The sequence below is a fragment of the Zeus faber genome (genome assembly GCF_960531495.2).
Source record: "Zeus faber genome assembly, chromosome: 4".
NCBI lineage: Eukaryota > Metazoa > Chordata > Actinopteri > Zeiformes > Zeidae > Zeus > Zeus faber.
This window is the reverse complement of record NC_137191.1, coordinates 2,686,605-2,747,552: the sequence shown is the minus strand read 5'-3', so window position 1 is coordinate 2,747,552 and position 60,948 is coordinate 2,686,605. Positions and strand designations below refer to the sequence as shown.

At 43.9% G+C, this 60,948-nt stretch overlaps 2 protein-coding genes and 1 long non-coding RNA gene across 3 annotated transcripts in view; 2 read left to right on the top strand and 1 right to left on the bottom strand.

Moving 5' to 3' along the window:
* Nucleotides 1–289: 289 nt before the first annotated feature.
* Nucleotides 290–38,287, bottom strand: asb5b (ankyrin repeat and SOCS box containing 5b). Its single transcript, XM_079998465.1, has 7 exons — nt 38,086–38,287; nt 35,983–36,062; nt 35,312–35,419; nt 10,233–10,386; nt 8,925–9,059; nt 4,337–4,528; nt 290–1,677 (listed from the first exon to the last, which is right to left on the bottom strand). Exons 1-7 carry the CDS (start codon nt 38,207–38,209, stop codon nt 1,550–1,552), a joined length of 921 nt encoding a protein of 306 aa, XP_079854591.1. The 5' UTR covers nt 38,210–38,287; the 3' UTR covers nt 290–1,549.
* A 107-nt stretch (nt 38,288–38,394) lies between these two features.
* Nucleotides 38,395–42,711, top strand: LOC307228759. The gene is made up of 3 exons (XR_013844090.1): nt 38,395–38,526; nt 39,180–39,287; nt 39,499–42,711. It is a non-coding gene; the product is annotated as an uncharacterized lncRNA (long non-coding RNA).
* Nucleotides 42,712–52,528: 9,817 nt separating this feature from the next.
* LOC307229364 (glycine receptor subunit beta-like) overlaps nt 52,529–60,948 on the top strand; it is a 78,999-nt gene continuing 70,579 nt past the window's right edge. Inside the window, exon 1 of the mRNA XM_079999354.1 lies at nt 52,529–52,598. The gene's annotated coding sequence lies outside the window, so the exon portion shown is untranslated. The remainder of the gene's footprint in view (nt 52,599–60,948) is intronic.

Here is a 60,948-nt window from a genome sequence, read left to right as displayed (position 1 = left end):
GTACCTCTCTTCTACTGTCTACAGGCAACATATACTATGTTGAAACCAAAAAAAATACTCAAATAACGCTTTCACTTTTGACGAAAGGGGTGACATTTAATTTTATATGGTTTAGAGGTCTGTCAGCTTCGATCACATAGATATTTATTCATTTATAACATGCATTTTGACCTGGGTTGACCAAACTTTTTCCTTCTTTCTTTGGTGCCAACCACAATACAAAAGTTTGGAACATTTCATGCATTGAATATATTGTCATCCATAAAATTACAACAAAAATAAGTCGTGGATCAAAGAGTAAAAGATGTATATTTAGAATGACTAATTTCATGTTTGTGTAAACCCTGCTCTGCAGCCATCTCAGTAGCCTGACTAAAGCTGCTGTCACACATGCACTGCAACCCTGAAATTATCCGGACATTACCCGGATGAGCTGTATGTCTGAATGCAAATGTCTGAATCATTTGACCCTAACATTACCCCAACTTTACCTAACCAGCATCCTCGTACAAAGTCTGCTTAATGTCTGATTGGGCGGCATGTGTTAACGTAGCAGGTAATTGGCCGGATCATTCACAGCGAGCGATTGGTTGTGTGTTGATGAAATCTCTATCATGCTCCAGTTATTTACCTTTGTACGGATATTCGTGCACAAAGTGTAGCTGCTGCATACTCCTTTCTGTTTCCTTTATTATTCCTTTGCACTCTCTGGTTTATATTGCGGACACTTCCAAAAACATGGAGTATTAATGAAAAAAAAGCCCAACTACTGATAAGTCGGTAGCCTTGCCTGCTGTCTTGGGTGGGCTGTAAAACTCTGTAGTGTTATGCATCATTGGATCACGTCCTGCGTGGTGCACACTCTACCCAGGCTCTGCCCCCGTCTTAATCAAACTGATTATTTCCAGGTAGTGTAAACTTGTCTAACACGGACAATCTCCTTTTTGTATTTTTGCTACATGTGTGAAAGGGTAACTCCAGACAATATCCGGACAGTGTCCGGAGTGCATGTGTGAAAGCAGCTTTAGATTGACGATATTTTAAATGATTCATAAATCCAGTCTTCCAACAAGCAATGGGCAAAGGGAGTGAATATGGATTAAGACATTGAATGTAGTGAAACCATAAATCAAAAACCATCAAGTAATAGTGTGTCAGCAATTGGACATTGCCCCTCCACTCCATATGACGGTATGCTGATCTGCCTGATGTTCCAATGATCCAACAGATACGCAGGGCTCATTCTCAGCTCGTAGGATAATTGATGGCCAGATTAAATTAGCGACCTAGGATGCATTTTATAATGCAGCCGTCATCTTCATCTTCTTCTTTATCCCAACTGAGATGCTTGTGCCCATTTTCCGAGCAGAGGGCTCCAGAGAAAGAAGCCCTAATATGGACAGAAGCGGCTGGGCAAGAGCTGTCATCATCTCTGTAATCTTCATTTAAATGTGAAAGCTGTTGCGTATTTCGCTCATGTGAATACACATCTTTTGAGCCTTATCGCACACTTTACAGATATCCTGACCTTACATGTGTCCTTTCTGTCCTATGCGTGCTGAAGATATTCAGTCAGCAGGGGAGGGAGGGGCAAGAGGGGGAAGAATTGAAGTCGGGCCAGGCCGATGACATTTCTGATCAGGAGACGACACAACTCAACCAGAGTTCTCGGAGACGCTGTAAAGACAAACAGAGATAGTGAGATCTGCAATAAAGATTGAAATTTGATTTACAATTTAATTATGAAGAGATATAAATAAGTCAACATGCATGGGTTATATTTATTATGCTACTGCGTACTGTTACTACCGTCACACTACCACATATTATAGAAATCACTGTTCCCTTCGTCCAAAAAAGATTGACAGTTTTCATCCAGGAATTAAGCTATTACACTATATAAGGCCTCACCATATAATTATTATCCAATGAAAACTGCCTTTTTTTTGTAAATGGTAGTTTTAAAAGTACCTGATGAGCATCCATGACTGTAAGCTTTATTGTTGCTCAATACGGGCCAGTGGTTTGGCCTTACTTTAAGAACAATACAAAGATATAGATATATATAAAATTGTCTTTTTTAATTTTCATAATTTGAGCTTAGATTTAACCTGGGCTGTTTCTGAAATAATAAGGAACTGAAATGAAGTAAGATAGAAATAGTTCCAGAGCAGTGATCTTCAACCGCGGTCTGCCAATTTGCAGAATATTTTTTGTGAAGAATGTAAAAATGTATTTTCGACAAAAAACACTAGAACAGCAGCACTCCCCCCCCCCCAGTAATCAGCTGAATGTGAGCCGATTCGCAGCTTCTGATGTTATGGTGCATTCAAAAACCTGTTTTTTGTGCTAAGTTTCACAACCTCTGAATTTTCTGAAATGTACTGTGTCTATGACAGACAAACTGGTGCCATGGCTGACCTTCAATAAACACATGGTAAATGGTTTCTATTATTGTATTGATATTAAACAGCACGTAAAACCATATTTCAGATTTGTGAAAACAAGAAAAATGTACTCCACTGTGTTTTTTCCACACAAACCAGTCACACTCCATGACTGGTCTACTAACGGAACTAATCTAACAGAAATAAATTGAAATCTAAAAACAAAACACATACATGTAATGAAATGCATCATGCAATGAGTATATAATGAATATATGTGATTATAGGCCAGGCTTAAAATACAAAAAAAACCTTTATCTTAAGTCCCTTTAACGCAAAAATAAATGTGTTCTGAGTTTGTCACACCAAAGAAAAATATGTTATTAACCACCCAGCCAAATTTGAATGATTAAAAAAAAATCACCGAGTATATAAATTTAGGTTTAAAAATCATGAAAAAAAGGCAGTACTCTCTGCTGTTGGACGCTGGAAGCCTTTTCCACTGAAGGCATTGAATCCACGGCCATTGGCGGGATATGTGCAGCCTCTCTCAGGTGTCAAATACCACTAATCCAATACACACATACAGTATACAAATCTAAAAACTGAAAACCAATAACGGCCTGTTTTTCTTTTTTTTGACGATGTTCTGAAGTTAAAAATAAAACATGAGAAAATGGAATATTTGTTGTGGGGGGCAGGCCTGGAGCTCTGTTCCAGCTCAGTGTGCTCCCGGACACTCTGTTCTGGCTTCTTGTGCGCCCGGGGAGAACCCCATTCAGTGGCCCGCTCCCGGGCTTGTGCGGAGCCAGGACAGCACCCCGCTGTCCAGGAGCATACGGAGCTGGGGAACCCCCACACTCTGACGGAAATGTAAATAAGGAGACAGAGCTGTTATGTACATTCTGGAATCCAGGGAAGATGCATTTGTGGGACGAAGGCTAGCTAGGCTAGCTGGATAGCAAACGAGTGTAGGCTGAGTAACTCGGGGGAAGAACCACTGATGCTAGTACCCTCTAGTCTTATGTGGTGTTAAGGGAGGGGCCATGCCAAATATAGCCACCATGCGTCATTCAACCCTGTATCTTTTAGGGCAGCCCAAAAAATCCGGAACACAAGAATGCTGAGAAACAGTAACAGTGGTAATGACCTAACTCCACAATTCAGTACTACATAGTTCACAGTCTTTTCACATGTTTTCAACAATGTGTTTAGAAACAAATCTTGGAATTGACTTTCCAGGGACTTAAGCGGTGAGGTTAGATATTGCAAAAAAAAGGAATCCCCCCATAGGAGAAGCTACGGTGGCCTTCGGGTGCTGCGAAAATACACAAAATTCCCTCTCTAGAGCCAGTGTTTGGTTTGTCCACTCTGGGCTACTGTTAAAACATGCCGGTGCAACATGGCGGCCTGCATGCAAGTATACCCGCTCCCTATGGTGATATAGGGGCTCATTCTAAGGTTATAAAAACACAATTCTTATTTTAATTGGATTATACACAAATTAACATACTTATATACTTACTTGTGAATATTACATTTTTTTTCTGCCAAGTCTTTTCCATAAATTCTACACATTGCACCTATAAAAACAATCTAGGGGGTCCCTGGTCTGTTTCTCTATCCGACAAGGTGTCCTTGGGCTGAAAAACGGGGATGGTAGCTCAGGCGGTAGAGCTGGTGGTCTAGTGATCTAAAGGTTGCTGGTTGGATCCCAGGCTCCTCCTGCTAGCATGCTGTAGTGTCCTTGAGCAAGACACTTAACCCCTAATTGCTCCTGATGGCTGCGTCCGTCGGTGTTTGAACAATTGTAAGTCGCTCTGGATAAAAGCGTCTGCTAAATGACTAAATGAAATGTAAATGTAATGTAAAATAGGTCCAGGACCCTGTTCTTCAGCTTCTTATACCCAGCTGATCTTGAAATTGTATAGAACATGAAATAAATTAACCTTCAGACGTGATCAAAAGTTCTTGTGCTTTTCCACCAGGAGTTGCAAGTTCCGCGGCTCTCCGGTTGCTGTCATCTCTTAGATTGACATCGGCTCCATACTCTAACAACAGGGACACCTGCTGTGTGTCATCTACTCCCGCTGCTACGTGGAGAGGACTGTCGGAACCTCTGCCGATGCTCACATTTGCACCTGGAGTCAATGAGAATAGAAAAGAAAATGTCATGTTGCTTTTTTTCTCACATTGCAACACCTCTACAGATTTGCGATAAATCCACCATACACCTCACATTGACATCCTTCTCCCACACCTTCCTCATACTCACCCAGTCATCACGCACCCACTCCAAGTGGCAAAGAATTGGATGAAAAAACACATTATATACCTGAACAGTGCAGTTCTTTATTTTATAAAAAGCACTACATTTAAAACCCGATCTATTACCTTTATGTATTGAATATATAAAATTATTGAATAATTGAACAAAATATATTGTGGGAACAATACTGTGAAAATAGCATTATTCTAACCTGGCGTCACATTAATAGGAATGGGGACAGGAATGTTTATTTTTTTGTGTTAACCAAGTGGTAACCATTCATGTGACATGGAAATTAAAAAAATGAATTTGTCACAACAAATACAAAGTCAATGATTATTTCCCACAAGATATTATGGTCTCAGTAGCTACGTTTGTGTCTTCTAATGGATGCTTTAGTTGTGGAAAATTAGTTTGTCATGAAAAGGATATTAGGGCTTTAAGAAAGTTATTATATTTGACAGTGTGGTCACCTTGAGTCTCTTGTTCAAGTTTGAGCAAGGCTTGCAGGTTTCTATTTTGGGGATAACTATTGATGATTTAGGTATTTACATAGACACACATAGAATATACAGTGGCTTCAGAAAGTATTAAGACCTTTACTTTTTGCACACTTTATTATGTTTTAGATGTAATTTTGAATGGATAAAATTGCCATGTTGCCCATCAATCTACACTTATTAACCCATAAAGTTAAAGTGAAAACATGTTCTTAAAATTTATTGAAAAAGTATTAAAAATCAAAAACCGAAATCTGTCATTTAAATAAGTATTCAGACGCTTTGCTGCAAATTATGGTCAGGTGCATCCTGTTTTCTTTAATTATCTTTGAGATTTGTCTAGAACTTGATTGGAGTCCACCTGTGGCAAATTGGACAGTTTAGAAAGGCACACACCTCTGGATATAAGGTCAAACAATTCACAGTGCTTGTAAGGACAGAAACCAAGCCAGGAGGTCCAAGGAACTCTCTGTAGACCTCCACGATAAAATTGTAGCGAGGCATTGATCAGGGCAAGGGTATAAAACCATTTTTTAAACTTAGAGTTTCACAGGAGCACAGTGGCCCCAATAATTGTGAATTGGAAGAAGTTTGATTTTTGGTTTCCCTGGAGCCCTGAACGTTTTTATTTTCATTGGCAGTGTCTAACCCGAATAGACACGTCTTTAAGGTGGGGGAAACTGGAGCAACCCGGTGCAAACACGGGGAGAACATGCACACTCTACAGATAAAGGTCCCAGTGGGATTCAAACTCCAAACCTTCTTGCTGTGAGGCAACAGTGCTAACTACTGAGCCCTAATCTCGTGCTACAAGATGGCGCAGCAGCTTTTCAGCTACAGGTAACTCGCGTATTTACTCAATGTGTAGTGAGGTACAGTTCAACTGAACTTCTTCAGCTCGTTGATCCCAGCATAATGATCAAACCAGAGTGAAAAGCTATGTTGGGCAGACTGCGTCTCCTGAGGACATTGGACCAGAGGAGCAAGACACCCTGGCTCAGGGTAAAGAGAAAACGGTGTGCACAAAGACAGAAGAGAGGCAACCAGCTGGCTAGCTAGGCTAAAGGCTAGCAACAGACACACTCTTCCGACGCTCTGTCCGCTCATTAGACAACAAGACCTAATGCGACTTAGACTGACAGCTATAGGGAAATGCGGAACTACTGTGCATACGGAAAAATAAACTCAACAACAACTTGCCAGACCCAGCTTACCAGATTGTTGGGCTAGTCCTCTTCCGAGCTGACGGTAACCACCTGTCAGGGAAATCTCGTGGAGGGGGCCTCTGTGTCTACACCAACACAAACTGTTGTCCGGTGAGCAGCCATTGTTCGGAATCTATGGAATATCTATCGCTGAAATGCAGACCATTTTACCTGCCCCGGGAGTTTACAGTTGTGTATATTGTAGCTGTTTACATTTGTGATTGTGGCACCACCCCATTGCGGCCACCTCGATTATGCATATCCTAGTATTTTTAGAGGTTATAGAGCTTATTGTGCGTAATCACCAGGTGTCATGACATTTCACTGCGTCGGTGACCCACTGCAGCAAAAAACGCTATCTCCCGCATTTCTAAAATCGCCAGGAGCAGCCAATTAAGTTGAAAAAACCTTTCTAGAAGGAAAATAAGAGTTTTACAGATTTGTGGTCCTTTGTGGTTTCTTAATCTCTCAACGTATTTTCAAAACTGAGTTCGATTTATAAATAGTAGAAAAATGTTAAACCGTGGAGTTCAATATTCCCGTTAGATTACATGGGGAAACACAGTTCAGATACCGAGACACTGAACAGCGCTGAACAACGCAGATCGATCCTTTCCTTTAAATCGACCGTCCAGGCGGAGATCATTCCTCCATATTCCATGTGATGTGAAGTCACAAAGTGAAATCGTTTTGATAGAGTTCAACCTTTAAATCGTACTACTTTTACACATACTTTTACACTTTTACAAGCGTTATCCCGGACTTGGAGAACATTTCAAACAGCGGATTTCAACCTGGATGTGACAATGAAACGGCCTGCCCGACGACATACCCATTTTTGTGACAACCGAAGAAGTTGATGACGTGGTGAAGTCTGTTGAGGTTGATAATGCAGATTATGAACAAGAAGTAATGCACAAGATTCTCAAGTTAACCCGCAAATGCAGCCAGGGGCGAAATGATAAGAGGCCCCAAAAAGGCTCTCAGAGTGTAGCTGAGTTATGGTTGGGGTTAGCCCACATAATAACTCCAACAACTTTGAAGATATTTGGCATACGCACATTAATATATAAAATGACATACCAAGGCTGATATACAGAGACTCATACACACCGACCCCCAGAGCGTGTGGAAGGGCATAAAGAACATCACAAACTACAAAGGGAGGGATCCTGATGCTCTGAACACTTTCTATCCCGCCCCACTCCCGCTTTGAGTCATCCATCCCCTCCCACAGAACCAGGCTCACATTCCCACCAGGTGAGCTGCCCCTCAGTGTGTATGCTGTAGATGTGAGGGAGACGCTGCGGAGGATTAATCCACGCAAAGCAGCAGACCTGGACAACATCCCAGGATGAGTTGTGAGAGATTGGGCTCAGGAGCTCACAGGGGTGTTTAACATCTCACTCTCCCAAGCTGTGGTGCCTGTTTGTCTCAACACGTCCACTATCGTTCCAGTGCCCAAAATCTCATCTGTGGGAAGTATGAATGAATATCATCCTTGGCCCTCACGCTGATAATCTTGAAATGCTTTGAACGATTGGTTTTGGCCCACATAAGGGACACTATCAATTTGGACCCCATCAGTATGCTTATAGGAATAACCGGTCTGTGTCTGATGCAGTATCAACTGTCCACTTTGCTCACCCACCTGGAGAGCAGGGATTCCTGTCAGGCTGCTCTTCCTGGACTTAAGTTCTGCTTTTAAAACTATCATTCCACAGACTTTAGTCAACAAATTGCTGCTGTTGGGACTAGAACCATCTCTCTGCAACTAGATCCTGGACTTCTGGACAAACAGGCCACAGTTTGTTAACATTCATGGCGTCTCATCTTCCACCATCACACTCAACATCCGCTCCCCACAGGGATGTGTTCTGAGCCCCCTGCTGTACACACTCCCCACATATGATTGCTCTGCAAGGTACCCAAGCAATCATATAGAGAAGTTTGCAGATGACAAACGGGTCTCCAACAATGATGAGTCTGTGTACAGGCAGGAGGAGCAAGAACTTGGGGACTGGTGCAGAGCAAACAATCTCTGCATCAATGTGGGGAAGACTAAGGAGATGGTTGTGGACTTTAGGAGGAGAGGCCACACCACCCCCCCCCCTCTTCATCGGAGGACCTCTTTTCACTGGTGTGTGGTGGAGAGCATACTGTCATTCTCCATCACTGTTTGGTATGGGAATACCAAACAGTGATGTTCATGTTCACCCCCCTACCCTCAGGCAGAGGCCTCAAAGCCTCAAAGCCAGAACAACAAGGCTAATGTGCAGCTTCTTCCCAAAGGCTGTGAGGCTTAGGAACTCCCTGACCTTAAGTCTGTCCACTGCACTTTTTAATGCTGCTACTGTATGCCGATAGTATTATGCACCATACATTTAAGTTTTTTAGCTATTAAATTGCAAATGTTATTTATTCTGTACACTGCTGTACCTGAGTAACAAATTTAGTTCCTTCATGTTTTTAACATGTTTGAATGATAATAAACTAAACTAAACTGAACTAAAAAGTGTGAAGTCTCGCTTTATTCCCCCCTATTAAGTCTGTAATTACTTACCTCTGCGTAGTAGTATTTCAGAGCAGGCTGGTTTCTGGTGAAGACAGGCCATATACAGTGGGGAGCCCAAGTGGGAGACATCATAATCTGGGTCTGCTCCATGGGATAGGAGTAACTCCAGACACAGACGATGTCCTGGAATGTGTGCAGCACACAAATTTATATAAACCACTAAAGGCATGCAGGCAAACAAACAACACAGGGAAACACAAACCTGGGGTGGTATTCCCGAAATCTCCATTACGCCATAAGCAAGGCTTATTTCCACTAGCCTGGTTAGTTGGTGTAGACTTTCTACCACTTTCTTTAAAAAATAAACCTATTTCAAAGAGGACGCAATTAAGTGTAAATGGAATGTGCAGAAAATGTACTTTAGAGTAGTTTAATTGGAAAGTCAGCTATTGCCACATTATAAATTACATGTTTATCTGGTCAGCAATCAATTACCAGGCCGCTTTTCCCTCTTCATTAATAGCCGCAGCCTTATTCTTTTTAAATATTGACGTGTTTAAATATTGTTGCATCAGTAATTCTTGCTCTGCGCAACAATTACACCCCTGTGTACATTTTCACCATAGGAAAATCAGTGGAAATAAATATCAATTTAAGTTGCCATCTGTGACACAGCACGGGACGCACGTGTCTTTTCTTTGTTTCGTTCAATTAGGAAACGGAGCAAAACAAATACATCAAAAATAAAAACAAACTATTTTTATTTGTTCTGTTTGGAGAAACAGGGATGCGCAGCGGAGGAACAGTGGAGAAAATATGTTCCAGTGCCCCCCTTATTCACATGTTGACGGGGGGGATTTAAACCGCAGCTCACAGCTCGAGCCGGAGGAACTCACAGCTTGTGGGCTCTAATAATTAAAAGAAAAAGTGTGCTCTGACTTAAGAAAATATGATATTATTTACAATATGTCTACTTAATTTGTCCACTTGGGAAGAAAGGATTACCGACAGCTTGTGAAGTATGGTACGCCCCCCTCAAGCACTGAGGATTATCCGCTCACAATTCAATTAGAAAAAGTGAAAAGAGCCGTCAAATCAAAATGATTTTGAAGCTGTTATTTTATGATTAAAATGTTACATAGTGTTGCTTTAAATATTTTCACGAAATAAATTTCTTGATGGACCTCTATCTTATTTACAGATTTTATAATACAAGCACAAATATAAACATCAAATACAGCAAACAAGGTTAAACGGCATAGATTCCTAGCACAAGCAATCAAATTAAGGTCAACTCATGACAACAATTGACAAGCATTAAATGATGAACATGAAATGTTTTAGTGGGAAGTATACCTCTTTTGCAGGCTTCATGCAGAGCTGACGGAAGGTGCCTTTGCGGTGTGTGCGTGTGTGCTCCATTTAGTAGTAACAGTTCCATACAGCTGACGCTACCGGAGGAACTACAGTTGTAGAGTGGCGTCACACCATCAATGGTCGTAGCATTCACCTAGAGGTTTACAGATAAGCACACATACCGATAACATTCTTGTAACACACAGAAGCACTGGACGCAGTCAAGTCAAACACCTGTCTCAAGATCTGTCAAGAAACACTGATAGCTGTGCCAAATCATGGCATTATTTGAGATCACTTTATTAATCCAGTTGGGAAAAATCAGATGTTACAAGAGAAAAAAAACGAAATAAAAATCAAATATGTACAAATATCAACAAAGTTAACCATATGTAGCACTGTATTAATCTAATAATACATTTTAATTTATTTTATAATGCATGCAATTGACTGGCAAAACAGGCATATCGGCAATTTTAATGAGGAAGATAGCAATAAACACATGTATTCAGACAAGTTTATTAAAATGTATGGGGCTGGCTGATGTAGTGTCATGAGGACATATAATTAATAGCTATGGTTTAGTTGAGTGCCACCAATTTCATAATAGAATTTGGAAAATTAAAGGTCAGTTTATGGCTGCACGACAGTGATAGAGGTCCATATCTTTCAGGGTCACGTGCTCTCCGTTCAGTAATTCTCACACAGACTATCAGATAAATACCCAACTACTTCTTCATCAAACAATGAATGTCTATTTATGATAAATAATTGGATAATATGGTAAAAAGGTTGAGGTAGAAAAGGGGAATTAAAGCAAGTTAACCACATACACACAAGTGAGAAATAAGAAGGATGTTCTGGTGAGGGGGAAAGTATTATCTATAGATTGAATTGGAGGAATTGCAGCTAACTCACTCTAAACTGAATAATGAAAACAAAGAAATCGCCGTGTCCACACCAACATCAATTTGCCATGCCTTTACCAGAGTCCTGAGCTTACTGGTTCAGGTCCTGGGTCACCGTGTTTTGGCTCCCGATGGGTGCAGTCTCGTCTTTGGCCGCGAACAATGATGCGGATCCCACATACTTTTCGGTCCGGAGAGATGCAGTGATGGCTGTTCAGCTGGGGCCCTCCGGGACTTTGGTATTGGTGGCTTGTCCCAAAAAAAACTCTGGTTGAGGTACAGGATGAGCCGTTTAAAGGTATAAGAGTGTCTCTGAGGATCTCTAGAATTTGGCAGAGTCGTGGCACCTAAAATGTGATTCCAAAAAGGGAAAACAAAGAGAGAGCAGGCTGCGTGGCAACATGCCAGGTGAAGTTTCCGTCTAGAAAGGGGTGGTTATAGGAAAAGGTCTCTGGGGGTGAAGAGAACTGGGACAACAATCGCTTCTCAGTGTTTTATGTCCCTCGAGGGGGTGGAACTGGAAGTGACCACCTTCAGCGGCGATTGATCAAGGAGTTGTTGCAAGGTTTCCCAACGTTCCGTTGCAGAGGGGAGGCTTTTTACGCAGATAAGTTCAAGACCCTATTATTAATCTGAATCGTGCAATGAGTCTCATTCAATCATTTAATACCAGTACTACATCCGTGTTTGCTAAACAAATCTTGAAATAAAAGAAGATAAAAACACACACAAATAAATCTTCAAATAAAAGAAAAAAACGGGTTATATACAATATAATGGAGCATTATCAACCTGGCCGCTAGAGGCCAGGTTGAGCAGTTGAAACAGTTTAACCATATTTCATCATCACATTTCTATTTTTGTAATTTCTCATCCCGCAAAGTCGAGAGTAGTATCGTTCTTAACAAAATCACTTAAGGGGAAGCATTAGGGTGATTACACATTAATTTAGACATTTAGTTACGTCCAATCTTGTTCTTGGAAAATACAGAGTTCAGACTGTGGGTGTTCTTGTGAAAATGGCCAACAGTAACTGATATCTAACTAACCATTTGCGCTGGGTTTCCTGCTGTTTTACCACATTGGGTGTGGTGAGGCGTGAATGGGGAACAAAGAGAGTAGTTGAATGCATCTGCTCCTATAGTCTTTTCGGCGTCATCTGATAATTGTCTTGGACTTTGACGTCTGTTGTCTTACTGCTTTCGAGGTGTCACAGGGTTAAGATGAAAGGAAGTGTATACTTTTTAGAGTAGACGGTCTCTCGTTACAATCCCCCACTTGGTCCGATGGTCACTATCCAGGGATCTTCCGAATGTTAAGAAGAAGACAGCTTTCCCACGGGTCAAGGGGTACAATAAATAGCTTAAAATAGTTACGGGTGATAGGCCTAGCAAGAAAACAGGGAAAATAAAGGAGAATAAAAGAAAAGCTCTCTATTCTCTACCGAGGCCAACTAAGGGGGTCCAACTCTAAGTTAAGGTTTAACCCGTACTAGGGGGTGGAGTCAGCTTCATTATTCCCTTTATCGCTCTCAAACTCGTGGGAGGCCTTCTTCCATGGGGGTTTCTTGCCTCTAACCAACCTAGCCAGGCAACGGTTGCACTTTAACTTATACTGTACTGCCTGAAGGGGTATGACTATGCCTCGAGTAGCCGTAGCTGGAGGTCCTGTACCAGGGAAAGAGGGATGCAGTATGGGGCATCTTACCCATGTTCACTGATGGTCCTACGTCTCACAACATGTTGGACATTAAGAAACTCACAAGCTGTGTATGAATGAAGTCAACCTGAGCTCCTGAAAGGAGTGAGTTTCCTACGTGAAGGGTCTTGTTAAGGGCTACGTTGGGCGTATTCAGTACCAAAACTGTGCCTTGTACCATCTGTCCTATATGCTGGAGCTGCTTTTGCTGTTATCTGAGCCTCGATATTAGGGATTTCAACTTGTAATCCCTTCACATGATGTTTGACTGTAGATAGGCTGACAGTGTTGAACATGGAGAGTCCCACGTTAAATAGGGAACCGACGGCCATAGTGACCAGAAGACCCCAATATGGTGGGTAATGGTGAATTTTTGTAGCTTCTGTAGCATATAGGCTGTCTTCCGGGGTTGGGATTCTCGGATTGTGTTGGGTCACCCCCACTAGTAGCAGATGGGTCAGGGTGACTGAAAACCTAAAGAGCACGAACAGTTGATACAATATTAGCAATATCCTGGGTTAGTGATCTCTGACTTTCACGTTGTTATCTATACTGAATACCACACAAGCACACTAATAATCATGTCTATTCACTCAACTACTAGTGACTGGCACCCTTAGGTGCTAGGTGTAGGTTTCTCTTGTATCTATGACCAAACTGGGACCGTGGCATCCCTGAAAATTTCCATGGGGTTCTGGTGTGGTTTCATCTGGTTGCGGTGGACCCATTTAAGACTTTTTCTGTCTTTGAGAGCACTTTTTACTTGGTTGTCCTTTCCCATCGTTTGGACAAAGAGGTCGAACTATAGCTTGTCCCCCTATTGGATTTTGCCAAGACATCCCGTCGAGGGAACTCAGGTCCGGGAGCTTCTGTGTTCTTCATCATTTTGGAGGGCGTAGACTACGACACCTGTTCCACCCAACCAGTAAAGTCCGAATCAGGCATGATTGCTGGGTCGGGGTTTGCCGTTAAGGGGCCCTTATCGTGTCTTGTGAAGTTGACTTTCGAGTTATTTCCAGCGACGCATCAACCGACAGCATTGTTGTTGCTGAGTGGCACGGGATGAGTTTGTTCCCTCTGGTTCCATCGCACTTTCAGGGCGCAGGAACCATTGGAGCAGCCAGGTGTCCCCTTGAATGGAAGTTCAGGGTTGTCCTATTCTAGGCTTTCGTCTGATGACCGACTTGTCAGCCCAGAGGGTCAACGCCACGTTGTCAACATTGGTGCCCTCAAGCTTGTGAAGGCAATTTATAGATATTGCCTTGGAATTGCCAGCAATACTGCCACTACCAATAAAGTTCTGCCTTTACCCGCTTCACAAGGAAACATATACCTCACCTTTAACCATGGGTAAATGGAAAAGTACTCAACTGTGTTAATGGGAAAATACTGCCAGTGTACCAAGGCTGTCAAGACTCCCTAACCCGAAAGGAATCTGTTATCTACAACCGAGAAACTGCACAGTAGCGCAAGGTCATCTAGTGAAGGAGCAGCGATAAATATTGTATGAAAAGTCAGTTGAACTGAGACACTACATTGTTACTCTTTTGGAGTGTACTATGTTTCCGATGGTTGCATAAAACTAAGATAAACCGAGGCTTAAGACGTTGTTGTGTAATCAATATTTATTTGATTTATCTCACACTTGGGTACATTACATAATATAAATTCAGAAGCATGCTATGGAAATTTCCATGACAATTCTTGGCGACGAGGATGGGATCACGAACCTGCTTTTTCCATTCTAGTCTCCCCTGGAGGTTAACCATGCATGGCTGGGGTCTGGGACCACAATAGCCTTACCCCATCGCGACGTAGTCGAAGCGGAGTGAGACGAAGCCGCCTAACAGCGCGTTGACTGCCTGGACTTTTCAGTACGCGATCCTGATACCAAATTACCAACATTAAAAGGTTAGAAAACAAAACTACTTGAAGTATCAGGGATACATAGAGCGCAAGGACAATATGTCCAGGCCAGTTCCTCGTGTCTTGGATATCACCTTGACAAGGTAAAGTGCTATTCTGGGAATCTGTGAAATAATTGTTAACATAGAAAAGGATCGTGAACGCTATTCTGGGAATAGGTGAAGAAGTGACTAACAATGATAGAAAATACGGTAATAACAGGTTTGAAGTCGGACGAGTACAATGTGTTTAAACTAATCTTTCAGATGCCATGAAACATAACCCGTAAATTTAGAGCTCGATAAAATGGGTTTCAAAATGAGTAAGAACCAAGAAAAGATCCATCCATCCAGAAAATGTGATCGTGAATCGGTGTAACAATTGCTGGAATGGATCATACTGGGGTTTCCTGAAAATGAGAGTTTCAGTATAAATGTAGAAAGATTAGAACAGAAGCTAGAGGAATATGAGAAGGATAAAAATATAAAAGAAAGGCAAGGCCTCAATATAGCTAGCGCTTAGATCTCCTTCTGCTCTCATGCAAAAAGTTTGTTCTTGGTGGGCAAATAGGTTGTTTTCTTGAAGTAAACAACACCCCCGAAATGTCACAATGCACAATTTCAGAGGCTTTAAAAGCCTACATTAGAGGGCAAATAATTTCATACACTGCCTATGATGAAGTGGCTGTGAGCTTCGTAGCTACATAAGCGGACAGCATCGTTCCCACGGTGAAAGTTCAGATCTTTCCAAACCAGAAACCATGGGTCGATAAATCCATCCGCTGCGATCTGAATGCTCGCACCGCCACCTACAAGGACGGTCTTGTATCTGCAAATATGGACAACTACAAATCCATCCGCTGCGATCTGAATGCTCGCACGGCCACCTACAGCGACGGTCTTGAATCTGGAAATATGGACAACTACAAATCCATCCGCTGCGATCTGAATGCTCGCACGGCCACCTACAACGACGGTCTTGTATCTGGAAATATGGACAACTACAAAGCGGCGTCGTACAATCTTCGGAGGGCGGGGAAGGACACTAAACAGACGTACAGAGAGACTGTGGGCTACAGATGGAACAACGGGACACCAGACTGTGGCAGGGGCTACGGACTATTACTAACGAAAGAGAAGCCCCTCCCCAGCCAAGAGTCTGGACGCCTCCCTGGTCAATGAACTGAACTCCTTTAATGCGCGGTTTGAGTCTGGCAACAGCACCGCTAGCTCGCCAGCTAACTGGAGTTACACCACTGGGGATGAGCGCGCACTCTCAGTGTCTGAGCATGACGTCAGGAGGGCTCTGATGCGTGTGAACACCAGGAAAGCTGCGGGCCCAGATGGCATAGCTGGGCCAGTATCTGAAGACCTGTGCTAACCAGCTAGCCCCGGTGTTCACTACAATATTCAACATCTCCCTGGCTGAATCAGTGGTCCCATCCTGTTCCAAGAGGTTCACCGTCGCTCCTGTTCCGTAGATCAACTCTCCAGCCTGCCTGAATGACTACTGTCCGGTGGCCCTCACCTCGGTGGTCATGAAGTGTTTCGAGAGGCTGATTAAGGATTATATCTGCGTCTGCTCCCTCCCCTGCATCTTGGACCCGTTGCAGTTCGCATACCAGCAGAACAGATCCACGGATGACGTGGTTTCCCAGAAGAGGGCCTATGTGAGATTGCTGTTCATCGATTATAGTTCAGCTTTCAATACCATAGTCTCCACCAGACTGGTTCTCAAGCTTCGGAAGCCAGGACTGAACACTCCACTGTGTGCCTGGATCCTGGACTTCCTCACAGCCAGGCCCCAGGTGGAAAGGGTGAAGAGGCACATGTCCAGCTCCCTCACTCTGAGCACAGGATCGCCCCCAGGGCTGCGCCCCCTACTGTACTCCCTGTACACACATGACTGTGTGGCCAGGTCTAGCTACAACACCATTAGCAAGTTTGCTGTAGACACCATCCTGGCCTGATCAATGACGGCGATGAGAAGGCATACCGCGAGGAGGTGACTGACCTGTCACTCTGGTGCCAGGACAACAGCCTCCTCCTGAACGTCAGCAAAACTAAGGAGCTGATTGTGGACTTTAAGCGTGGATTACAACTGAGGACGCACGCACCTTTGGTGATAAATGGGACTTCTGTTGACAGGGTGAGCAGCTTCAAGTACCTGGGAGTCCACATCACAGAGGATTTAACATGGACTTTACAAACAGACTCTGGTGAGAAAGGCGAGGCAGCGTCTTTACCACCTCAGGCAGATGAGGATCCTCAAGTCCTTCTACTGTGGAGCAGTGGAGAGCAAACTGACAGGCAACATCCCTGCATGGTTTGGGAATTGTACTGTTCAGGACAGGCGGGCCCTGCAGAGGGTGGTGCGTTCAGCTGAACGTACCACTGGAACTACCCTCACCTCCCAACAGGACTTATACACCAGGAGGTGTAGTAGCAGAGCCCGCAGGATCATGAAGGATCCTCACCACCCCAACAACGGACTGTTCCACCTGCTGCGGTCAGGCAAACGCCTCCGCAGTCACACAGAGAGAACAGAGAGACTGAGACAAAGTTTCTTCACGCAAGCCATAGGAACTGTAAATGCTGACCTCACCAGGGGTCCTCACTGAACCACATACATAGGCTCCACTACCTCACTTTACTGTATGTAGCATACTGTACCGCATACTGTATCACTGTTCTGGGTTGTTCTGTGTTATCGTATTGCTGCGCCGTACTGTTGTATACTGTGCTGTATATCTGTATATAGCTGTATATAATGCACATATCTGTATATACATAAATAGCCTATCCCATATACATAAGCCTATTCCCTTTGTTCTATTTTGTACCCCCACTCTGCATTACCTTTTGAGTTCTTATTTTATTTTATTCCATATATTTTATTTTATTCAACAGTATTCGACTTCGACATTACGTTTTAGGAATCAGTTAGTTAGTCAAGTAGAATTTTTTAGGTGGCTATTGTGTTCAGTCTGGAACATACTGTGCGTAATCACCAGGTGTGTTGCATTGACATTTCACTGCATATATGTAGGAGAGTATGTATATGTATGTGACGAATAAACCTCTTGAATATCTTGAATAGGAAAATAAACAGCGCTCCAAGCAAATTACAGAAATATCTCAGCACATTCTAGATTTTGATGGCAGATATGCCCTCTCCGCCAACCCCGAACTATTAAAGGAAAGGCTCCTACTCCAGACTGAATTTGGCAATCTCTCTACAAGACAGACAGAGAGGTGTTTATTAAAGTCTAAACAGGCTCTATATGAACATGGAGAAAAAGCAGGAAAATTGTTGGCACATCAAATAAAGCAAGAAGCAGCTAGACATGCTATACCAGATATAAATATAGAGCCAAATTGGACTTCATGCAATTCATAGATTAAAAATGACCAGTATAAACAGTTCTACTCCACTCTATATCGCTCTGATACAGAATCAGAATCATCTTCAGAAATTTCATTTCTTCACACCTTAGACATCCCTACTTTGACTCCAGATATAAAAACTTCCCTTGAATTGAATTTTGAATTTCACAAGGAATTCGCAACCAAATGGACGCTATCCTGAAATGTATGTATGACAAAGCACTTTCCAATGGAAGGTTGCCCCAAACCCCCTCCCAAGCCACAATCTCTGTGCTATTGAACAAGGATAAAAACCCCTTGGAATGTGGCTCGTACAAACCAATTAGCCTCTTTTGCTGTGATTACAAGATTCTTACCAAGGCCCTTTCACACCATTTAGAAGGAATAATGCCGTCTATTATTAATCACGATCAATCAGGTTTTATTCCTTCCTTGAAAGGGGTGGAGGCACTCATAAATTATTGCAATATGCAGATGACTTACTCCTCTTTATTGCGGCTCCAACCAACTGCATACCTCACCCCTGGATCTACTAAATGTTTTTGGAAAACATTCAGGCTATAAATTGAACCTATCAAAAAGTCTATTACTCCCTGTTAACAAGCTAGCAAAGCAAAGCAAAGCACCTATAACCATTTTCCTTTTAAAATGGAACTGGCACACTTAACATATTTGGGAATATGTGTTACAAGTTCATTCAAAGCACTCTTTAAATATAATTTCAAGTCGCAATTGGTGTGCACAAAAGGAGATCTGGAACGTTGGTCAAACCTTCCTATACTGCAATACTGCCTAAATATTTATACTTATTTGAAATGATTCCCATTCTCTTCCAAAATCATTTTTTAAACAATGAGATGAGTCTAATTTCTACATTCATTTGGAATAAATCTAACTTTCAAATTACAAACGCAAACTTGGAAAGGTCGAAATCAGAAGGTGGGCTAGGTCTACCCAACTTTTTACACTGCTACTGGTCAGTAAATATCTCTAAACTGACGTACTGGATTACCACATTTGCAGATAGAGAGGGGCCTTGATGGTCAACCATGGAACTACAATCTAGCCTTCCCATTTCTCCAGTTTCATTGTTGGCTTTCTCACTACCTTTGAATTCAAAAACCTATATGTGGCAGCTCCTCCTACCACATGCCACCCAAGTGGCGTTTCCAGGGCTCTCGGACACAGAGCCACCAACGGCAATGGGTTGTAGACATCAGTTTATTGTGGAGTGGAGGCTTGGTGGAATTAGCCAGGAGCAGATGGAACATGTCATGACAGGGCTCCTATCCTGAGTGTGTGTGGATGGGGGTTTTAACCTGCTGCTCGTTAGCCCAACCAATAAGCAACTGGTATGCAGCCACCCTGACCCAATCACCTAGATCCAGGTCAGGTGTGATTGCTCAAACCATCCCATCCATACACCACATCGCACTGTAATTAAAATCCTGTGGTGCTAAACTCAGTTAAAATCAGGACCCGATTTTGAAAACAAGAACAACTTGCATCTCTCCGTTAACATTCAATCATCTCTTTCCACCATCACAATTAGACTTGTCATTTAAGGCCTGAAATAAATGTGGATTGGTCTTCTTCGTTGATTTATTTGATAATTCATTCAGATCATTCACCTCTTTGTGTCAGGATCATAAAATCCCAAATTTCCCCAAATCCCAAGTTTCGCCTCTAAACAGTTTTCATCCTATCCCAACCCCCAGAATGACCCTATACACTACATTCTCAATCTTAATCCTTACGACAAAGGACTAATTTCCAGAGTGTACAATGGGATACAGAATATACGCCCCTCAACATGGGAGTACACAAAGGTTGCTTGGGAATCACGTAGGGGAAGAAATTTCAGATGATTTCTCATACAATTTAAAATATTTCATCCCCTGCATTTCCAATGATAAATTGTCCAAAATGTATCCATCTGTCCGCCCAGTATGTCCGAGGTGCCATCATACCCCAGTCTCTCTAGGGCATGTTTTGGTCCTGCCAATCTCTAAGAATCTGGACATCAATCTTTGATTGTTTTTCATCGTTATGCAATATAATACTGAAGCCCAACCCCTTTACTGCCATTTTTGGAAGAGTCCAGTGAGAGGAGGTCCTCTTTGGTCATCAAAAGCATGCAATTGCATCAGCATCTCTTCTGGCCCGTCGACTCATTTTGTTTAATTGGAAGACGAAAAAGCTGCCATCCTTTATACAGTGGATTCAGGAGGTGATGTCATTGTTGAAATTAGAAAAAGTCAGATATACTGTACGTGGATCACACCAAAAGTTTAATGAAACCTGGTCTCCTTTTATTAGTTATTTTGAAAATCTATACCTTGACTGACTGAACAATCGGTAGGTGACAGATATGTAAACTGGTTAATTCAAATACAAAGAGTGAAAAGGACAAAGCTGGTAAATATTTTTTTCTTTGACTGGTTGCTGGAATGTTATTATCATTAACCTATGTTGTTGCTGCTGTTGCTGTGCTTTTCTTTTTTTGTGTCTTGTCTCATGCTTTTTCTTTTTTTATATTTTTCTTTATATAAATAATAAATATTCTTTATTAATAATAATTAATAAGTCAATATATTAATGTAAACATATTCCAACCTGAATATATTTTGTATTGTGAAAATGTAAATAAAGTTGTAAAAAAATAACAATTAAATGAACTAGAAAGGCAAAGAAAATGTGAACTTGAAAGCGTTCTGTATGTGGAGGGAAGAAATTATGTTAAGAAAGGAAATGTGAATCGAAGAGTGATAGAGATGTTGCAGGGCCCACTAACCCTGGCTACAGCCAGTTTACCAAGGTTGATCCTCTCTTAGATGGCCTGTTCGCGACTCCTAACCTCCCCCGGTGTCCGCGTTGGCTGTCCCGAACCTACTGCAGTGGCAGCCACCAGCACAGATGCAAGAGTCACTGATCGACTTTTCCGCCCCAATTTCACAGTCCTCAACACCAAGCTGTCTTCCAAGCACCCATGGTCCAGTGCCAGAGGCCAAGAGGATGCCACAACTCCCTGCTGGTCTTTAGGCCAATGCAAAATGACTGAGCTTGCCGCCTTAGGTGCAGAACTCCCTGATCCTGTTACTAGGGGAGTTGCAGCCTTTTGCCAAGACCTGCAGATCTTGATAGAACTACAAAAGCCAAAAATCACAGAACTGAACAGTGTTTTTGCAAAGGTCTTTGTTCTGAAATGGCTCCAACTGAAGGGGGATTTCCCACAGGAGGGACCATGGAGTGATGATGATGCTTACCGAAACAACAAACAGGGTGAAAGACTGCAGACAGGAGGATAACGAGACCTCTAGCTCCTACCTTGCCAGACTGGGGGAAGTCTTCCACGCCCACAGCGGAATCCCGTAACCTGTGGAGCCAGTGGTGACTCCCCGTACGAACAACAATTCACAAACTGTCACCTAGAAGGCATGCAGCCAGAAATTGCTAAACTGGTGAAAGCCTCATTCATCAGGTATGAACTTGAGCCGTTGGACACCGTCCACTGTCATGCCAAGCATGTAGAAAAGCAGACGCAAGACAAAAAGCATAATGAGGAATCTAGGACTAAAGGAACACAAGCCCAGATGTAGATGGCCCAACTCCAAGCCAAACAACACCCATTGCCAGACCACAGCCAAGGTTGAGGCAGAGGGAGAGGCTGGGTTAACAGCCGTGGATGAGGATGTGGACAGAGCCAAAGCGGAGGCGAAAGAGGGAATTGTTACCATTGTGAAAAAAACCAGGACATTATGCCCGAGAATGCCCTGAGAACCAGAATCACGGTCTTGATAGGGACAGTGGCTCGCTGTCTGGTGTGCATGATCTGTGTGGATGGGAAAGACATTAGGCTTGGGTGATTGGACGAATATATCAGCAGTGGTTGTTTTAGCCGATTTATTTGGAAAGTTTTGTCATTTTATTTTGCTAATTTAATGACCTGCAAAGCACATTCAAAGCCTGCATAAATAGGAACAGCTATTCTGCGTCGCAGCTTTAACCGCGCCTGGTGCCTTTCTCCCCACCTAGAGAAATGCACAAAAAGAAGTAATAAACTACCGTAAACCCCATTTCAAGGTCATTCTGAAACAGGCTTTCTGTCTTTCTTTCTTCCTTTGGTTCGGTTGAGTTTGGTTGAGTTCAGTTGAGACGAAGAGATGGCAAATTACTTATTTTACATACATGGGCTTGCCAGTTGCGTTCCGTTTTAACCCGAAATAATCCCATATAGGACTGCAGAGGGAGAGGGCGACGGGTGCGTGTAGAGGTGCATCATGGCGCAGGGAGAGGCACATCCGAGTGCCTGCTGTACTCCCTCAGCGAATATATTGACAATGTGCCAGTTGTTGGGCTGACGGTTGCCGATAGGAATATTTTGATATGTTACCCAACCCTAGTGGACCCTTTGGGCATGAGGGAGACTGGCGGGGAGCTGGGGCTGACGACACACTAGGAACTGGTGATATGAACTACAAATCAAAAACACACAGAAAAACACACACATTACACAACAAGATAAAGAATTAGTCAATAGGAATTTGAAAAGATTTTTCTGTTGCCCTCAAATTAGAGCATAGGATGAAATGCCAATAATTAAATTAACAGTTAATGATCTAGTTCTTTGTGGTAGACTCAGGAGCCGCACACATTTAATGAAAAAGCATCTCGCAAAACAACAGCTGTTAAGCAATCGCACTATCACTACGATAGGCGCAGGGGGTCTGTCCCGGTGACGGGTGAGGGAGGAAGTGGTGGTCTCCATAGTCTGCTATAGTATGGGTGTTAAAATTGTGTGAACATCAGATAAATCAGCGTGCCAATGAGTAAAATACTGCGAAGTTGAACCAGTGTATCAGTGGATTCATGGGATTCTATTCCCGAGGGCCCCTGCTCCCTTTCCCAAGACTTGTTAAACAAAGCCCACACTCTGTAGGGAGAGAACACTGACATCATGCCCCTGACTGATTTATGCATAAGAGCCAGAACTGTAACCACAACAGACACAGATTATAAAAAAGGGAAAGAGGTAGATTTAATGCAAGGACATGTCTATATAAAAACTACTTTGCATTGTCTGTGAAATTACCTGAACCTGCATGGCCGTTCAACGAGTAGCTTACCACATGTCTCGCTCTGTAAAAACCCATGTAAAAAGTGTCAGGGTGTTGGCATTTGGATCGCAAATTGCGATGTCGTTTAATACCCCTATTTCTGCACATTTGCGGGAAAACAGCAGTTTAATTTGGTCCCCCAAAGACTCACATGTGCAAAACTGATTTGGCATTTGATAACTATTTATCAAATGCCACAATTGGCTGCCGATGCCCTAGTAGGCGTCCCCGATTCACTGTAGGCCAAAGACAAGCATGATGTAGGTTCCGTAAAGGCAGCAACACCACTTGTGGTACATCCAAAGGGTTCTCACAGGCCATACAAAGCACAATACCCCTTCCAAGCCGAGGCAGAAAAGGGAATCACTACGGTGTTTGAATCCTTCCTGAAAAGAGGCATTGTTCAACCATGTCCAACCTCCCCATGCAACACACCCATTTGCCTGTTAAAAGGCAGATGGAGTCTGGCATTTTGTACAAAATTTGCGTGCGGTAAATGATGCGGTACACCACAGAGCTCTGATAGTACCAACTCTGACCACTGTACTCTCCCAGGTTCCGGGTGAATCAAAATATTTTTCCATCGTAGATTTGGCTGGCACGTGTGGTGGACCAAAGGGGTGGGGCCAAGCCGCCACTACAGACAGGCTGTGCAGTCTCCCATCCCGGGGCCGCTCATCTGCTGGGGAGCCTAATAAGCGGAGGGACTCCGCTGATTCGCCTGATCCCCAAAACAGGAAGGTATAATTGTGTGTGTGTGTGTGTGTGTCCCCACAGTATGATGAGCAACAGGCGAGTCAGCCTGAGAAGCACGAGCCACCTTTGATTTAAAACGGGTGCTGTTTCGCCTCCGCCTGCCTCCTCTTCCTCGTTCCCTGGCCCTGAGCCAGAACAATCGTTTACAGCACGTTTTTCAGCATCAGAAAAGGAATCTCAGCACTGGTCTGCATTAACATTTAAAGGAAGCATTATACATGGACGCAAGTGCCCCAAGGCTATGCTCAGTCCCCAGCAGTTTTAAGTGCTGCCCTCAAAGAAAACTTTTACACTTTCACACTCCCTGCCGACAGCACACTAATTCAATATGTCGACGATCTGCTCATCTCTTCTCCGGATGAGACATTCTGTAAAACAGATACAAAGGTATTGCTATTTCTTTACAATTTCTAGCTGAACAGGGCCATCAAGCCAGTAAAGCCAAACTCCAATATGTATTGTGTACTCTGTATGTGTTACTTATTCAGGTCATGAAATTTCGGCTGAGGGCCTCACCTTAGGCCCCCAGAGTTAAAGCCATTTTAGAAAATCCTAAACAGATAACAAAAACACAGCTGATGTCTTTCCTCGGATGTGATGGCTATTGAAGACAATGGATTAATGATTTTGCCCACCAAGCACAACCTCTACATGATTTGACACACAGCCATGGCCTATCCCCTAAGGACCTCGGGCCATGGAACCCAGAAGCAGAAGAAAGTTTTGGAAAACAAAAGGCTCTCTTGCTGCAGCTCCGACTTTAGGGGACTGTAAGAGAGACATGAAACCATTATTTTTGTCCACCGCAAGAGTGAAGACTTGTAAAGTCCATGTCAGGTAGTCCTGACATGGACTTTATGGGTTTCATATCTCTCTTACAGTCCTCTTGCAGAATGTTTTCACCCAGTGCCTTCACCTTCGCCCAAATACTGTAGCTGTTTCAGATGTGCCGCACACTAACGCTCCTGTCTCTGAAGCCAACCATAGCACTGACACTACTACAAAAGCTGCTGCCATGCGCCCTGACTCATGTCATATCTGACATGTCGTCACCTTGTGTCCACAAATTACACCATCACCATCCCTCTCTGATTTGGTAAAGTTCCAGCAACATGCCTCCTGGGCTGAAAAGGCCCGATGGTCCCGTGAAGGGACCTTTTTCACTATTATGCTCATTTGTCACATTACATTACATTAAGCAGACGCTTTTATCCAAAGCGACTTACAATTATTCAAACACCGGCGGACGCAGCCATCAGGAGCAATTAGGGGTTAAGTGTCTTGCTCAAAGACACTACAGCATGCTAGCAAGAGGAGCCTGGGATCGAACCAGCAACCTTTAGATTACTAGACGATCGGCTCTACCTCCTGAGCAAGACCATGTGTCAAAAGGGGGGATGGTACAACAGGTCTACAGCCGTCTAGGGGGAAAGTCCAGATAAGGAAAGGAATATCTTATAGTGACTCTCGTCTAGCAAGAGAAGAAATAAACCAAAGGCATACAAGGCCCTTAAAACACCATCCAGATATAGATTACTTCATGATTGCTCTTACATTGCAGACTGATAGCACACACCCTAGCGTTTGCATGTTCCCTGCTACTTCCCTTGTAGTAGGCCGAGGCTCAATACCACAAGAGTACATACTTACTTGCCTCCAAACTGTCACATGCTTCTCACTACTAGTCCTAGGAATTATAATTGAACTACAATTTTGAACAAACACTTAAGTAAAAGATCCCACAGGTACCTGCTCTGCTAACCAGAATTACTATCCCAATGGGATAGCTGAAGACCTCACCAGGGGTCCTCACTGAGCCATACACATAGGCTCCACTACCTTCTGTACTGTATGTAGCATACTGTACCGCATACTGTGTCACTGTTCAGGGTTGTTCGTGATGCCGTATTGCTGCGCTGTTGTACACTGTGCTGTATTATCCCAAACACTACCTCACTTTATCCACATGCCACTTTAATGCACATATCTGTATATACATAATTGCCTATTCCATATACATAAGCATATTCCCTCGATCTATTCCATTCCATATACATAAGCATATTCCCTCGATCTATTCCATTTTATTTCATTTTATTTTTATTGTATTTTATTCTATATATTTTTATTTTATTCTATAAGTATTCAACTTACTGTATTACGTTTTAGGAGTCAGTTGGGCGATTAGAAATTTTTCCTAGGACATATTGTGTGTTATCACCGGGTGCGTTGCATTACATTTCACTGCATATATGTATGAAAGTATGTATATGTAAGTGACGAATAAAAATCTTGAATCTTGAATTGAATCTTGAATCTTGAATCTTGAATGGGGGGGATGGTAGCTCAGGCGGTAGAGCTAGTGATCTAAAGGTTGCTGGTTTGATCCCAGGCTCCTCCTGCTAGCATGCTGTAGTGTCCTTGAGCAAGACACCTAACCCCTAATTGCTCCTGATGGCTGCGTCCATTGGTGTTTGAACAATTGTAAGTCGCTTTGGATAAAAGCGTCCGCTAAATGAAATGAAATGTAATGTAATGTAATGTAATGAATCTACTCTGCTAAGCTGCATTATTTGTTCAGAGGGGGGAAATTGAAGACGACCCACGACATCATGGCTGATCCTAACACGACAGGTCCGGTTCCCCTGACAGCGGTGGAGTGGCGCATATTCAATTGGAACAACCTTGTTAGCCCTGACAATTGTTATACTCCTCTGACTAGCAACTTTAAAGTAACATGCACCACTGAATCTTGTATCAGGGCTGCAGTAATCAGCCACGGTGGAGAGATATTTAGATACCACAGCGAACAAAGAGACTATATACAGTATGCCATATCCAGGTACGATCAAAAACATCCTGATAACGTTAATGTTATTGCCCTGTCAAGACTAACCACTTATACATCCTATGCACAAGGAGGCCTTAAACACTAACTGCAGATGACCCTGGTCCGAACCAACTGCACTCTGAGCTCTCGCTTCTGGTTTGCCTGCACTCTAGTACCACATGTCCCAACTGTTCGCATAGACATGACTGTAAAAAGACTGCCTCGGGCCAGTGTCATATCCATCGTCTCTATGACCTTTCACTTACATGACTGCTGTGAGCCCCTAGTTACAGTCAGGACCAGCAATTGGAATTGCTCCCAGGAATGGTCCGCCATTCCAGTCTACCCATTAGTTAATGTAACTGTGTAAATTTAGATGAACATAATGACGGTCCAGCACTGGGCGAAAATAGCTGCAAAAGTAACATTACAACAGTAGACTCTTCCTCCCCAGCACCACTTCCCGAATAAGTATACTTTGTATGTGGAGAAAAAGCATATAGCTGTGTACCCCCAAATTATACAGCTGTGTGCCACTTAGCATATTTGATTCCATTAGTAAGAAAGGCAACACCCGTGAAGTAGCATAATTCCATACATTGTGCTAAGTGTACTATTACAACTACCCAGCGCATTTTTAGTGTATTAATTCAAGGATATATGGTACCTACACTTTCCAGGAGGAAATAGCTGCCCCGTCCTCTGTCTTAAGAGAAACACATGAATCTCTCAACCATCACACTAACTTCCATTTAGCGAGAGGTAGCAGACGTCAGCATAGACGTACAGCAGAATAGGATGGCCTTAGACATCCTGTTAGCTTCACAAGGAGGTGTGTAAAGTCAGTGGAGGTGAGTGCTGTATTTAAATCTCGGACGCCACGAATGACGCCATCAAAGGATGGTGTCATGATACAGACACGGGCCTTACTGAAATTACATAAGGTTCAAGGCTTTGACCCTTTTGATGGAACACAAAATATGTTTGGATCATGGGGTGGCTCATTGTTAAATGGTCTTATCTATATCTTTGTTGTCATATAGAGTATATAGTGAATTTTTTGTAGCTATTCTTATTGCCTATGTGAATGCCTATGTGGCAAAAGCCACCACCTCAGTGATGGTTCATATTAGCACTGCACCAAGCCATACCACTCTGACCCTGTCTAATCCCAAGCTATACACCATTCCAGAATGGATCCCAGGTGACCCATAGGCCAGTGATGATGATGACGTCCAAATTTTAGTTATGTACTTTTTTACCTGGTAGATGTCTGTGGATCTGTTTGATTTATGTTTGTGCCCCACCACAGCAAAAGCCACCATCTCGCACATTTCTAAAATTGCCAGGAGCAGACAAATAAATTGGAAAAAACCTTTCTTGAAGGAAAGTGAGATTTTTCCAGATTCGTGTTCCTTTGTGTTTTAGTTTTATCTCTCAACGTATTTTCAAAACCAAGTTTGACTTATAAATAGTAGAAAAATGTTAAACCGTGGAGTTAAATATTCCCGTTAGATTACATGGGTTAGATTACGCAGAATACCACTGAACAACGCCGGCACCATCGTCAGGCCGTCGAGTGTGATGTTCAGCATGGTATTCGCACATCGATTGGCAAGATGGAACACTGAGCAAACTGTCTTGGGCAGGCTAAGCTTGAGATGCCATTTATGGAAGTACCTGCTCAGTAGCGAGAGATCTTTCTCAAGGGCATTCTTAACCACACTAAAGGCTTTGTCACCAAATCCTATGGCTGAGTCGTCGGCGTAGGTGTATAGCGAGCACTCTCCAACAGGCATGTCAGCGGTGTAGATGTTAAAAAGTGTAGGGGCAAGAACAGAGCCTTGGGGGAGTCCGTTCCTCAGTCTTCTTCTCTTGCTGCGTTGGCCGTTTGAGGTCTCCAGTACAAAGGTACGGTCCTGTATAAGCAGCATGATGAACTTCACAAGCTTAACATCAGGCAAAGTCTTCAGGCGCTTGAGGTAGAGGCCTCTGTGCCAAACTGTGTCATACGCTGCAGTTAGGTCGATGGAGACTCTTCCAAACTTTTCTTTCCTCTGGAAGGCGCTTTCGATGTCATGAACTAGCCGGGTCACTTGATCTGTTGTTGATCGACCTTTACGGAAACCAGCTTGAGTGTGGGGAAGACTCTCTTCAATGATGTTGTTTATTCTTGATAAAATGACCCTCTCAAGCAGTTTGTAAAGATGTGACAGGAGGGATATCTGGCGGTAGTTCTTTGGTTCATCTGGTGTTTTATTTGGCTTGAGTATGGCCTGCACCTTAGCCTGCTTCCATATGGATGGTCAGGTTTTCTAGGCAGTTGGAGAGGAAGAGCTGGACCCAGGTCAGTGACTCATGGCTCATGTTCTTCAGGAACTCAGTGTGGATGTTATCGTTTCCAGGAGCCTTATTTACCTTGAGGTATTTCAGAGCTGCAACGATTTCTTCTGACGAAATGGGCTGGGAAAGGGGGCTGGATTGAGGAACTGTCCTGGTGAGTTTCCTGATGTCTGCGACTACTTCTCTGGTGAAGGCTTTTGCCTCAGATGAGCGGTCTTTCCATCTGCCGTTATCAGCGAGTACAGAGGCTATCGCATTCGCTGCTATGGGGCATGGTCTAGCTGGGCAACTTCGCCCAGTTAGCCGGTTGATCGTATTCCAGGCCCTACGACTAGAATGTGTGAAGTTGATGTTTAGTTCCTCCTCCCATCTAACCTTTCTCTTCTGCCCGAGAAGGTCCAGCAGTTGGCCACCACGGAGAGAGCGTTGGTCAGTGTCGGTGGCATTCAGGTACTCCTTGTACCGTTTCTCACAGTCTTCATCCAAGCAAGGTACATGTGGGTCCCTGTGGCCTCTTGGGATGGAGAGCTTGGCAGCCTTGTTGAGCTGGATGCAGAAGGCGTTATAAGCTCCATTCACATTGGATGATGGGTCAGGTAGGCTTGCTGTTAATTTCCTGGTGAATTCTGAAAACTTTTGCCAGTTAGCCTTCCTGAAATTCCATCTTCTTCTGTTGAGGCTAGAGATGGCTAGCTTGATGTCACTGGAGATGATGATGGGCGAGTGACCAGATCTAGGGAACTTCTGTAGAACCATTCTGTTCCAGCGTCTGCTGATGTTGTTGGAGACAAAGGACAGATCAGGGCATGTCCAGGTGCCGTGTCTGCCAGAGTAAAAGGTTCTGGGGTCCTCGTTGTCGAAGAGCAGATGAAGGTTGTTACTTTCTGCCCAGTCGCTAGCAACAGAGCCATTTCTGTCAGTGTTTGAGTACCCCCATTTGATGTTCCTACAGTTAAAATCACCGCAGACAAAATAGTTCACAGGGATGGTGGGGAGGAAGGATATATCCAACTCAGCAGGTGGTGGTTTGTAGATGTTGCAAAAGGTGGTGCCCAGAGCTTCCATGGTGCACCATTCAATGGCAGAGTTAGCTGGAGATTGCTGGAGGGCTCTTGCATTTATTCCCTTTTTGGTGTAGCAGGCAATGCCGTGTTTGTTGTGACCTATGAAGCTGATGAGGTCGAAACCATCGATGAGTAGCTTGTCTTCAGTGACACAGTGGGTCTCTTGTAGCAGCAGTAGGTTCGCCTGATGTTGGTTGGCAATGTGCTGGATGAAATCACGCTTCGACCGTGTCAGGCCCTCTGCGTTCAGTTGCAGTAGACGCACCTCAGTGTTAGCCATGAAGCTCGTCTTGACAGACGCGTAGTGGGTACAGTACTGTTGAGGACGGAGGGCTGTTGATGTAGAATCTGTGTAGTACTAGTATGACTGGTTTTGTTGGATTCTTAGGTATCTTCAGATCGGGATCGTCAGGGTCGTCGGAATCCGTAGCAGGGCCACCACGTGCGGGTACCAGTCTTGACCCCAAGACCACGTTGAGTCGAGTCCACTCAAATTTATGACTGAGTAATGCATTCACGATCGGTCCATCCCAGGGAAAGGGTATTCCGATGCACCGGTCTGGGCCATTGGATTCTGACCCTGGGGTGGTGTGCTCTTCGGTTCATTTGGGTTTCCCAATGGCTTTCCTCTTCCACCATGTCAGCCTGGCTAGGCGGTGCGTATTGGGGAGAGGTTTTTTTGAGGTAATAACCGTCACCAAGACGGGGTTGGCTTGTTTTTCTCCTCTTTCTGTATGCTTAGAAAAATCTGCGTGGTCTTCTGGAGATCTTCCTCGCTGAGCCATGCTTAGTACAACTTACCCTTGGTGCTTGTGTTTTGGTCCCATGTCCCGCCTGTCATTGTTCTTTCTCACCTCTCATCCTGGCGGTCTCTGATGAAATGGTCAAGGTTGTGTGTCTCAGGGGTAGTCCTACTGGTGGTTGTGACGCCTTCTCTCCCCCATCCGTGGTTTTGGCGGTTGTCCCATCGGTTGGGCGTCAACTCACCTCATGGGGAACTGGTTGTTTTGGAGTGGGAGTATTGGGGGTTTGTTTCTGTTTTTCAAACCCCTTTATGGCTAGGTCCAACAGCTATATGCTGGTCAGTCCGGTTCCGCCGCAATGCCAAGGTGATGGCTGGTGGTGGAATGGAGGTTGGAGATGAAGAGCACATCTTCCTCCTTCCCAGGTTCGTTTTGGGGGCCGAAGTAGGCTTGGCGCAGGCAAGCATAGTACAATTGGGGAGCTTCCTGTCTGTTCGCGGAGTACGTCAGCGAGGCCTGTAGGTTTGGATTCCTTCTGTCTGCAGTTTGCCTCAGGTACCATTCATTGTAGTACTGGGCTTTGACTACCGATAGTTGACTGTCAAGGTCAAGTATCTGGTCCTGATCTGTGTGCCGGATTCTGTCGGACACTGCAACCTCAGCCCACAATAGGTTGCGCTCTGCTTTTGTCCTCTCGAGACGCTGTGCAATCCTCTCACGGCTGAGTTTGAGTGATAAATATAATTTTCTTTGTATTTTTAGCTTCTCTTCGTAATTCAGGGTGCTCTGCTTTGGATAGTCCCTCTCCAGTATCAAACTAGTTTCCTCCTTGTTGTATGCCTTGGCCCTGGGTGTGTACAAATGAACGGCCTATAGCGTTCGCAGTCTCTCTCCTGCCTCTCTACTTTGCTCTTCTGTGTGTTTGGTGTTGTCCGTAAGATGTTGCTTGAGCTCTGCGGTTTCGTTGTGCAATCAGTCGGTCTTTCGCCTGTGAAACTCCATGCCATCGTCCTGGTGGCCTAGTTCCTTGAATGCATGCAGGAGTCGTTAGTGCATGAGGTGTGCCATGGTCCTGTTTTTTCCCTGCCTTTCGTATTGTATTCAATTGTGTCAGCGGCAAGGTCTACCAAACTACGTTCAAGCTAACTGGCGGTCCATGTCTGAACCTCCTCTAGATAACCCTGAGGTAGTATTCCGCGGGTTAGATGTGCTAATATACAACAGCGAGGTGAGGTGTGATTCGGGAACAAAGAGAGGATTTGCGGGCATGCGCCGATTGCGAGCACCCCATAGCTGACGCTGATCACTGGCATGCGCATCGCATCGTACAGTAGGAGCCACTTGGAGAGGGCAGCTGGAGCATGACAGAGCCTATAAAGACCAGTGATTGGGACGGGGCTGACCCATGCAAGAACTGTGACTCGGACCCTGGCTGTAATTATATCCCCCTCGATTACATAATTTTGAGCTGGTGCCTTGGAACGCCCCCAGGCTGCATTTGTGGAAAAGCACTTGCAATGCTTTATCTGTCCACCAGGGGGGCAGTGTTTCAAAATGTAAAGCAACTCGCGTATATGAGATATTTCTACGTTTATTTAATGAAAAATGTTTTGCAACGGAACATATGTTCTGTACATCGAATAGAATCAAGATATACATCTCTGATTTTAAAGAACGAATGGTTTGAAAGAATGAATTAATCCCTGTTTTTTATTTGTAGATGTATTTAATTTAATAAAACGAATGAAAACACTGTGCGTAACCGTGTGTAACAGGTGTTATAATTTACATAAAATAAAAGAAAAAATATATTTTTTTTTTAACATGAAATAAATGTGAAATATTGCAACAAATTTAATCAATACTTGATGTATCACAAAACTCGCCAAATCGTGCGTTTTTGCACCCCAGGAACTTATTCATCGTTTTAAGGACTTTTTGGAAGTCCTTAGAACTCCGTTTTGAGCAACTCATTCAGCTCCTGCTCCAGGACTGGGACTGAGCCTTCAGCGATGGATTTGCCGGTGATGGGACAAATAATAATATAAAAATAGTATTTCTATTGGAAATACTACATTGGTGAGGTCTCAGATTATATATATATATATATATTCCCACTCATATATATATATATATATATATATATATATATATATATATATATATATATATATATATATATATATATATATCTCGACATATATATATATATATATATATATATATATATGAGTATATATATACACATGTTTATACATACACACACACACATATATATATATATATAAAGTAGTGTGCCATTCTCATCTGGTTCCATACTGTGCTTGTATAAAATAAACACAAAACTTCCTCTGTGTTCTCTGTGACAATTGAATCAGCTTTAGACAATGAATGACATAAAAACAAAAACAAATAGCAGGGTTAGCATTGAGGTGATAATGTACAGAATAGCAGTGTAAGGTTTAGAAGTGAAGGTCATTCATGTATTTGAGTTACCATATTTCCTCAAATATAAACACTTACTGAAATAAAAACCAGGCCATTAATAAATGCTGGGGTTGTGGTCAAAACAAACAAATAAAGGCCTAAACCCTACCTCAGATTAAGACCAGGATTTGGGGAAATCCAAGGATGAACTAACAGTGCCATTACACAGCATGTGTACAGTATACCGGTTAAGAATAATGTAACATTTCCGCTGCTTTACTGTGAATTGATAAAATCATGAATACAATGATGCTATCTTCAACACTTTGTTGTCTTCAACTCATTGTGTGAGAGGTGAACCTAACTCTGAGAATTGGAGAGCGTTTTTTTCTGTCCTACAGTGTGCTGTGCGCAACTTTTAAGTCATTATTACTTATTACTACTACTCTATGGAAATACTTATTTGAAGTATATTATTAGTATCTATAAATCCCTGTTGCATTTCATAATAACAACTAATTGGGGATGGTAGCTCAGGAGGTAGAGCTGGTGGTCTAGTGATCCAAAGGTTGCTGGTTGGATCCCAGGCTCCTCCTGCTAGCATGCTGTAGTGTCCTTGAGCAAGACACTTAACCCCTAATTGCTCCTGATGGCTGCGTCCGTCGGTGTTTGAACAATTGTAAGTCGCTTTGGATAAAAGCGTCTGCTAAATGACTAAATGTAAATGTAAATGTCTAATGCACACACACCGGTGTAATTGACCATCTGTGGATTATGACTATTGATTGTATGGGACGCATTATGTATTTACATATTATGTAAAGTTGACTTGGTTGACTTACATTACTGGTGATGATGCTTGCATTGTTATCAAGTATTTGACAATAAACATGAAACTATAATTACAAAGACCTAGTTTGAGTGCTCTCATTACAAAGCTATTCAACTTTTTAATTTTAAAAATGTAAATAAAAAAACGCTCCCATTTTGAAAATTAAACAGCTGTGCACCATGTAGATTAAAATAAATCATTAAGACCTGTTCTCATTCATATGACAAAAAACAATTGCACTTTGTAAGATGACCTCTGGTCAGGGTTCAAAGGACAATATCTCAGTCAGGGTTAGGGGTGAAAATCTTAAATCTCTCACTGGAATGTGATTGCGTTTTTCTGTGAAGTTAGCGCCATCTCATGGTGACGCACTACAATTGAAAAATGACACCACAGTCTAAATTTAAAACATGCCAGGACATATGAGAAGGAGGGGGGATTCCAGGTGAATGGCAACCGGCTGGGAAGCGCATGGTGGTTGGCTGGAAAATGGCTGAAACTTGGTTGCTATTCGGCTGTCAACTGGCTGGAAGAGATGCCTCTTCAAGTTGCTCCTACTGTAGGTACTGTTGGAGAAGGAGACAGGTGCGCAAAATGCACGCCGATCACTCCTTCTCCACGCCTCCCCCTCCCCCCGGGATGGTGTGCTAGGTAGTCGCCTACCTCGCCTATAGGAAGAGCCTGGACAGCGCTATTGGTAAGATTGTGTAACATTGCCTTCTGTTAAATTGTGATGTCGGTTTGAATTCCATTAATCGTTTAGCTCTATTGTGTATTGTGTCTTATTTATGATTCCCCTGTAATGCACACTGACTGACAAAAAAAAAGGAATAGCCCCCCCCCCATGACCAGCCCAGTTAACTGCTATATTGCTGTTATACATTTCTTTTCACCATGGTAAGAAAAAAAGCATACCATCACAGCCATAGAAGCGTATCCGCTTTAAAGTACACGGTCTCTTGTTACACTGTTGTGTCTGTGTTTCTGAGAGTTCAGACATAAACATTTCTACTCCTATTCTCTTAACAAAAATGACAACAAGGACAATAACAATAACAACAGGTACCTACATTGGCTCCAGCATGTATTAACGATCTTACGCATGCGACGTGGTCTGAGAGACAGGCTTCATGTAAGGGGGTCACATGATCGATGGTGACGATGTTTGGATGGTATCCCTAGAAGGAAAAACACACCAAAAAAGCAACTATTGTTACTGCAGCATAAAAGTAAACTAATAAATAGTTGGGCACACTTAAATATATAACGAGCTGCATTCTGGACAAATTAGGTTCCCAGAAGAACATCAAACCAGAGGTATAGATTCACCAAAGCAAACATGACAGGGCTTGAGACTAAAGCCTGCTACTTTAACTCAGTAAAAATAAAAAGTAGCTCTGAACTGATTTCTGGACTCCCATTCATTTTTTCTGGTGCTCCATATTCCACAGAACTGCTTTGGTTTACATCCTAACAGTTGTGGTTCTAACATCTATACCAACAAATCTATTTCTTCCAAAAGTGTTTTAAAAGTTCAACAGTTTTTACTGTTTATGTTTAGGTATATTGTCAAATTGTCAACGAATTTTCCTATTATGTTATGTTTATGGTTTAATTGAGATTTGGTGAGACCAATTCCGATATTAACAATTAACAAACCACAAAAACCTAACAAGCATTATGTTGTAAAACTTGCAAACATGATTGACGGTGTGTGAATTAGCAGTCGAGTAATGGCAACCTGTGTCAACAGGGTGCGTAAGGCCAGCAGTCGACCCTGAGAAGCTGCTTCGTGGAGTGGAGACCTATCAGCCCATGACCCTGTAGAGAAAGGAATTGGGACAGAGAGAATGATCAATGTGTTGAAATGGTCATCCATTTGTGCTGAAGTAACAAAGGTCATATAATAGTTTGTCATATTGTAAAGTTTCTCTCAATTGTTTCAGGACTTTTTTAAATGTAGGATATACAGTTCACTAGAGAAGTTCAACTGTTATAGTGTGTCAATCAACAGCTTTCTTTAGGAGAAAAGACTGGTAGTCATCCCCCTCATCCCAGTTTATTGTCTTTTTTCGGATTTGGATGGGCTCTCTATAAGGACTTCAGTCAGTGGTCTTCAACCGGAAATCCGTGGAGGTACTGCATGGGCTCCGTCAATTTTTGTGAAACATTTAAAAATGTCTTTTAAACAAAAATGATAATATTGAGTAAATGCCAACCATTAACACTAGAACAGTGGTGGTTTATTTATTTATTTATTTATTTATTTATTTATATTTCAGCAATCAGCTGAAAGCCAACGAGGCTGAAGCTCCTTATTCAATTTTTTCAGTCCACCTTACATGGCCGCAATAGCGTTATTTGGCGTGTAGATGGCTCTATTTAGTTACTAATCGCTGCCCTGTTCTATAGAGGTATGGGACACGGATAATTTAAGACCAGGTCTAGTTAAAAAAAAAAACACTGTACATATAGTAGTCAAACCTGGACTAAATTATAATAAAAAGCCCAAACACCATTTAAACCCTCATTTCAGATTTGTGAAAGCTTTATTATATTTGTGAAAACAAGAAAAATGAGTATTTCACTGTATTTCTTCCACACAAAACCAGGCCATGGGCTGAAAATGATTTAATACCCTTGCTGTAATCCATCTCTAGTATGGTTGCTTTCACATGTGTACTTGGATTTAGTCTGGTCTGTGGGTCTCTTGCTTACTATCATCCATTATATCATCCATTATTTTTAAACTTAATTATTTAAAATATGTTTTTTAACCAATGAGTGCTGCTCCATTTGTACCCTTCTGACATTATTTCTATGTTATTTTTTCTGATATCACGGTTTTCCAGTGTCATCTACAGTATATAGGCCTTGTTGCAGAAGAATGGAATTTAATTGATCACATCCTGTCCTTTCAAAAGCTGCGCGACAACACCTGACCGCCACCAATTTCGTCAAAAAGTCACTGTACACAACCCCCTGGCTGCTCATCTGTCACACCAGTAGTGTCTCCAAAAGAAGGATTGAAAGCCAGTGAGTGAAATAACAAAACTGTCAACAAGACAGTTCACTCCCCTATGGACGAATTTCACAACAGCGTGACAAATGTATGCGTATATGTATTTCAACTACGTATTACAAGTGCCTTCACAATTTACACTCACGCGAATTTGCAAACAAACCGCACATTCTCGCGTATTTAAATGTAAAATACTACAGTGTGCAATACACATATGACTCTGAAAGCACATATGACTGAGCCCAATACGCTATAATCGCTATTGGACAGCGATACATTTAATTTTGACACGTTGGCACTGCGAATGCACTGCGATGAATTGCTTTGTTATTGATGTGTTTTGCAGACTAATGCTGCACTCCACACACAATATTTCGTTTTATCGCGTCTCTAAATAACCACATAGTGGAATACCCTATTGCTTAGGTAGTTGGATTTCAATGCATTGCAGTTGATTCTGAAACGATTACCTTCTTTATAATCGCCCCAAATCCTCTCCGCGTTTTAGTGTAGATCTGCAGCGATGCGAATTTTGCCATGTTTTCTGCAGTCACTATTTAAACTCCGGATTTATGCGTTCCAAATACGTCGCGCCACTAAACGTTTGCATTTCTATTTTCAGCACGAATTCCTCTCGATACCAGAAGAATCCGTAATCAATTTGAGTGCGTTTTAAATATCAGAATTGTCCGTATAAGCGGGAACCATCCGAACGAATTGAACTCTGTGGGAGAATTTACAGTAATGAGTAACTTGTTGCACACATTCCTAGCTGCCACTCCATGACAGGCATATCTTAACTAGCATATCAACGGTATCCACCTTGGCTGGTCAAAATGCCCCAACAAGCTTTTTTCCTCTCCGGCGAATCTTGAGCGAGCTGGCTGAGTTCACGTCCTCTCTTTCGGCATGTCGAATCTGGGTTTTTAGACGGGACCTCCAACATGTTTTCATCCACTCGGTTCTTCCCCAACAATCTCCTTTTTTTTTGGTTTTTTTTTTTTGTTGTACTGCGAAGTTGAAGTCGGAGATGGGGCGGAACGGGCGTCGCCAATAACGCTCTCTGATTGGCTGGACCGCTTTGTTGCTCCGTACGCCTTCGGTATTGACGTCACTTGACAGAACACGTGACGGTACTGGGGGTCCGACCTCGTCCCGCGTGGTATGCAAGGCCACGAGCGCAGATGACGTGGAAGTAACGTGTTACGTGGCGTCGAAAAGCGACGTGTTTCTGCTTGTGACTAACGAGGAACGTTGAATCGAGTAAGTCGTAAATATTTAAAAGCTTGGTCATGAATTTATTTTGTTATTCACGTCCTGCGTCACGGATGTCGAACAACGACGCAAGAGACACGTTGCGCCTAAATTACTGGCGTTGTGCATAAATTAATCTACCTGCAGCTATGCAGTTGTTACAGGACTGCTATGTATACGTAAAATAAATGACGTGGATGAAACGTAAGCAATGAGGCGTTTTTTTTTTGGAAGAAGCCATTTGAAACTTTGAGTGGGGGTCGCTGGCTCGATCAAGTTTCTGAAGCAGGAAAGCGATACAAACTTCGTGATGGCGGAATTCTTTTGAATTGCAACCCCACGTTCAGGGATTGTACGAGACAAGCAGCATCGGACAATAGGAAACAATCCGAGCATCTTTGGCTAGGTAACATACATCACCAGCTTTATGCTGTAATGACTATCTATTGCAGTTGTTATGCTAACTGTATGTTGTAGTGCCTCATGGCTAGCAGGTCGTGTTGTCTATCCAAACAGTGCTTTAGATGTGTTCAAGTCACCGTTTTTATAAACATCTTAGGTGATTAGGATGTGATAAAAGGGCTTGTCTGAGTGTGTTCTCTTTGTCATTACCTAATGTTAGGCTGTTGTTTTGCTTGCTGTGTTTATTTCCATAACCTAAGATGCAAACAATGGAAGCAAGTCTCCTGTGGGAGAGAGGAAGGCTTGTTTAAATTCGCTGAGTTAGCTGACCAGTTGTCAGGAGATTGAGGATGAGCAACGACAGCCTTGTAAGTTCCCTCAATTTGATCAGTACATAAAGCCAGGTCATTTATTAATACGTCTCATACGTCCACTCTTCCCCAAGTCTTCCCCCCCCGGACAAAAACTAGTGGTTGAAGGCTGGGACACCACTATTCAATCTCAATTATGTCATTTTATGCAGTAATATACTCTCAGCTGCTATGCACTTTTATGATGCTATTCTCTTTCCCCCTCTAGCAACAAAGGCCACCTACAAGCTGGAGAAGGTGCAAACGAACAAGCGTGTTCTTGTGATGTCAAAAAGCTGAGCCCTCTCTACCAAACATCTGCCTTAGGGAGAGGTTCCACAGTATGATTCTGCAGTTCACACAAAAAAAAAAATGAGGGAAGGGACTTCCGGTCACGGAGAACATGGAGTAGACACTCGTACTCCACGCTCCCACTTATTTTATAATAATTTACTCTATTTAGCCTAATTTTTATCATTCCACCTACATCAATCAAACAATATTTCTATAAAGACCTACCTCCACCGGCAAATGGCTTTAAAATCCAACAGAAACTTAAGAAGGGACAACGCCACGAAAGACAGTATACCTGCTAGTGGTGCCGACAAGGATGCCATAGCTACTATGCTAGAGGAACACTAAGCGGCCCTGTCATCCAAATTCAGAGCTGCATTCTTGACCCTTGAGACGAAGCTAGACACAATCTACTCTAAAGTAGAAGACCATGAGCAGCGAATCCTATCCCTCGAATCAAACACCAACACAGTCAGCGAACGCATTAAGGGCTTGGAGGCGACCTGCTAAGCTCTACCCAAAGACAATGCTAACCTGAAGGCTAAGGCTGTACACCTGGAAGGTGGGAGCCAAAGAAATAATGTATGCATCATAGGCATACCTGAGTCAATCGAAGCTCCCCGGTCATCGGAATTATTTTCTGAACTCCTGGACTCCTAGGTAAACAGGTGCTCTCCTCGCCTCCGGATTTAGACTGTGGTCATCGAGCCCTGGTCCAAGCCGAAACCCGGGGAGAAGCCCAGATCAGTTGTTCTCTACTTTCATTAGTTCCAGATCCGTGATCGGGTGCTAGCAAAATAGATGAGAGGGAAACTACAATACCGAAGCACCCCAATACACATATTTGAGGACTACAGCCCTGGCGCCCAAGCAGAAACATGTCACTTTTGGACGCATGAACCTATCAAAAAATGACACATTAACATATTTTCTTTGACATGTTAACGTATTGTTCCACCACGTTATCTGCACTTTTGTCCTTCCATACATGTACAACGTCTTAAGGCGTTTAAGATTGGGTGCTACCACTTCATCAGTTTCTGATGGTAAACCCTACATACAATAATTGCAAGTGAGAAAACAATTCCCACTCAACTTACCTTGTATGAATTGAGGTTAAGAAATACTATTGATTGAATTGGGTTTCAGAAATAACATTGATTTACAGTGACATTTTTAACATCTGCAATTTTGGAGGCTATATGTTACTTATTGAAAAATGTAGCTTGTATGCAATATCATACTTGACATTATTCATTTAATGTGGTGTGTTCGCCTAAGTTTCCACTAGATTGGAGTATTAGCACAAATGGTACCCTGTTTAATTAAGTGTAATGGGGGCGGGGGTAATTTGGTGTTCTGCAAGCCATTGATTTCAGGGTGTAACCTGGTTAAGATCCTTTCTGATTAACGGCAACATTTTAAGTTCAGCCAAGGGCTGTTTTTTTAATGTTATGGTGGTGTAAATTGTATTTTACATTGACTATTATGTAAAAAAAAAAAAAAAAAAAAGAATTTAACTTTTGCCCTAAACAGACCGTTGAATAAGAATCCCAGTATCACTGTCTATTATTGACACAGATGTACATGTTTACATTCTTTGATAGACTGTACATATGTTCACTCACTCTAGGGATCCAGTGCAGATATCTAGGTCAAGCAGCCCAGTGTTTTATCTTATTTTTTCTTGTTTATATTTTTATTCTTATTATCTTGGTTCGGCCCTGGAATCTTACCTGTACCCCTACTGCAGGCCTGGCCAACCCGCGGCTCGCGAGCCTCATGCGGCTCTTTGGCTGGTTTCATGCGGCTCTTTCACATGACAAGCGTCAAAAACTCAGAAAAAAAAAAGCGCAGCCATTCATTCCCTATTGTGATTATAAAATCGCTATGATATATCACTCGTTTTCCACCGCGGATCACTTCCTCATTTACTCAAAGCGAACAGCAGCAGGAGTCATGTCCCATTAACGCCTGTTTTATTAGTCCTAATGCCGCGTTTACACCAAAAGTGCCGGGGCGGCGCGCCTCCATACAAAGTCAACGTATAGACGCGTTCCAGTCGCCTGGAACGCGTCTAACGCGGCATTAGGACTAATAAAACACCAAATAAGATTCAAAAAGATTTGGAAGTTTATTTTCAACACTATTGACATGGTTAGTAGTGGTTAGTATCGAACATCTCCGATGGAGAACTGTGAAGGCTGGAGGGGTGTGTGTGTGTGTGTGTGTGTGTGTGTCGCGACTCGCGAGCTGCAGGAGGAGGACCGACTGAAAGCTGCTTTAAGGGAAGGGACCATTGAGTTCTGGAAAAGTGTGCCAATGGAAAAATGCCCCAATGTCAAACGGGCTGCGCTTAAGATACTGTCAATGACACCCATGTGAAAGAATTGCTTCGAGTGGCAACAACGGAATACAAGCCAGATTTGAAGAGCATTGTTCAAGACAAGGAATGCCAGAAGTCCCACTAAGCAACATGCATAGTAAGAGAAAAACGCTATTGTTAATTATTATATTTTTGTTTGTGGACTTGGTTGAACTGAGAGGTATACCGCGGAAACGCAGTACTTTCAGTACTTACAGTACTTACTTTTTTTTTTTTCAAAAATGTGGCCAGGGCTCCGGAACACCTAGTCCCAGGTATATGTGGATGGCCAAAGCATCAGATCGTGTATGGTAGGCAAGAGCCAAAACTGATTCTTAAAGGTTAGGGTTTAAGGGACACTATTGAATAAATTGACCCAACATGAAAAAAATACATCCTTATCATTAAACCCGAAGTCCAATTCCTCCCTCTATGAATAAATAAACAACAGTACTTTTTGAACTGAGAGTTTGTGTGTGTGAGACAGTGCACACAATGTTATATTTTTGTTTGTGGAATTGGTTGAACTGAGAGTTTGTGTGTGTGAGACAGTGCACACAATGTTATATTTTTGTTTGTGGACTTGGTTGAACTGAGAGTTTGTGTGTGTGAGACAGTGCACACAATGTTAATTGTTGAAAATAACAGGCCTGTGGTCTAAGTACTCCATCCATCCATCCATCTTCAACCGATTATCCTTAGTCGGGTCGCTGGGGCTAGAAGTCAATTTCTGTCATTATCATGTTGGTGTGTGACATTTACAATAAATCTGGCTGAGCAGAGGTCTGTGTGTGTGTGTGTGTGTGTGTGAGGAAGGGATGGGGTGATGTTCATGTGTGCCCATGTGTATGATGTGGCTCTTTGCAGTAACACAGTAAAAAAAGTGGCTCTTAGTCTCTGACTGGTTGGCCACCCCTGCCCTACTGTGTTTCATTCTCATTGCTGTTGCTGCTATGAAACCTGAATTTCACTCAGGGGATTAATAAAGGCTTGGCTTATTTTAGCACAGATTTACAAAAAATATACAAAGTTTATTCATTAGAAATATATTTTAAAAGTCAATTGATTCTCAAACATGGGCCAATATAAAGTTAATTCAATAAGTCTTTAAAAAGTCGGCAATTGTTATAAACAAGTTATTACACAATATGAATAGGCACCGGAAGACCCTGTGAGCTACTGCTCAAAGACTGACCCTTAGCAATTTTATTGCATCTTCTGTTGTTGAAATCAAAATTAACCCAGCTATTATGTTAAAATAAACAGACATGTTTATGTTTTCGGTGAAATTGACCTGAGCAATTTAAACCTACAAAAAAATGACTAATTGAAAGTGTTACTCAAGTTAACACTTCAGAACATCGGCAAGGAACAAATATTTAGAAAATAATGGAAAAAACACCAATAAAAAAAATAGAAAAACTCAATAAAATTGTGTGTCTGGTATGGGTCTGCCAATGTCCAGGATAAGGCCAGACTCGGCAGGTCATCAGAGCAGCAGAGAGGATCATCGACTGTGACCTGTCCACCCTTCAGAGCCTCTCTACTTCCAGGTCAAGAAAAAGGGCAAAAAAGATTATCAGTGACCCATGTGAGGTAGAAATGATCCCCTCAGTAACGTGACATGTTGATTCAGATGTCTGTACAAGTCTTTCTTCCTTACATGGAGAGAGGACTCGCATATGCGCAACTCCGCTGCTGACGTGACGTGATTTCCTGTTGACCGTGGACATGCCATTTTGTCTCCGCCCAGGTAAAAAGAAAAAAATTCTGATAGCGACATCCGGGATACCAATGATTGGCTAGGCAATCGAGCCTTAATGCAATTGAACCAACATCTGGCCTGTCAGTCACGTCACCCCCATTTCATCATTGTCACATTGATTCAATTCCCACTACACATACATACATACATACATACATACATGCATACATATACACACACACGCGATCAGCCACAACATTAAAAAACCACCACTGATAACCAAGATTTTAGCAGCAGATCCTTTATATCCTATAAGTTGCAAGGTGGGGCCCTCATGAATCAGGCTTGCAGTTCTAGCACATCCACTCAGACGCTCGATTGGGTCGGACCCTAACCCCTGAAATCCACATGATGTAGAAGGAAATGTGATTCATCAGACCAGGCCACTTTCTTCCATTGTTACAAAGTCCAGTTTTGATGTTCACATACCGATTGTAGCCGCTTTCAACCCTGGACTGGCACTCTGAACGGTCTGTGGCTACACAGCCCCATATGCAGCAAGCTGCGATGAACTGTGTGTTCTGACACCTTTCTATCATAGGTAGCACTGACTTTATCAACAATTTGTGCTACAGTAGCTTTTCGGTGGGATCGGACGGGCCTCTGTCATTGCAAACAAAGGGTATATTACAAAGTATTGAGTTGAACTTTTGTTATTGACCAAATACTTATTTTCCACCAATATTTGCAAATAAATTATTTAAAAATCAGAAAGTGTGATTTTCTGGATTTTTTTTCTCATTTTGTCTCTCATAGTTGAGGTATACCTATGATGAAAATAACAGGCCTCTCATATTTTTAAGTGGGAGAACTTGCACAATTGGTGGCTGACTAAATACTTTTTTACCCCACTGTACGTAGAGAGACAGTGATACTAATAGCAATTTAAATAATGAAATATATTGTGTAATGTATGTATGTATTTATATACAGGATTTTATTGTGTGTGTGTGTGTGTGTGTGTGTGTGTGTATATATATGAGTGGAAGTGAGTTATATGATTGACAGAGGGTGTTCTTGTGTTGTTGTTGGTTCCTAACCCTAACCCTAACCCTAACCCATTGTGGTAGTGTTGTTGAGCCTTATTGGCCCTCCACAGCCACCGTAGGTTAGTTGTTGTCTTGTGTTCTAAAAGGTAAGGAGGGCTTCCTAGCACTGTGGCACTAAAAACATTATGGTCAAACCATTAATATCACTGTGTGTTTTAACCTTATGCAGCATGCCTGTTTCAAGTGTGATTATGTGAAGGATGGAATAATTTCTGTTTATTTAATGTTGAAACAATGTTTATGCTAACTGTTAATTAACTGATATATATATATATATATATATATATATATATATATGGAATTGTTTAAAAAAACACAGTACCCACAGTACACATTGTGTTTTTTTTACCCTAACCCCCTTTAACATAAATAATTTAAATAAACTTCAAAAATATAACAACAACAATGACTCCTTGTATTAAGACTCACATCAAATACGATCACAACGTGAACCCCCCCCATCATAAATCACCTGTCAATCAATCAACTTGACAGGTGATTGACAGGTTTGAAAACTCAATACAGGTGTATATAATTCTCTCTGCTGCGGAATGTATCAGAACATCAGCATGTCTTAACATGAGTCAGTCAAACTAAACGTTCCCCTAATTGACATTTCACTGCATATATGTTTGACCGTATGTATGTGGCAAATAATCTCTTGAACTTGAACTTGAACTAAATTTGCTACTTAATATTTAGGTTCCTAGTTGTACCAACATTTACCACTAGTTGTCCTCAACGTTCCCTTTACAATGTCCAATCCCAGGGCCAGTTCTTCCTATAGGCAAGGTAGGCAGCTGCCAAGAGCACTGTCCCGTGGACAGTTTGCCTAGAGTGCCAAAAGGGCTAGAGCCGGCCCCGGCCCTGGCTGAAACTATCTCAGTTGCATCAACTGTTGTCCGAAGAAGATTTATGAGCAATATATTCAGTACGAAATTGTGACAAGATTCTTGTCGTTGGGTAATCAATTGTTTTCTCTGCTCTGGTCAAAACTCTGGATCGAAATGTGTGGCTGTTGTGCCGGTGAAAATTTAAGGGCCTGCTGTAAAAGTCACTAGATTAAGCCAAATGCTCATTTGGATATCTATGACGCCATCACGCAATAATTGCCATATCAACATGGGGAGAAAAATAGCAATGTCTTTTTTTTTTATCTTTTACATCTTTATTGTACATTTGGTGGCAGTAACAGTGTAACAGTTCTACTCTTCTCTCTTCTCATTCCTACTCTCTAGACTCTCTAGTGTCTGTTCACCATGAGACCTGCTGGAACCTCTCCACCTGTGGCCTAGCTGCACAGCTAAACGAAAATACAGGAAATTGAGCCTACCATCTCCTCCTCTCCAACTTCACTTCAGCAGTGTCCATAGCGAATAAAACTTTCTACATCTTGGAAACTGTTTTCCCCCTTTACCTCCCTCCACAACCCCCCCTTCCCTTTTGGCTTATGACTTTGCCACCTAATTTGTCAATTAGCTGGAGGACATCACTTGCTCCTTCACGCACAAAAAATACTGCTCATCTGCTGTCCAGAACTACAGACCTGTGTTGCTTCTCTTCTTTCTATCCATGTCACTCAAGCAAGCTCAAGCTCTAATATTCAGAGGAAGAAACTTGTAATCTGAGTTTATGCATCTGAGTTTATGTTCATGAATGTATGACTTTTTTGTATGACTTAATGTTTGTTTTCTGGAACATAACACTGCACCGCATGAGGGAGGCGACAGAAGTTCTGTTTCAGTCACTTATCTCCCGTTCAGAGTACTGCAATTATTTTATAGCTGGACAACCTGCCTCTTCCATCAGACCTCTACAGTCAGAATGCAGCAGTCCGTCTAGTGTTCAATCAACTAAAATTTGCTCATGTCATTCCCCTCCCGGTCCTGACCATTGGTCAGGATCCAGACTCCTCCACCCTAGCAGGCCACCTGCTCCTCTGCCACTATGTGTCTCGAGGGTCGTTCATCCCAGTCATGACTCTTCTCATCCCTGGCACCCCAATGGTGCAACAAGCTCCAAAGACCCATCTCTTCAGACTATACCTGGACCCTACTTGCACTGACCTGTCTACCACATGAACATCTTTTTTCCCTTTACTGTATAACATACTTAAAAACAAAACAAAAACACTAACTATATGTATATACACATATGCATATGTGTGTATGTGTATACAGTATATGTATACATGTATATAAACTATATATATATATATATATATATATATATATATATATATATATATATATATCTACCCGGAGCTGCCGAAGGGCTGGGAGAATCTCTGTTCTGTTGGTGCACCGGTGAGGGCTTTTGAGACCTACCGCCGCATGGACCAGGCCCAGAGCTAAGCTACCTGACCTTCCCCTTGCTGGAAGGAGCCTTCGCTGGCTGCTTCACCCCGGGACAGGGCTTCAGCCTGGAGAATAAGACAAGGCTCCCGAACCAAGGTAGCCAAACAGCTGGCAGTGGTGGCTGAAAAGGCCTGTTTGACATCGGGGCAGGTGGCCTGCGTCATCAATACACAGGCCCTACTCCAGAGCTACCAGGCCAAACTACTGGCAGAGCTCACTAGCTCGGCCTCGTGGTTGAGGGAACCCTGGTGGAGCTGCAAGGCCACGGACCCCTCCCTCTGCCTCACCCGATGTGTGGCCCAAGCTACCGCGCCTTGAACCATGAAGTTTAACTGTGATGTCCTGAACCTGTCCCTCTGGTTGGGCCTTACTGGACTCCAGGACTGGGATGAAAGGCGCTGCTGCTCGAAGTCCCAGTGTCCCCTACCACTGCTTTTGGTGAAGCTATGCTATGCTGAACTATTTTCATAACAGTGAGGGTCGAGGAGAAGAAGAGCAGGGAGCAGGAGAGCAGCAGAGGCAGCCACGTCTGCCAAGTCATCCAGTTTCCCCACCACCTTCCCACTTTCAGTGACAAGGTCAAATTGGTGGTCCCAGACAGTCAAGCAGAGGTTCTTGGGAGAGAAATTCTCTGCTGGATTCTCTGCTGGAAAAGGGAGCGATACAGAGCATCCCAGTAGAGAGGGAGGTGCTAGGACACTACACCAGATACTTGATGGTCCTGAAAAAGGATGGGAATTTTTACCCAATCCTGGACCTGCAGAAGTTAAACAAGCATCTGATGAAAAGGAAATTCCAGATGAGACCACATGTCAATTGGTGAGGTTTATTCGACCAAATGATTGTTTTGTGAAATTAGATCTGGAGACGCACACTTTAACATCTCCATTCGCCCTTAATATAGGAAGTATGTGCACTTTGCCTTTCAGAGGAGAGCCTTTGAATTCCTCATGCTCTCGTTCGATCTCTGTCTTGCCCCGTGGGTCTACATGAAATGTCTAGAAGTGGCGATAGCACCGCTACACCAGCAGGGGATGAAAGTGTACAAAAACCTGGACAACTGGCTCATCTGCAACCACTCCCAAAAACGAGTCAGACAGTCGGGCAACATAAACGTATTAGAGCTGCATGCGTGCTATTAGCGCTTCAGCAACAGCCACCGTTGCATGGATGCATTGGCCCACCTGTGACCGGAGGTGCCGCTCTACGCTTTTCCCCCTGTGGCAATCATTCATCACACACATGATAGATTGGTCATGCTTCCTAATGCTTCTTTCACCCGAAGGTCATTACCACTCCATTTCAGAGTCAGGTCATTGGGAGAGGCTTCACACTTTGTGGTTCGGGTGCTGCAGTGTTATTAGGACCGCACTAAGGGCTTTAGGCGTGGGGACCAGTTTGTGTGCTTCGCTGCCAAAGCTAAGGGTAGGCCGCTGTCCAGGGAGTGATTGGCTCATAGGCTGGTGGAAGCCATAGACTTGGCTTATAGGAGCCTGTCATTAGAGGCCCCTCAGGGCCTGCACACACACTCCACCAGGGGAGCATCCTCCTCTTTGGCCATCTTTGGGGGGGGTTATCGGTGGAGGATCCTCCAACATCGTGCAGCGTCTTGGAGCTCCCCTCATACATTTGTGTGCTTTTACATGTTGGAAATAACTAGATCTGCTCTGCCACATGCCATGTTTGGTGATCTGGTGATCACCCGAGGTATGCGGTCCCATGAGTAATAGATCGCAGTCCCTATGATAGGGAACGTCTAGGTTGCGTAGGCAACCACGATTCCTTGAAGAGGGACCAGATCACCTTCTGATCACCTGCTCTGCTGCGCAGAGGAGGAAGCGGAAGTCAAGCCACAACATAAACAGTATCTGGGGAGCCGGGATAGAAGCACTTCCTCTGCCTTTCAAGCGTTAATGCAGAGCATTTCGATTGGATTTCCTGATCTGACAATCAGTCCCATTAGTAATAGATCTGGTCTCTCCTCAGGACACGTTACCAATACTGAGAGGCAGTCTAAACTTTTTGATGTGATGTCTATCTAATTAAAAACATTTCTATTCTGTCCCATAGCTCGTAACTTCTTTGTGGCCTTTGTGAGCCTCACATGTACTTTGTCGCTTAATGGCATATTCCCCTCCATGCAAAACTTAAAAACTCTTGGCAAATCCAGCAAAAAGCTGTGAGAATCGCCTTCCACCGACTTTTCCAAGTTATAAGAGGTTTCCTAGTCTTGGTTGTAGCTTAATTTCATCATTATATTTTGTTTCTGGTAGTTACCATTATAAATCCTTAATCTGCGTAGTTTGTGACTTGGTGGGGTCTTGAAGTTTTTCCGCAGTGGGCGTAGCAAAGTTGGTGACAGGTCAACCTGCAATGTGACCCATGTGTGCACAGTTTGATTGACATCCAATGCAGCCCTGTGATGACAGCCTTCCCTGCTTTCTACACCGCCATTGGATAAAAGCCAGATTTTGGAAAAGGGTCTCTCCTGCAAGAATGTGTCTTTTGTAAACTAGAGGCAATCAAAAGTGTAGGATTTCGTCTCAATACTTGGGATGTGGGACAAGGGATTAAAATACTGTGCAGTACAGCGTACTGTAAAGAGGGACGCCTGGTCATCCTAGTTGACTGTAACATACAGTTGGTTTGTTACTGTGACAAATGTATGTCTTGTAAGTCTCCCTGAACAAAAGCGTCCAGGGAGACTGCTCCCATTCAGACACAAAATAATCAGTGAGGTCAGGCACTGATGTTGGGCGACCAGGCCTTGTGTCGTTGTTAGACAAAGGTCCAGACTTGGGTCCAGTAAAATATCTGGATTTCTGCACAATTTTACCATCTTATTCTGGCTCCAAAAACGTCAAAGAAAAACACCGGAACCGGACCAGGGTCTGATGCGATCAAGTTTATTGTGTATCGGTAGGAAAAATACAGCATCAAACTTTGAGTTGGCTTTGCAAAATTGACTGATCTTATCTCCTTATGTTCTCCTGCTTAATGGTTGCGGGGAAGCTTGCTCATATACATGTTCTGCCCCCTTCAGTGTCATGAATTACTCAAAGCGATACAGCAAATCACAGCCTGTAGTATTGTCATCATGCGTTTTGATGTCACCTTCCAGACAGCCAGTTGCAGCCTTCGTAGTTGAACACCTGCCCCTTTCTTGGAAGAGGGTGGTCTCTACAAACTCCTGTGTTTTCCACTTGCAGCTCTACTTCAGGAAAAAGCTGAATCCACAATTCCTGGCTGTGCGGCATATGCGACATCGAAGCTGCCGGCATGTAAAGGCCTTCGCACCATCTGTTGGTTTGCATGATGTACTAGACTTTGGTTCCCTCTGCTGGCCTCATGACGGATACAAATTTCAAAGGGTCATTTGATACACTAAATTTTGGTTTGTTGTATCGCATTGGATTTGATATATAATGTATGGGTTCTTTTCGTGTGGGGTTACCAATTAAACACAACAGTCGGCATTCCAATTCATCCCAAAGGTGTTCAATGGGGTTCAGGTCTGGGCTCTGTGCAGGCCAGTCAAATTCTTCCATATCAGAGACAGTAAACCATTTCTTTATAGACTTTGCTTTGTGCACAGGGCCTTGTCATACTCAAAAAGAAAAAGGCCCTCCCCAAAGTGTTGCCACAAAGTTGGAAGCGCATAATTCTTTAGAATGTCATTAAATGCTGTAGTATTAAGATTTCCCGTCATTGGAATTAAGGTGACTAGCCCAAACCATGAAAAACAGCCCCATACCATTATTCCTCCACAACCAGACTTTACAGTTGACACGATGCATTCAGGCAGGTAGCGTTCTTCTGGCATCTGCAAACCAGGTTCGTCCATCTGCCATGTAGTGAAGCGAGATTCACCATTCCAGGGAACACACTTCCACTGCGAGTCCAATGGGGGTGCGCATTACACCATTCCAGCTGACTCCTGGCAGCATTATCATTTTTTTTGCATGTTAGCTAAAAACACTAGCCAGCTGGTTTGTTATGTGCGTTATAAACACAGTCTTCATGCTTCGCATAGCAGGCCTAAAAACATGATTATCCACACAATGGATTGGTGTTTTAAATAAAAACAAGTGTAATGTTTGTGCCGTGAACTATCTGTTTGTTTCTGTCCGCTCTTCCTGTACGCATTTGCTTTGTGGTGTAATGCAATGTTGTCATTGGTTTATGTAACTGAGAGAGAAATGTGCTGCGCTTGTTTTGATGCAACTGATCTCCCAAATGCAAATGCAAAAGGTTCATCATCTTGTAGGAATGAGACCACATAGAGGTATTAATCAAGATTGCAGGTCTAAAACATCAATCACACAGCCCTGCTACATCCATTTATGCAAACATATATGCAATATATTATTTTTAAAAATCTCTAATAATAGTGAAAGTTCTTCAGATGTTTTCATAAATGAACATAATCCTATAATGTACTGCAACATATTTATTTTCTCAATTAATTAATTATGAGGAAATTAATTTGTACCCTAAGAAAGTGTTGCATGAGCTAATGACTCAAATGTGTAATAAACTAAAGATTGGTCTCACATAGGTCTCTATACATTGGTCAAATACATACATCCATCATGATGATGATGATGATGGTTCTGGGAAGATGGAGCGTACCCAAGTTGTGGCCACGCGCCATCTTCCCAGAACCTGCTTGTCGACCAAGTCTGTCCGTCCCTCTAGATTCCAGTCTGGTTCCCCGTCTCTCCACCCAGATCCTGGACACCTCCTTCCCGGTCGTCATCAGCCCAGCCCAGCCCTGCCCTGCCCTGCCCTGCCCTGCCCTGCTCCATCCCTACCTTACCGGGTCCCCCCGGCCATCTCCACCGTGTGGTCTAATAAACATCCTTTGTTGGCCTCCCGTCTCTCTGTGTCGTGCGTTGGGGTCCTTCCCAGCTCCGGTCATAACAAAAATCAGCCTGAGCAGTAAAACTCAGCTTGCAAACAGTGTTTGAGATGCTCACGAATGGTGAGCGTATTTACTGGATCCATTTTGAAAAATATCCCAATACTGGAGATCATCTCCACTCTTTAGTGAAATTAAGTCAAATTAATTGTCACACCATGTCAGCTGATGGCATTGACACAAAAATATACTGTCATTTCTTAATTACTTCTTGCTAATTTAATAGCCCAGAGTTAATTACACACAAACACATCTCCACAAGAAAAAAAACAATAGTATTTTACCGCCTGTGGTTGACAATGCGTTCGTCATGGGTTCATTCTGCAGCCCCCCCCCCCTTGCACCTCATTCCGTGGCGGTGCAGGCGGGTGCACAAAAGCAGCAGGACAACGGCACAAATACGTGAGCAGAGCAGAGGGGTAGAGGGAAGAGGGGGGAGGACTCAAGCGCACACTCTTCCGGGCTCTTCAGGAGAACAGCGGACGTAGCAGCGTGTGACAACCGATAGAACCCCCCCCCTCCAATTCCCTGCATCCACTCCTTTTCTCGCTCTTGTTACCCACCAGAACCGGCTGAAGGTAGGTAGCAATATATACATCGTTATATGTCTCAATTCTTTTCTGTTTTTTTTTTGCACTTCCAGTGGTCGGGTACAAGTTCATCCTCTGCGTTGGTCTATCCTCTGTGTTTGTGTTTCTGCAATGTTTCTATTTTGCTTGCGACTAAGGTAGCGTTAACCTTGGTTTTGAGCTGTGTCATCGCAGCTGTAACCCTACTCTAATAATGCTGCAGTCTCCCTCTCGTATCACCCCCCCCCCCCGGGCGCCTCATTGCTCTTGGCCTCGCTGTCTCTATCTGTCTTCTTCATCTTCTGTCTGCCCTCTGATTTTGCACCTCTTCCTCTGTCCCTTTTGTCCAATCCTCATTTTCTGCCTCTACCTCTCTATCGGTCTCTCTTGCTGTGGGATGTTTTGTGGGATGTTTTGTGTTCACCTCTCCCTCTCCCTCTCTCTCCCTCCCTCTTTCTCCCTCTGTCTATTACATTTCACTGCATATATGTATGAAAGTATGTATATGTATGTGACGAATAAACCTCTTGAATCTTGAATCTTGCCTGCAGGAGGAATGATAAAGTTGCATGCCAGGTCTCTTGGCTCTTGGCCAATGTTCAGAGCCTTGATTTATGCAGGGCTGTGTTTATAACAGTAGTCTAGTCCTAATGCCGCGCTCATGTAGGCCTACTGTTTGTCATGCAGCTTTAAAAATGTATCATCTATTTTGAAACGTGGTGATAAATTCACCATAAAGTTGTGAATGAATCGATGACTGGAAGCACCGTGGCCTCAGTCCTAAATCCACAGATATTGCAACAGTTTTAAATCCACTGTTATTATAGCTGGAACTACTATAGTATTAGTATCACTAGTCATTTTGGCAATGCTCAGTATAAGTACTCAGTGAGTACTTATTCTTGGGCCAATAAAGGAGTTAGTGGTGCATTCCTAGACTAACCTCATTAAAGAGGACTCCTTCCAGCTTTAAACTCTATTACTCTCAGTTGTCAGGTGCTCCTAGCTTATTTTTTTTTATTACGTTTGTGCCCTTCCAAGCCTTTCTGAAGTTGTTACAATTAAATGTATTTACTCGCGGCTTTTTCTGAGCACTCGTGAGTCAGCAAAAGCGTCTGCTAAATGATGTCATGTAATGAATGATTTTTCCTCTCTCCTTCTTCCTTTTAAGCCATGAATGAATTTATTCATTTAGATATACCAACACAGGCGCTGTTCAGTGAAAATGCTCCACTGCACAACGCTACAACAAAATAGATTTTTCATTTTTATTGTTGTTGAAGCATTAATCAATGTCTTCAATTATGAATATTTGAGAGTTGAAAATGGGTGTGAGGGTTCAAGATTTTACACGCCTCAATTTATTTCCCCACATATCAGCCACTCAGAATTGAATCTAATCCTATCTTATTGTCTCTAATGGTGGAAATCGGCCGGAACGCAAAAGAACACGGATTCCAACAGTAAACTTGCAACCTGAAACCTTTGGCATGTATATAATCTGTATTCAAAGTATTTGACCATAGTGTATTTCTAAAGACGATAGTGTTGGGTCGTTGGGTGAACGATCAAATAATTTTATTTGGCCAAGTTTGCTGTCTCCTGTGTGAGGAGGTATGCTGAGTGAACCCAGGTGCAGAGAACAAGGCAGAGGCGAGGTGGCAAAAATAGAGGTTTACTCAAAACAAGTACAAAAACTGGGCAAAAACAAATAAGAAGTCTCGGGAGCTTGGAACAAGAGCGTTGTCATGAGGTTAGACAAACTCAAGACTGAGCGCCCGAGGACACAAACGACAGGGTCTAAATAGGGACGACCAAACGAGACACAGGTCAAACATATCACCTTATGAGGCAGGGTAATCAGGAACAGAAATAGGTGAAGCAGAGCAACCCTGAAAAGGCAGTACTGGCGGCATCTAGTGGCTGATGCTGGTAGGACCCGGGCGAACCCTGACAGGACCCCCCCCCCCCCCGTCTAGATTCAAGATTCAAGATTTTTTATTTGTCACATACATATACATACTTCCATACATATATGCAGTGAAATGTAATGCAACGCACCCGGTGATAGCACACAATATGTCCTAGGAAAAAATAGAAAATAAAATAAAAAGTAGAAAATTCCTTTCTAATAGACCGACTAACTGACTCCTAAAACGTAATACAGTAAGTGGAATACTTATAGAATAAGATAAAAATATATAGAATAAAATACAATAAAAATGAATTGAAATAAAATGGAATAGATAGAAGGAATATGCCTATGTATATACAGATATGTGCATTTATGTGCATTTAAAGTGGCATGTGAATGTGAATAGAGGGAGTAGTGTTTGGGATAATACAGCACAGTATACAACAGTACGGCGCAGCAATACGGCATCACGAACAACCCTGAACAGTGATACAGTATGCGGTACAGTATGCTACATACAGTACAGTAGGTAGTGGAGCCTAGTGCATGGCTCAGTTAGGACCCCTGGTGAGGTCAGCGTTGACAGTTCTAATGGCGTGCGGGAAAAAACTCAGTCTCAGTCTCTCTGTCCTCGCTGCGTGACTGCGGAGGCGCTTGCCTGACCGCAGCAGCTGAAACAGTCCGTTGTTGGGGTGATGAGGATCCTTCATGATCCTACGGGCTCTGCTACTACACCTCCTGGTGTATAGCTCCTGCAAGGGGGGGAGGGTAGTTCCAGTGGTACGTTCAGCTCAACGCACCACCCTCTGCAGGGCCCGCCTGTCCTGGGCAGTACAGTTCCCAAACCAGGCAGTGATGTTGCCTGTCAGGATGCTCTCCACTGCTCCAGAGTAGAAGGACTTGAGGATCCTCACCGAGACCCGGAATTTCCTCAGCTGCCTGAGGTGGTAGAGACGCTGCCTCGCCTTTCTCACCAGAGTGTCTGTGTGTACAGTCCATGTTAAGTCCTCTGTGATGTGGACTCCCAGATATCTGAAGCTGCTCACCCTATCAACAGAAGTCCCATTAATCCACAAGGGCGCATGCGTCCTCGATTGTGATCCACGCCTAAAGTCCACAATCAGCTCCTTGGTTTTGCTGACGTTCAGGTGTAGGCTGTTGTCCTGGCACCAGAGTGACAGGTCAGCCACCTCCTCGCGGTAGGCCTTCTCATCGCAGTCGGTGATCAGGCCCACGACCACGGTGTCGTCAGCAAACTTGATGATGGTGTTGGAGCTGGACCTGGCCACACAGTCGTGTGTGTACAGGGAGTACAGTAGGGGGCTGAGGACGCAGCCCTGGGGGGATCCTGTATTCAGGGTGAGGGAGCTTGACATGTACTTCCCCACCTTGACCACCTGGGGGCAGCCTGTGAGGAAGTCCAGGATCCAGGTACACAGCGGACCATTCAATCCGAGCTTCAACAGCTTGACAGCCAGTCTGGTGGGGACTATGGTGTTGAAAGCTGAACTATAATCGATGAACAGCATTCTCACATAGGCCCCCTTCTGGCCATCCAGGTGCGTGAGCGTGGTGTGCAGTACCTGGGAGACCGCGTCATCCGTGGATCTGTTCTGCCGGTACGCGAACTGCAACGGGTCCAAGGTGCGGGGGAGGGAGGCGCAGATGTAATCCTTAATCAGCCTCTCGAAACACTTCATGACCACCGAGGTGAGGGCCACCGGACGGTAGTCATTCAGGCAGGTTGGAGAGGCGATCTTCGGGACAGGAACGACGGTGGACCTCTTGAAGCAGGATGGGACCACTGATTCAGCCAGGGAGATGTTGAATATTGTGGTGAACACCGGAGCTAGCTGGTTAGCACAGGTCTTCAGTACTCGCCCAGATATGCCATCTGGGCCCGCAGCTTTCTTGGTGTTCACCCGCATCAAAGCCCTCCTGACCTCGTGCACGGACACTGAGAGTGCGCGCTCATCCCCAGCGGTGTAACTCCAATTAGCCGGCGAGCTAGCGGTGCTGCTGCCAGACTCGAACCGCGCATAAAAGGAGTTCAGTTGGTTGGCCAGGGAGGCGTCACACTCGTGGCTGGGGAGGAGCTGCTCTTGTAGTTTGTTATTGCTCGCAGCCCCTCCCACAAGCGTCTTGTGTCCCCCCGCTCCATCTGCAGCTCCACGGTCTCTCTGTACGTCCGTTTAGCGTCCCTCACCGCCCTCCGCAGATTGTACGACGCCGCTTTGTAATTGTCCATGTTACCAGATACAAGTCCGTCGTTGTAAGCGGCCGTGCACGCATTCAGAGCGCAGCGGATGGATTTATCAACCCATGGTTTCTGGTTTGGAAATATCCGAACTGTCACCGTGGGAACGATTTCAACCGCGAGCGTAGCCACAAAACTTACTACAACCTCCGTAAACTCGCTGACGTCACTTGAACTTGTTTGGAACATGTCCCAGTCTACGTCAGTCAGAGCGTCCTGAAGCGCAGCCTCTGATTGGTCCATCCACCGCTTCACTTCCCTCGTCATCACCAGATCCCGCGCGATCAGAGGCCTGTAAACAGGAAGCAGCGAGATCGCGGCGTGATCTGATTTCCCGAAAATAGGGAGCGAGACGGGCTTGTATCCGTGCTTGTAAGGAGTGTAACAATGGTCCAGAGTTCTGTCTCCCCTGGTGGCACACGTGATGTGTTGGTGGAAATTCGGCAGAACTTTTTTAAGGTTGGCCCTGTTAAAGTCCCCAGTCACCACCACAGCCGCGTCGGGATGTCTGTGGTGGTGACTCGGGACTTTAACAGGAACGGCTCTAGGGACGGCTCCCGACGTTCCTCCAGGGAGTGTCGGGTGGTGACGGCGGAAATCCTGGATCAGAGAGGGGTCCAGGAGCCGGTGGACCGTGTAGGCGGGCCGACCGTCGATGATGCGAGGTGCCGGAGGAGGCCTCGTGGTGGGCGCCAAGGTGCTGGTGACCACCGGTCGGAGCCGCGACACGTGGAAGGTGGGGTTTATCCTCATGGACCCGTAATGGAAGGTCCCTGGTGGACAGGGTCTGGCCCGGACGGAGCATAGGCACTGGTCTGCGCTGTCGGTTGGCCTGGATCTGCTGCTGCCGGGATGTCCTCAGCAGGACCTGACGAGCCCTCTGCCAGGTCCGTCGGCACCACTGGACGAACCGCTGGGCTGACGGCACTCCCACCTCCGCCTCCTGCTCCTGAAACAGAGGAGGTACGTACCCGAACTGGCACTCAAACGGGGACATGCCAGTGGAAGAGCAGCGCAGAGTGTTGTGAGCGTATTCCGCCCACACTAGACGGTCGGAGACGGTCGGTTGGAGGACACAAGGACCCTCAGTGTTGTCTCCAGGTCCTGGTTGACCCGCTCCGTCTGGCCATTGGATTGAGGGTGGAAACCGGAGGACAGGCTGACGGAGGCGCCGAGGAGCTGGTGGAACGCTTTCCAGACCCGGGATGCAAACTGCGGACCGCGGTCTGACACCACGTCCAGGGGCAGGCCGAACACCCTGAAAATGTGCTGCACCATGAGCTCAGCAGTCTCCAGAGCTGAGGGGAGCTTGGGCAGAGGAATAATGCGGCAAGCCTTGGAGAACCGGTCCACAACGACGAAGATGACGGTGTGGCCCCGAGACGGTGGAAGGCCGGTGATGAAGTCCACTGAGAGGTGTGACCAGGGCCGACTGGGGATGGGAAGGGGATGCAGCAGCCCCATGGGACGTGACCGGGGGTTCTTGTTCTGGGTGCAGATGGTGCAGGCAGCGACGAAGGACCGGACATCCTGATCCATGGTAGGCAACCAGAAACGCCTGCGGAGGAACTCGAGGGTCCTGGAGATCCCCGGGTGGCCAGTGAGGCGGGATGAATGCCCCCATTGCAGGACTTGTGATCGGACAGCCTTCGGGACAAACAGTTGACCCGGGGGCCCGTTGCCGGGATCCGCCTCCCTCCTTTGGGCCTGCCGGACCTGCGTCTCGATTCCCCAGCGGACTGGAGCCAAGATGAGGACAGGAACTCCGGAGTGGGCTGGGGCTTGGGAAGGAGCCCGAGCTTGGACACGGACTGGAGACTCGAGAGGGTGAGAAGACGGACTAGAACGAAGACAGGTGGTGTGGCAGGCAGGACCCCATTCGGTGAGACGCCCGGAGGCCCAGTCCAGATGTGGGTTGTGACGGGCCAGCGATGGGTAGCCCAGGACCAGTGGAAATTCAGGAGAGTGGATGAGATGGAGCTGGATTACCTCTGAATGTTTTCCCTCCAGTGACAGCCAAAGGGGGGCGGTGAGATGGCACACGCTACCGGAACCCAGTGGTCTTCCATCCAGGGCTGTCACCGTGAGAGGATGCTCCAGAGGTGCCAGAGGGAGCTTTAGGGCTTTTGCTAGCCCTACATCCAGGAAGCTACCTGCAGCGCCGGAATCCACCATAGCTTGTAGGGAGTGATGTTGATCTCCCCAGGCGAGGGAGGCAGCCAACAGGACCCTGGTCGCCTCGAGCTCGGGAGAGAAGGTTGGAGAGTTGGCTTTTCCCGAGAGCTCAGGGCAGGAAGAACGGAAATGCCCCGGGATCCCACAGTACAAGCAGCAGCGCTCTCTCATCCGCCGGTCACGTTCGGACCGAGAGAGCCGTGTGCTGCCTACATATACTGTCAGGTCAGGTTCGCAACCAAAGGCACACGTGCACTGGTCTTTAGTGCAAAGGTTCAGAATGTTATTATATAAGTTATATGCATATTATATAGTATGCAGATTCTACAGTCGTGTTCGCATCGCAAAAGCATTGTGAAAGTGTCGTGGAAGCGGCATGATGCGAGGCACCTAAACACTTTTTTTTCCGTAAAGGTTTGACTATATCATTAGTTCATAGTAAAATGGCATGTATATGATCTGTATTGAAAGTATTTGACTATAGTGTGTATCTGGAGACGATAGGGTTGGGTCGTTGGGTCGTGGACGAACGATCAAATTATTGTTTTTGGTATTTGTTCAAGTTGCTGTCTCTTGCTTGTGGCAAATGACTCACCCTCCATTTAAAAGATAGCCTATGCTCCTCCCTCACTGGGTTTTAAAAGAGCACATTCACTGTCAGGTCAGGTTCACAACGCAAAGGTACAAGCGTACTGTTCTTTCGTGCAAAGGTTCAGAATGTTATGATATATGTTATATGCATATTGCATTTATATATATATATATATATATATATATATATATATATATATATATATATATATATGCATAAGCATCGTGGAAGCAGCATGACGCAAGGCTCCTATTACCTTGTGTTTCTTTAGGACTCTGCTCCATTTTTTCGAGCACAAAGTGTAAACTAGATAGATTCCCATAGATTCCCACAGAGGTCTGTTCAAGAGATGTATTTAGTGAAAATATTGAATTACCAAGCCTGGTATGCTCAACCACGCACACACACACACACACACATACATACATACATATATATATACATACACATACATACATATATATATACATACACATACATACACATACATACATATATATATACATACACATATATATACATACACATATATATACATACACATATATATATATATATACACATATATATATATATATATATATATATATATATATATATATATATATATATATATATATATATATATATCTCAGCTATAGCTGGCCGGCAACAGACAGAAACTGCCATACTTACTTTATTTTATCTTAAATAACTTATTGAAATCTTGCACTGAACTGACAAATGCAATCCCTGAATACATTTGTACTTTATTCTATTTCTTGCTAGACATCGATAAAGGTTTCTCAGACAGATATGTGCTTCCAAAAAGGTACATTACCCAACTGAACACTTTGGACAGCCCTGGGAAGGATGGAGGTAATTCTCTCAGAAGTCATCCAGTGATGTCTGCTTTTCCCTGTGCCGCTTTAATTTTTATTCAATATTGCACTGCAAGTCAATAAGTTTCATTTGCAACACACTAAAGACACTCTCCACATCTGCTCGATTGTAACCATTCCTAGACCAAGACCACTGCCTACGTCCTCAGCATCTTTGAACGAAAATCTGGTAACACCAGCCAACTTTTCCAGTCAGGACCCATGCATGACCCAGGAAACAATCCCCGGTCTCTTCCACCCGCTCTTCCTGCTCAGCGCATGCTTCAGGGCTCACACGTCCAATCACCCACTGGCATGCTAAGCAAAACCGAAACGGACGTGATCTAGATTCGCATCTAGATGAGGACATTCCACTGATCCACGGGCCGAGACCAATGCAAACCTCCTCAAAATCTATGAACCAAATCCCAGAAACTCCAATCAACATCCCCGGACATGGCAAGGTCCCTCCTCCTTCATCCCTCCCACCCTCCTCTCTTCCTCTTCCATCATCCCTCCTCCACCGTTTCTTCATCCCCCTTTATTTCTCCACCCATTCT

What these genes read in the sequence shown, in the direction of transcription:
- asb5b (XM_079998465.1), bottom strand. Translation starts at nt 38,209, where the DNA reads ATGTTGGAGGTCCCGTCTAAAAACCCAGATTCGACATGCCGAAAGAGA. An exon ending in TACGCACCCTGTTGACACAG is followed by an intron (nt 35,420 to 35,982) that starts GTTGCCATTACT and finishes TTTTCCTTCTAG; the next exon opens with GGATACCATCCAAACATCGT. An exon ending in TAATACATGCTGGAGCCAAT is followed by an intron (nt 10,387 to 35,311) that starts GTAGGTACCTGT and finishes GTAAACCTCTAG; the next exon opens with GTGAATGCTACGACCATTGA.